The sequence below is a fragment of the Acartia tonsa genome, chromosome 12 (genome assembly GCF_053477335.1).
Source record: "Acartia tonsa isolate MP-2025a chromosome 12, ASM5347733v1, whole genome shotgun sequence".
NCBI classification, from domain to species: domain Eukaryota; kingdom Metazoa; phylum Arthropoda; class Copepoda; order Calanoida; family Acartiidae; genus Acartia; species Acartia tonsa.
Genome location: NC_137271.1, coordinates 32,826,114 through 32,898,202, shown reverse-complemented (window position 1 = coordinate 32,898,202; position 72,089 = coordinate 32,826,114). Strand labels below are relative to the sequence as shown.

The window sequence follows — 72,089 nt, the reverse complement described above, 5'->3', positions numbered from 1 at the left end:
GTTCAGTACATGACTTTCGTTAAATCACAGCTGATCATTTTTGTTGCTTTTTTTGAAAATTACTTTTATACCCAAATTTTCATAGTTTTTCCTTCAAAAATCACAATTTTCTCACATTTGCAGCTTAGTTAACTTAAATTTACGCAAGAAAAGTATAATAAGTAACAGCTGTACTGAAGATTGTGCTATCACCTATAACAAGATCTTTCAGAATCAATGAAATAAGATTTGTAGTCTAGAAATTGAGTAAGAGTTAATTATTTTGAATTAATGTTCAACAATAAATTTGCATGTCAGAACTGCTTCTAGCCTCCATAGGCTTTTACCTGGCTTTAACATGATTCAATCTATCTGACTTTGCCTTTGACTCCACAACATAAAGTTATTGCCCTCAAATTTCTTTCACTAAAACATTATCTCCTATCAATCCACATGTTAAACTTCTTGTTTAAAGACATTAAAGTTACCGTCCCTGTCCTTCAACTTTAACAAGTATGCCTCATAATACTTTCCACTAAACAGGGTACCTCTCTCCACCCTGGTATAGCCAGACCTCTATTCTAGCTGGCTGACATGTTTCACCCAGCCTATAAATCTTGATGGAAGTCAGTTTAGAATTCTGACCTTGTTTGTTAATCAACAATTTCACACACTTTTGACTCTTTCTTTATGGCACTTGTTTGCTATTGAACTTGTGGCTTGACTTTTGCCATATAAAGGGATAACCTCAAGATTCAGAATAAACTTTCAAGTATTCTTACTTTTTACTTCCTTTGGTTTCCTATGAACCAACTACTGTCATGAGAGATCTTTCCATGAATAAAAGCCAAGACTGCCATGCATCTAGCTACATGGTCTTTAAGACTCCCTTGCCTTGGTTACTTCAGCTAAGAGCTCATATCCTCTCATTCTCTATTACTCAGAAATTCACCATGGTTTCCGCCTACTCTGCTGATTGAAAGTCAGGTGGGTCTATGATTCCAAATTTAACAACACTTGATAGACAAACTGCCCTTTATTTTTGCTTTGCTAATCCTACATTTTGGTCTTCCTGTTCAACACCTTCCTAGGTCCCTTTACTACTGGTAGCTTTTAGGAAGGGTAGTATTGATCTGCTTAGGACAAAGAACTTGCCTGTGTTTATTTTCAAATTGGATTTTAAAGTCGCCATTGGAAATCACACTTGAATAAAATCCAGTTATGATCATGTAACCAGCATTCACATTCACTTTAGTAATAAGCTACTATTATTTTCTTCAAGCTATGAGCCAAGTGCTTTCCTGTCAGTTAGCTGCTCTTACACTATCTTGAATACACTATCTTGCAAATTATTCATCCAGCTTAGATTCCGATATGTATCTATAATCATTCTGTAGGTTCACCTATGTAAAACCTTCCATGGTTCTCACTATGACATTTAATCAGTAGTAAAGACAAGCAGTGTGTACAAAAGGCAGAGACGCAATCAAGACCAGCTATAGACTGGTCTTTACATGGATTCCAAGTTCATGTCAAACACTTACAAGTGATAATCTCACTTGTTAAAAATATTAACCTTCTACTAAGCTCTTTTGAACCAAGGACTGGTTGTATATTTAATTGTAGCCTGGTATATATGGTAATATAGGACTTTAAACATGGCAACTGTGGTTGTGGATATATATGTTATACTCCAAGCAGATATTGTTTGATGTTGAGGCATCAAATCAGCCAGGAACCAATATTGAGCAGGATAACTTGTTAATATTTCAAGGAAACTTGTTTTAAAAATATAATATGTCATGAGGCATGCAACAGGGACATGAAATATTTTTTAAAAAGTTAATTACAAGAGTTGTTTAGACATCAATTCAAATATTTACTTCAAATAACTCTTATTTCATTTCTAGACTACAAATCTTAGATTATTCAAGATTCTTAAAGATTTTGTTATTAATGATAACGCAGTTTTTTAGTTCAGCTGTATTTATTATACTTTTCTTGTGTAAATTTAAATTAACTAAGCTGCAAATGTGAGAAAATTGTGATTTTTGAAGGAAAAACTATGAAAATTTGGGTATAAAAGTAATTTTCAAAAAAAGCAACAAAAATGATCAGCTGTGATTTAACGAAAGTCATGTACTGAACCGTCATTGTCTCCTGGTCATGACTACATAGGTCTTGTGAGACGTATGTCAAAAAAAACCTGTTTCCTATCCAGGACACCGGTGTATTCCTTTAAAAGTCAGTTATCTCACTTTTATTAAAAGCAGGGCTCAGCAGCCGCGCGTCAGACGCGACTAAGCCTCAAATCTAAACCCTTTTTTAAGATTGATTGCATTGTCATAGTTTGGTCAGGATTAGACTTCCAACTGATTTTTAAAATTTTTAAAGGTTGATTTACCTGTGGTTTACAGGCGGCTGACTGCATTATAAAAAAAATATTTCATTCTAGACTTATATCAATATCAATCAATCAACGTTTTCTTTGTTTTTAAAATGTAATACTTTAATTTACTTTTTTGTATACTAGCGGCTTTGCCCACGGAGGTAGTTTAAAAAAAAAAAATATAAAAATTTCGGGTGCTGCGAACCATACTCTCCTCCCAATTCTTTTTTTTTATGGGGGGGATTTCATTTTTGGGAGCTTGGGGGTGTCCCACCCTCCAAGAAAATAGCTTAAAACCATCACAGGACCAATAGGTATACACTCTGGAGAGTAGAATCTGATCGGTTCAGTGGTTTCCAAGATCTTAAGGGACAGACGGACGGACGGACGAACGGACGGACGGACGGACGGACGGACGGACAGACATCGATCTACTTTGTATTATAGACTAGCGACTACGCCCCTAGAAGCATCTAGGGGCACTTTACTTAAGGTAGGAGGAGGAAAAGTCGACCCCATCCCATTTAAAATTTGAGTTTCAAAAAGATAAAAAGGATATTTTTTGGGGGTAGGGGGGTGAAGACACCCTCTCCCAAAATAGTTTAAAACCTTCCTAGGACCTATAAGAAGCTTCACTGTAAAGGAGAACAAAATCGGTTTAGCAGTTAGCGAGATCCTTCAGTACAGACAAAAAACGCTTACTACTTTATATAAAAGGATTGCTAAACTAAACGATATATAATTACTAGGATATTGCACCAGATTTTCATATACTCTAATAAAGTGATACTCACAGCTGGCTAAAATAACGTACCCCGCCCTCTGTACCTCTTCCCCTCCCACCTTACTAGATTAATTTACTGACCGATAAATGAGGTCCATTTTAGCAACCTAATATATCCACGTATGCTTTATCTCTTACTGCTCTACTTATAGACAAAATTGGCTTTGATTAAAAATCAAATGCTTCATTTAAATCAAATTTACAATATCAAAGATATTACTTTACTGAGATGCGGTATGTATGTTAAATATACCCTACTAGGACATATCCCTACAGAGTTATATCCCTGTGGGGCACTTATAACTTTTGCTTAACCTAGCCTAAAATAGTAAAAGTTTTTATTGTCATCATGCATGTTTTTAAATAATTCATTTCAGTAAAAATACCAATAGAATGACTTTTATTTTGCTTTAGCCTATTTTTTTGAAATTTAACTGTGATCAATATTTCTTTTTTTATAGATTCACCCTTGATAGTTTCTGATGTTCAATCTTTTGCTACTAAAATAATTGTTGAAGAAAATCATTATCATTGAAATGTGAATAAAAGGTTTAGGCCTTCTTTGCTAGTCTGGATGTTTTGTATTACAAATCCTTTAAGAGACCCTTTCATGTAATTTATTTGACATACTATTACTTGGTTTTTCATATTCTCTAATAAAGTGAAACTTGCAGAAGACTAAAATAACGATTCACCCCTTCAACCCTTTACCCCATCTCCGCCTCTTTTATTGGATGAACGAACTAACCATTAACGTTAGGAAGATAAATTGATGACAATATTTCCCCTGTCAAAATATCAACCTATATTATCCATTCATTGTTTTCTTACTAGATCCAATTACTAGTATGTTAAATCTAAAAGTCGTCTTCCATAGTGTCTACATTTGAAAAAATCTATGCTTTTTTGAAAAAAAAACATCGACTTATTAAATGAAGGTGGGGTTAGAGGGATTTACATCTTCCCTCTACTAGAGTCAAAACTCCTCCGGTAAAAAAATTTGCTTCACGGGGTGTGTAAACACCCAAAAGTTTAAAGGCCCATAGTTAGTCCTATATCTTGTAAAGCCTCTTTAAAAACTCAATTTTTGTTAACTGATCTTTCAGACGTCTGAACGGACCGATCCACCCTAGTTATAGATCAGCTGTACCAGTAAAATACTAAAAATAGTGAGAGTTTTGACATTTTGATATTGCTTATGAATATAATTGTCCTTGGTTACATTTATGGATGTAGAATATACGTTGATAATATGACAGGGGAAAAATCCTCGTAAATTAAGGTTGCTATTTAGCCTGTAATTTTTTTGTTAGTTTATTTATTCAGTAGGACGGGAAGGGTGGAGAAATGGGAGTTTAGGAGAGTTCGTTATTTTAGCTCGCAACAAGTTTCACTTTATTAGAATACACGATAATCTGGTGTAAGCTCCATGTAATAATAAATCCATTGTTACATTCGTATGACAAACTGTCATAATGTTTGTTCTTTTATCAACAGCTTTATCTTCAATCAGTGGTAGAGGGATAGGATATCATAAAATAAATCAATTGTCATGGATTGGTGTCTGTCTTAGTAATTCCAGAAAGTTATAATAAACAGCTGCAGCTTTGGGGGGAAGATCTTACTTCGCAGGTAAGTGTGTGTTATAGAAGATGAGATTAGAGTGATTAATAGTTATTTATCGCATCGTATAATACACAGCTTTTCGAGGATATTGAAATAAAAAGATGAACACTAGTTTTGTTAGCTCTGAGGGGGCTGAAGATTTTTACTTTGATATTTTTTGGAGAATTGTCTGTAAATCGATGCTATACGATATATATGATTTTTTTTGTAAGACCGGTTCCAATCCGGCGGATAATAATCGGTTTCGAAGCCATACTGAAACATGAATTAATCATTCTATCCGTGATATCCATGATGCATAGTTTCTAAAGTTGTTAAAAACATTAATATAACAGTTTTATTTAAGCCTACACCAAAACAAAATGTGAATTATTGAACAAGGACAATTATGTTAAGCAACATTTCAAACTAAAACAAATTTAAAACTTGAATTTGGTGAAAGATCGATGAGACAATGAATTATTGATAATTTTAATAATGAACAAAATAACCCCTTTCTGACTCCAACGAATGAAATTTTGGATATATCCTTAGATAAGTAACAGGATGTATATCTGTCTGTCTCTCTGGATCGTTAATAGTTTATTTTACAACTAGAGGCTACGCCCCTAGAGGCCTCTAGTGGCACTTTAAATGTTTTTTATATTTAAGATATGTATATGTTGCGTTTGACGTTTATGTTTGCGTTGAACTCTCTTTCTAAAATCAAGAAACGTAAAAAAAATTTCTCTTGGGAGGGTGGTGGTACCCTCCTCAAAAATAGTTTAAAACCTTCCTGGGACCTATGAGAATATACCCTGTTAAGAAGAACCCGATCAGTTCAGCGGTTAGCGAGATCCTTCGGTACAGACACACAGACAAACAGACAGACAAACATCCTGTTACTTTAGTTTAAGGATAAAGCTTCTTATAGTACCAGGGAAGGGTTATAACAATATTGGGGAAGGGTACCAAAATATTTATTTTTACTTTTACAGTCAAATTTGAAAGTGGTGGGTCGATGTGCTAGTGATACTATATATCTAAAGAGTAGCTGCGCTAATATACATGTAATAACATTAAATGACAACAATATTTTCTAGTGTCCCTTCATTACAGCTGAGAAAAACAGACCAGCGAATGTTCGCATCTGATTCATCGAGGTTATGGGTTCTAATCTCGGCCCTAGCTGTGTTATACAAAAGACAATTAAAATCCTACCTTCCACTCCTCTGTTACGCGATGTTAAGATTAGGAAGAAATGTCTTAACTCAAATAAGGCATAAATCTAAGCCTTTAGGTCATTATTTTTCATCCTCAATGCTATAAATTATGTACTAATAATGTAAAAAATTTAAGTTTGGATTGCACGTATTTTGTCTTTAGGTCTTAGACACCTTTAGCTCTTTAGCATCTTTGTTAGCACCTAACACATAACAGTAACTGTAATAGGGGTGAAGCAGTTCAACCCTATTTGGTGAGTCCGGCAAAAGAGCCCCTAGCCTTAATGATTCTATCAATAAAATACTCCAAGTAGTTTACAGTTTGAAGATTTATTTAGAACTGATTATACATAACAAATTAATGGCTTTATATACAACAGATTATAGATATTGAGTTAGGTAGTAAATGGGTGTGGAGAGAATGGGGAACTGCAGGCCAGGTGAATGGCAGAAGGGCAGGCCCCTGTGGGGGTAAGGCTGGCGTCCCCCAGAAAAGGGTAGGTTATCTGGAACATGAAGGGGGAGGGGCAACCCCTTCCCCACGTCGGCGGCTGGTAGAGTTGACCGCATTAACTGGCGGTCAATAAAAGAAAAAGGGTTGGCTGAGGAATGTGATGGTTAAGGATTAAACACCTGCGTGTTTTATCGGGAGCCCCGGAGCGTAGCATGCTCTGGGAAGTGACAGTCTGTCCGACTACCACATAACAAGCAGATCATATAATTTTAAAATGTAAAACTTGCATTGTAGCATAGGCGATTACGTACAAAAAGTTAAACATTAGGGCATACCAATATATACATTTTTGCTAGAGTATTTAAGACGTATATAAGAGTATAATTGCTTTTTTAAATAATTTTTTTTGCGGTTTTGTTCGGACAACTATTTTGTATGTTTCTATATTTGGTTATCTAGATTATCAACATACTCAACTCATGCATTATTTCATAAAAGCAGCTACTTACAGAGAAGTAGTAACACATTTTATTTACATTTTTAAGTATTTTTTTACATTTAAAAATTATTATAGGGGTCAAAATTTTACCTACATTTACAAATTGTGTCTAAATTTCTCTTTTCTAAAAAGATTGTTAAACAGAGTCAAACATTAATAAAGGTCATAGACTTTTGTAGGAATGATTTTGCAAAATTTGAAATCAATAGGACAATTCTAACATGCTAAAATTAATTTTGACGATAACAGTCATCTGTTGAAGACGAACTCCTAATAATAAAAAAAAACTTAGCTTCGAAACAATCATTAATGACATGAGATTGAGAGGAACAAAGAACTTTAAATAAACAAGGATGACAACATCCATAAAAGCGAAGCACTATAACGGTAGGACAAACGGACATTAACACTTGTATAGTGTCAGAACTGAATAATCATAATATAAATGTATAAGAGTCAAAGCAAAATTGTAAGTAAATTTGTTGAAAAACTGCTTGATTCAGGATAATGTTTATGGACATACTTACATTTTTAGGACTTGATTATAGAGTTGATTCGCTTATTACATTATACTTTGGTGTCCCAGGAATCATATACCAAAAATCAGATCAATCGGATGATTAGATCACATAAAAATTTGTTGTTAAAAAAAGTAAAAAAATCAACATGTTTAAAATGGACGTACGGACATTTTGGTGATGATTATAGAGTTGCTACGCATTCTAAATCGTACCTAACTATTAAAGAAATCACCATGCAAAATTTGAAATCGATAGGACAATTCTAACATGCCTAAATTAACAAAAAAAAAGCTATCCGTTACGGACGGACGGACGGACGGACCGACCCTAATTATAGAAAAGCTTCGCTTTTAAAAAACAAACAAAATGTTAATTTAATTAGAAAAAAATCGTAAAACACGAAAAAATCTCATTACTTCATTCAATATTTCTCACTTTTTAAAAATAGTGCTTCTGTGTAATTAACACCTGTCTGTAGATCTATCTAATTGTAAGTTCGTATGTCTGTCTTTCATTACGAAAATCTTAAACTTAAACTTAAGTTTCGAACACTTTTAGTATTTCGAAATATTTTGTATTATAGACAGCTTTCCGCGGATATTAGAATAAAAAACAATTGTAAGATTAAAACCAATTTGGTTCAATATTCGTGGAAAATTGCATGGAATACGATGCATACATGATTTTGTCAGTATGACACCGATCTTGCATCGCCACTAGAGGAAATGGCTTTAGAATGAATTTTAGTAGCTACGTTTCGGATGTATATGATTGCCCTTGTTTAAATTGCAACTGCAATTGAACTATTGAAATCTAAATTATATATTTTTTTAGAAATTTACACCCTTCCACTGTAATTAAAAATTAGATTTTAAGTAACATGAAATTTCAGAAATTAACTTTTAAAAGTAAAAATAATTTTTTTTTCAATTTTGAAAATTTGAGTACCACCACCCCCCCCCCCCCCCCCACAATGAACATCTCTGGCCGCAGCGCTCGGCTCCCTAGCCTGCCTAGCCGCAGCGCTCGGCCCCCTTGCCTGCCTAGCCGCAGCGCTCGGCTCCCTAATTTTGTAGTAGAAGGTGGGGGGAACCCATACCAAGACATATATGTAGCTTCACTGTAAAGGAAGGCTATAACGGTCCAGCGATTAGCGGGATCTATATAGGTAAGGCAGACAAAAAGTCAGACTAACGGAAGAAAAACAAATAAATTTACTAAAAGGAGAGGATTTCACTAGGGGGACTCCCATTTACACATCCAGCAAATTTACCAGTGGCTGTGTTTTCGCCAGTGCAATGGTTGTATTTATGACAAACTGAATTTCAATAGAAACATTACGACATATGGTTTCGAAACCGATTAGTATCCGATATCGAACCAATTCTCAGCCATACTGAAAAAGTATGCATAGCATTGTATTTCAGACAATTTTCCACAAATATTAGAACAAAATCATAAAATTAATACATTTTGTTAGTCCGGAACGTTGGCCCCTCGGGTCCAACAAAACAAGCTCTATTCTAATATTTTTTTTATTTTAATATCCACGGAAAACAATCTCTAATACGATGCTATAAATAGCTATTATTGAATCCCTAAATCCCTGGACCAACGGATATAGGAAGCAACAAGAGAGAGAGAGAGAGAGAGAGAGAGAGGGGGGGGAGGGAGAGAGAGAGACGGGTAAAGATAAATACTTTACAAATTTTCAGTTGTTGACAAAACGTCAAAGTGATAACACATTAAAGTGTGTGAGTTTGTGTGTGTGTGTGATAGTGTGTGTGTGTGAATTTTAAGTGTGTTTGTATATGTCTAAAGAATCATGAAAGAAATATAAACAAAGCAAAAAAGTGTCATATTTTGTAAATAAAGTGATATATCCAAAGTAGTAAGGTTATTTTGTCTGAGAATTGGATCTCACTAATAAATTGAGTTCTCCATTTTAGGTGAGCTTCACATGGGTCCTGTGATAATTTAGGGCATAATTTTGGGATGGTTTTAATCTAATTTCTAGGTTTTCTTTGCCTATTTAAATACAGAGCCCCTAAATGATAGGGACGTATCCGCTAATTGTAAATAAAGTTATATAAAAAATACTTTAAGTTTATCAAAATAAATTCTTCTTTAATCATTTAAATAAGGGAGATGATAATGTTAGTTTAATTAATCTACAACTCTTTCTTCCTTTAAATAATCAAATTAATACTTTAATAATGTTTTTCTATGTTAATAGTCAGTAACGCGATACTCTGTACAACACTTTGTCCGCACACTGTTTTAAGCGGCATAAGAAGGCCTACAAATAATCTGGAATAGCCATAAATTAATAATGCATAATTATCTCGCAGTGCAGAAAAATGCGCGAAAAAGACCTATTTTACGCGGTTTTTCTTCAGTGAATCTTTCCCTGTGCATCATTGGATCTTGGCTATTCCAGATTATTTGTAGGCCTTCTTATGCCGCTTATAATGGTGTGCGGGTATGATTTGTACGTTCAGCTGTTTGGCAGCTAGCAGCCTTTAAAATTCAGATTCCTTAGATTTTTGGATATTGCTTACCAGCAATATTTTACCGTGAACTGCAGTAGATCCGCTTTTAGAATTTCAAGATTTCACTGACTGGTGTGATCTGCTCTATAGATTACTTCTTCCGTCCATATAACCGCGGAACCGATTTGTTTCTCCTTTAAAGTGAAACTTCTCGGAAAGGTCCAGGAAAGGATTATGATCAAATAGGGAAGGGTACCTACAAGCTCAAGCTTTTTATCAAATTAACTTAGATATATTAACTTATTAATTTAATTCATAATAAGAATTGTTATATAAAATGTTAGCCTTTAAGCTAATTAGGGAAATGGACTTATTTTATTATATATTACTAGCGGCTTCGCCCCTAGCCTCTGGTATTTCGTGTTTTAGATTTTAAAGAAAATTTTAAAAATAAATTTTTATTTGGGGGGGGGGTATTTTTCATTTTTTTGGGGGGTTAGGGGTGTCCCACCCCCCAAGAAAATAGTTATAAACCTTCCCGGGACCTATGAGAAGCTACCCTGTATAGAGAACCCGATCGGTTTAGCGGTTAGCGAGATCTTTCGCTACAAACAAACAGACAGACACTTTCTACTTTGTATTATCGATATAAAAGTAGTAGGATTTCTTTCTGTGTGTTTGTACCGAAGAATCTCGTTCTACCTCCAGAGAGGGATCGCCTCTGGAAAAAAAAATAATTTTCCTTACAGGCCTCTAGGGGCGATTTGTCTCTTAAGATCTCGTTCATCACTGAACCAATAGAGTTCTGCATTGTAGAAAAGCTTCACATATGTCCAAAGATTGAATAAGGAAATAAGGACATTGAATTTGAAAATTATTAAGGCATGTTTAAGCAATAATTGTGCATTACTGACGGACAAACTGACCAAAACAGGAAGTTTTTAGAGTTGCTTTGCTGTTTTTTCTTTAAATTATTTTCTAGAATAATTTGCCTCCCCCGCTTCCCTTAGGGAATAAGGTGTTGTAAATTTTCAAAAGCGAAGCTACTCTTTAAATCCTTTTTTAGCTGTCGGCCTGTCTGTTCGTATGTTATGCTACGCTTGCGTTTTGTACGTTTTTAACCTCGTATTTTCTCTTAACTTCACCATTAAATCTTCATTTTATATTATTTAACCTTTTCTTGGTTTTCAAAGGGGTGTGGAAAGACAGAAACATAGCTTAAAAAGCTTCGCTAAGATTGAACGAAATTGTCCTTTTTTCTTAAAAAGAATGATTTTATCATTAGTTCTGGTTACTACTATATAACAAGAATGTTATAACCAAAAATTTAATGACTGTGCGTTTGTCTGTTTGTCTGTCTGTATCACTCTTTTTTGTGATGTTATCATATGAATATCATAAATAGTTTCATTATTAGAATTGCGTTATACTTTATATAAGGGTAAAAACGAAATTAATTTTAAATAATTATAGTTAGATAAACGTTCTTTGCAATTTTACTTCAACAAAACATGTTCAAAAATGTTAATTTGATAATTAGTTTAGGTCAAGTAATGGTTAGAAAGTCCCGCTAAGGTTAGAACTTACTACAGGTGCAACAAACACATTTATTTACATATATACTATTCTAATGCATAAAGTAGTAAGGTTTTCATTTGTTCTTTTGGTTCTCGCTAACCTAAACCAAACTTTGTTTTGTTGGATGGTTTTGGACTATTTTTTCAAATTTGTGTCTTAGAATATTTTAGGCTATTTTTTTAGACATCCTTCCTCTTTGAATACAGAGCCCTTAGCTGCTAGTAACACATCCAAAAGTACGTATATTAATTAGCAGGTGCTGTTTTAAAAATCTAAAAGATTTATAGAGCTCTAATGCTATATAATTAGACATGTTATAGGCCCAAAAATAAATGTTCGTTTTGAGTAAAATTATGTGTTTTGATGTAAATCTTTTCTACCTACGCATGTTGCGTATTTTAATGTGTTTACACAAAATTGCAGACAATTACGTTCGATTTAGCTAAATTATAAACTCATATGAATAGAAGTAATAAGGTTTTCTTGTTTGTCCGTTAAGATCTCACTAACCACTGAACTTGTCATACAGTTCCCGAGATGGTTTTAAATTATTGATGGTTTCAGGCTATTTTAGATATAGATCAATTTAACTGCTATTATCCATTCCAATTTTCTTACTGATATGAAAGAACATTTATATTTAAAAATTTAAAACTATAGCAATAATTTGTTACATAACAGATTTGGGTATTTTACAGGTATCTCAGGGGATAAGACAATGGACGATAAATTAATGTACTTCCCCACTAATTTAAAAGTTTACAGCCTGTAAAGATTTTTGATATTGGTTGAAAAGTTTGGACACTGATAGTTTGTACCAAACAATCAAGATTGAATAATAAAGTTTATGAACCAACAACTGAGATAATATTGTTTATAAACTTTGGGACCAGTGTGATTTACCGTCAAATTTTCCCATCTTAAAGCCACAAAAAGTTAGCGTTATTAAATGCTATAGGTGTATTTATTAGATATTATATTTAAACTTTAAACTGGCGTGCACATTAATTTAGCATGGGGTGTAACACCTTTAGAGGATTAAAAAAAGGAGAAAGATAGTTTTCCCAATACCTTGTTTTAGGCGTATGTTTATCATACCCCCCCCCCTTACTTACGCCACTGCTTTTAAATAAAAATACGTAAAAATCAATAACCGTAACGGTAAATCTTAGAAGAAAAAATGTAATAAAAATTGGCGATTTTCCTCAAAGTTCCTAGTCGAGCACAGAATATCCCCCCCTCACCTAATATTATGAAATAAATTGAAATAATGTAGGACTTTTTCGGTACTTTTTTATTTTGACCAGGTTAGGTTACATTATATTGGGTACTAAATAGCCCCACAGGGTTATAACAGTGCAGATAATAATTATAATCAAAATCTGGGGTTGGGATAGGTGCTCGAAAGGCTTTTTGAGGTAAAGAACCTAAAATTATATCATTAAAGCATAATTGGGAATAGGCAACAAATAAAAGGCTTTTACATAATAGCAAGTTGTTTATGTAAAGTAGTAAGGTTTCTTGTCCGAACTGGAAAAAAATCTCTACAGCCGATAGTCGAATCGTTTTCTATCTTTTTTTTATCCTAGTATTGATTTTTCCTTTTTTAAACATCAATATCATTAGCTTGTTTTTGCTTTATAAAATGTAGAATAATTGTTGCTTCAAGATTATAAATTATAATTTCATGCAAGAATTGTTTTATGAAAGTTTTCATAATTAAGCTACTTTTAGGATTAAAGTTAAATGCATCGGATTCAGATTTTTGCGAATTATGTACATATTACTTATACAGGGAGGGATGGGACATTGGACTGTTTAATGTTTATTACACTAGTCCCCAAAGTATTTTTAATTAAATTTTCTTATTCGAAGGCTTAACAATTTTCTGGACTTTCATTGAATTTGGATTGGTTGATTCATTAAGTTGAGTGTTTCAACCACTATTGTATCTCTACAGAAGGGGTAATTTTGTGTATCATCATTGGTAATGTAAATCTATTTATCGACCAATGTCTTATCCCTTCAGATCCGTTATTTGTTTAATAAGATGAGTTATATGAAAAGAAAACAATTCATTTCCGGAATTAAATTTAAACTTTGACAAGGATAATTATGTCCATATGGAATTGACTGAGAACAACAATATATCCTGTATTCTTAAAAGTAACAGGGTGTCTGTCTGTTTGTATGCTACATTTTCGATAATTGTTGAACAGAATAGGTCTACAATCCTATTTGTATTTGTCATAGTCAGGTTTTAGTCTATTTTACAAATAAAGAGCCACTACATTACTCTGTAACTATGCATATGTACGAAATATAATGATGTTGCACCAGTGTTTCATGTACTCTGATAAAGTTACATTTCCATCCACTCTCCTAATACTGCATGAACAAACTTATCAATAAATAAGGTCCACATTAGCAATCTAAATTGACAGCAAATTTCCTGTATTTCTATATATCCACGTATTCTAAATCTATATTTATTGTCTATTTGTGGATTTTAAAAAATAAATTGCTCCATATTCAATTGGTAATTTGTTGACAATATCTGTGAAATATTGAACTTAGTGGCTTCTTTTATTATTGCTACGCTAATTAAGAACATAATTGTACTTTCAAAGCTTTTTTTTTGTTAAAAACAAGGATGACAACATCCATAAAAGCGAATCTCTGAAACGATAGGACAAACGAACAATAACACTTGTAGAGTGTCAGAACTGGATAAGCAGAATATAAATGTATTTCAACAAAATTGTAAGTAAATTGGTTGCAAAACGGCTTAAAAGAGGATACTGTTTAGGGACATACTTACATTTTTAGGCCTTGATTATAGAGGTGCTTCGCTTATAACATTGTTGTTTTAAGAACCTGTATTAAAAAATCAGATGAATGGGTTATTTATATCATACAAAAAAGTTGTTTAAAAAGTTCAATAGGACAATTTCAATATGTCTAAATTAACGAAAAGATCTAACTTTTCCGGACGGACAGACCCTAATTATGGAAAAGCCTTGCTTTTAAAAACTGCGTTATTTAACAAAATTGATGTTTTTTATCCTTTCTTTTTGACTTTGATACTTAATTAATTTATGATCCAGCCTAACACTCTAAAATCACTTACAACCTTTGGGATGCGAAACTTATCTAAAATAAGACACAGCTACTTTTAAGGGATGTACAACCCAAGTTATGATAAACAAAATTATCTCTGTAAACTAATATTATCATTATGAAAAAGTTTGGACACAAGATCATATTGTACTACATGCATATTACAAATATCTTTAAACTGTTTTTAACCTATTTTTAATCATATATCAAAAATATACTATGACACCAGTAGAATCAGACTGCAGAGCCCAAATTTGAATTAAGTCCCCAATAAACTTTTTTGGGGGGATTTAAAAATTAATTTTATATGTTGCTGTGATCATTTTGACGGGAGCAAAAGCAACTTTTAGTTTGGGGTTAAATTGTTTCTTACAGAACAATTTTATATGATTCAGTTTATATCAATACAATAATAAAAAAAACTCTACTCTGTTCGATGGAAATAATTTTTTTTCTAAAACAATTAATTTCAGTGAAAAATTTAACATAATACAATAAAACACATAATGCTAAAGTCAAACCAATAAGATTTCTTGTTTTATTTCAATTATTTATAATTTCCGAAAGAGTGTTTTCACAAAGTGACTTATTTACAATGTAGTTAAATAATTTTTATTTAATTAAAATTAAAAGAATGAACTATACACGTAAAAGATACATACTTTTTAAAAATATTTTTAAAAAATAAGTTTGAATATTCTTATTTTATATCACATTTGTATATGTGTCAAAAATAATTTTGTTGTATTGCATAAACATTTGTTGACATCTTGTCATGTTGACATCAAATTTAACCCTTTACAGCCAATTTTTATGTGTTTAAAATAGGTGAAAGAACACAAACATGTTAATGTTAATTCATTGGTATATTGTAAAGATTTCACTTTTTAGTGAATTTTTATAGTAAAATCATAAGGCCTAATTTTACTCTATACCAGAATACAATATTTATGAAGCAAAACACTCTAAAAGCTACGAATTTTAACCAAATTAAAAAAGACCTTTTGCTCTGGTCAAAATGACCACGGCAACAGTAAAAATTAATATTTAAATCCCCCCAAAAAAGTTTATTGGGGACTTAATTCAAATTTAGGCTCTGCAGTCTGATTCTACTGCTGTCATAGTGTATTTTTTATATACGTTTTAAAAATAGGTTAAAAACAGTTTAAAGTATGTGGGGTATAAATATGAAGGGGAAAAACTATCATTCATATTTTCCATCATTGAAAGTTATGTAAATTTTCATTCTTGTTATGAAAAAATAAATTTGTTTTGCATTAGGTTGCAGAACTCCCTACAATTTCTGTCTTTCTCTCTCTCTCTCTCTCCGTCTCTCTCTCTCTCTCTCTCTCTCTCTCTCTCTCTCTCTCTCTCTCTCTCTCTCTTTCTCTCTCTCTCTCATTCTCTCTCTCTCTCCTTCTCTTTCTTTCTTTTTTTTTCTCTCTCTTCCTATCATTCATTAGATTAATTAATTTGTGCATTTTTACTCATTTTTAAAGGGCAAAAAATGTTTTTTTAAACAAGGACAATTAATGCAACAGAATTAAGTATCAAGCAATAAATAAATATAAATACATCTCCCATTATAACTATCCCTAAACATATTGGTGTAAAAGTGTGGACACTGCTGCTTTGTACTAATCAATGAAGATTAAAAATAGCCCTTAAGTCATTTATCCAACGAATAAAAGAATTCGAAAAAAAAGAACTTTGGCACCAGAATAATTTAGAGTCCAATGTCCCATCCCTCCCTTGTAAAAATGACACAGCAAATTGTAATGAAGTTAAAAAACAAAATAGAATCAAAATATAGATTTTTTAAATTGAACTGAAAGAGATAACCTTTGAATGCGGGGAAATTCGGATGTTGCGTCGATTTTGATTAATTTTAGTTATTCAAATGCAATAATCTATATAATTACTTGGATACTGCTTTATATTCTTGCCTTTTCAAATGAAATGGTCCATCCAGCTGGCTAATATAAAGATAACCCCTACCCATCTATTTTACCCCATTCCTCCCCCCTTATTGGAGTAAAGCACTAATCAGTAAATAAGGACTAAAGTAGCAACCTAAATTGATATTAAAAATTTCCCGTCACAATGTCCAGTAAGTGCTCTAAAACTGTTGGTCAGGTTTTTTTTTGCTATTTTGCTATACATTGAAGGGTGATGTTATTAAATAATGTAAACATCTAAAGGTATATAAATCAATTTCTCGTATGGATAGGAACCAGTTCTCATCCACACGAAAAAACTATGTCTAGCATCGAATTATATCCAGCTTTCTACGAATATAAAAATGTACAATCATAAGAATAAAACGAGTTTTTATCCAGCCTTCGGCATCTCAGGGCAAAAAAACTGGTTTTAATCTTATAAACTATAAACTTATAATTATATCCGCGGAAAACTGTCTATAATACGATGCGAGAAATACTATTAAATATTGAAAAATAAATAGTTAAATAGTAGCAATTTATTTTGATGACAAACAGACGTACATGTCTTGTAACAGATTAGTTTTGCAACTTTAAAATAATACCAATTAATTAATGTCGAAAATAAGTGAATTTTGACACTGAAATTTAACAGAAACTTCAGATGCATCCGACGGTTTTAATGTGCAATTTTTGTTAATTTTAACGTTTCAATCTTTGTCTAAGAATTTTGGGTATAGTCCCTTTCGTGGCAACGCACCTAAAGGGGCGATTCTTCGTATTTTTCACAGTAACTTTTCACCTATTTCTAGCCCCTGCAGGGGGCTCTAACCCTTCAAGGCCAATTGCCAAACCCTGTAGGGCAATCACCTAACCTAATATAACCTATAAAAAGCCCCTTAAGGGACTATTTCCAGAATTTTTTCTAAATGTCCCAACTATTGCAGACTTTTTTATATCAACCATTTTGCGAACCCTTTATTCTAAGCATACGCCCAACCTCTACTATTAATGTAGTGCATCTGACATAGCAGCAGTAGGTGCAACTATTAACTACTATAGTTATGACGCGTTGCGGTCCAGATTCGAACCTATCACCTCCCCAACGAATATCGGATGCGCTACGTGTTACGCTACTGTTGCAAAGTTTTTATATTGATAGAGAAAATGATTGATTATAAAAGCTTCATTTAAAAACTAACAAAACAATTGAAAATATTATCTAATATGGACATACTGCAGTCTGTGATTAGGTTTTAGAGTAGCTTCGATCCATATACTTTAAACTAAAAACTTTAGTGACAAACAGACTTACCTATAACTATATAAAATCTTCGACTTAATACTGATGCAATCCTAAAACATGTTGAATTTATTAATAAACGCAACAATTTTTAAAATATTTTTCAATAATTTTAAACAGTTAAGCTGCTCTTTCTATTACTTCTAATATAACTAGCGGCTGCACCTTTAGAATCTAGCGGCCTTAAGTCTAGAGGTAAGGGGGGGGGGGGCAGAATTAGTGCCCAAAACCATGCTTGGACCCTAAAATGGGATGCGCAGTGGTTAAAGTGTTTACAGATATAAACCACCAAAAATAATTTACTATAACAGGATTGTCTAACCGTTTTCAAGCTTTTATTGGGCTTATTTATATACATACTAGCAGCTACGCCCCCTAGAAGCCTCTAGGGGCACTAAAGGTAGGAGGAGGAAAAGTCGACCTCATCCCATTTTAAATTTGAGTTTTAAATTAGTAAAAAAATATTTTTTTTGGGAGGGGGGTGTAGACACCCTACCCAAAAATAGTTTAAAACCTCCCTAGGATCTAAAAGAAGCTTCACTTTAAAGGAGAAGATTATCGGTTCAGCGGTTAGCAAGATCCTTCGGGACAAACAAAAAACGCTTACTACTTTATATAATTGGATATGTACAAACTTACATCAACTTACTTCAGTTGTTTATATTTCACTAAAAAAAATATTATTTTTAGAAAAATTAATTTTATATTAAAACTTAAAAGTTTCTTGAGGTTACACAAATACCCCTACACCCCCCTTGTTGACGCCTATGTTTATAAGGCATGCTTCTGAATAAATTACAAAATTGTATATAATAACACCTTAGCAAAATTCTGATAAAGGGGTCAATATTTAAGTAGCGAAGCTACTTTGATACTGGGAATGTTCGTACGTCTGTTTTTAGTAGACAAAAAGTATAAGAATAAGACTTAAATTCAAGGTTAAAATTAATTTCTTTTTAAAAAGAATATAATAATTATTTATCGCAAAGTATACAGATTTTTGTGGATATTATGATTAAAAATTATAAGATTAAAACCAGTGTTGGAAGCCCCGAAGGCCCGGACTACCAATACTTTTATTAATCTTATGATTTTTATTTTAATATCGTAAAAATTTGTCTGTACGATGCTATACACGATTTTTAGTATGGCTGAGAACCGGTTCTAATCCAACTCATGTTTATCGGTTTCTAAGCCATAATGGAATTTTTTTCCTTACATTGATTTATTTTTTTCTATAAAGTAGTAAAGTGTGTTTTTGTTCCAATAGATCTCATGAATGGCTAAATAAATCTTTTACACAACATTTAGGGTAGTTTAGTTATGATTTAAGATGTGGTTAAGGCTATTTAATCCCAATTGAATGTGGGAGATAATGCTTTTGCTACCCTACTTAATGACATAAGTATCCTTGTAATTTTAGCAACTTATATCAAAATCATAATTTTGCTCATTGTATTTTAATCAGATTTTAAAACCTTACACATAACTTGAAAATTTAGTATATTGAAGTAAAGCTTTTTTAATTCTCTCTTATCTCCATGTATAAGATTGATCTTTCTAATATTAAAATCTACATCCCTTTTTCCTTCAAAAAGATTACCAAATACAAAGCATTAGAATGAAAATTATACTGGTACCCCAAAGTTTTATTGTAACTGTGGTAGGGGTGAAGCGGTTCAACCCTACTGAGCGAGTCCGGTCAAAAGAGCCCCTAGCCTTAAGGATTCTATCAATAAAGAACTACAAGTAGTTACAGTTTGAATGTTTTATTTGAACTGAATATACACAACAAATTAATGGCTTTATATACAAACAGATTACAATAGTGGGTTAGGTAGAAAATGGGTGTGGAGAAGATGGGGGGCTGCAGCCAGGTGAATAGCAGATGGGCAGGCCCCTGTAGGGGGGTAAGGTAGACGTCCCCCGGAAAAGGGTAGGTTACTGGAACATGCAGGGGGGAGGGGCAACTCCCTCCCCATATCGGCGGGTGATAACTTTGACCGCTTTCTCTGATGGTCAAACAATGGAAGAATGGGTTGGCTAAAATTGTGATAAGGAGGGGATTAACCAGCTGGGTGTTATCGGTAGTCCCGGAGCATAGCGTGCTCTAGGAAGTGACAGTCTGTCTGTCCGACTACCACATAACGTTCTTTAACATTTGAGACTCTTTATTAAATCTTTATTGATTTTAGAAACTTGCAGTACCCAAAGTTTTCTACCAATGATTTAGTCTACAGATGGGATAATTATGTTTATCGTAATTTGGGGTGCGTATTAATTTATCGTAAAATCCCTGCCATAGTCTTCATAGTTTTTTTCCTATTCATAGTGGATTGTTAAACCAATGGATCCGGGGAAAGGGCAGTAAATGATAAATAAATCTTCTCAAAATTATTAAGCATTCATTTGTAAGTTTAACATCTCGTAAAGTTTGAGAAAAGGTGCAGATACATAGACGACGTAGGGGGTGGGTTAAGGGGTGTTTACTGTTTAACCCCTCTCAATCTTTGAAATCCTTCATTTTACCCCCTTAAAATTAAAAAAAAAGAAAATTATATTACCGTCTTCAAACCTTTTAAACCCCTAATTTTACCTCTCTTAAAATGAAAAGCTTGGACGTCCCTGGGTTTTGATTAATTTATGCATTAGTATCATCTCTCTCCCTGGATAAAAACCACATTATCACGAATTATATAAAACAGGGTTTTCAAAATATATTGTGTATTTCTGTATTTTTTTTGTAACCGACAGCTTTCTTTAACAAATTTTTAAAGGAAAAAATACTTTTAGATATTAAGATTATTAATGTATATCAAAAGTACACATTTTGATTATTCTTTAAACGACCATAGACAAAGTGATATTTTGTAATTTTTTTAGGTTTGACATCCCTGACTTAGAAACCACATAATTTGTTTCTAAAACCATTTTTCTTTGCCACTTTAATACCAGACAAACATTTTGGTGTATCTTCCCTTCCGCACAAGGCATATGATTATGCATGCATAACATATGCAAACCATCAGAACTGCATACTTTTTGCAAATTTTTCTTCCCCTTTATTATATATTATAAAGGAAATGGGTGGGAGGGTGTCGGTATTCGAAGGAGCTCGGAGGGATGAGTAATAAACAAAAAACTTTTTTAAAAAAATAGTTTTAAACCATACTGGGATCTGTCTAAAGCTTTATAAAAAAAGGTAGTCTATAATCGGTTTAATGGTTAGCGAGATCTTAACGCCTGAACAAAGCCTCACTACTTTTTATATCAGGATTATATCTTTCAGCGAAGATGAAACACTATTCACATTGCGGAAGGGAATGTACACCGAGTATTTTAGCTTTTTTATGAATAGAGTATATTTTATAAAAATAGGAGGTAGTAAGGGGAGATAGAAAAAAAGATAACAATTGAAAAATAGATAGGAGAAAAGAGAGAGAGAGAGAGAGAGAGAGAGAGAGAGAGAGAGAGAGAGAGAAAAAAAAACGAAAGAAAGAAAGACAGAGAGAAAGGGGGAGAGAGGAAGAGATAGAGAGAAAGAGAACATATGTAGAAAAATGGATTAATATTTTCTATTTTAAAATTAGAAGATTTTTGAACATCAGATATCTCACAAACCACTGAACCGATTGAACCTATTTTAGGGAAGATTCACATGTTTTTGAATTCTTCTTATAGTTTTATGCTATTTTTCTACCCACACAAACTTTTCTAAAAGACATGCAAAATGTATCTTTATCCATTTACATCCCTCAAACGGCTGGGCCAATTATATATACTCAAAACTAAAACTATTTAAAGGAGGGTAAGGACGAAGCTTCTAATTGTAATAAATTACATGTTTAAATACTTTAAATACTGATATAATATCTATAATTAAATATTCAAAACTGAATAAAATTTAGAGCAAGGACAAACAACCCATTATAGTGCAGCAAAAAATGCTTATAACAAAACAATAAATAAAAGTTAAAATATTGCCATATAAATGTTAAAATCCATCAATAAACAATAAATATGCCTTCAATTTACATCAAGTGACGTATTTAGACCGAACGTATGGACGAACAATGATAAAAGAGTAGCTTAGCTACTTTAAAAAATTTAAATTTACCCTTAAATTAAAACTTGATACGTCTAACTGTAACATTAGACATTATAATTATTTGTTAACAACTTTGATAACAACAATAAATATTTGTAGCGCAGCTACTTTAAGATTTGTATGTCCGTCGCCAAAGATTAATTAAGTAGTCTACAGTTGTCTACGCACCTTTTATTATCTTTGATTTGAAATATATTTTTTAAGCTTTACTACTTATAAAAAAAAAGCTTTAGTCCCTGAAAAAAAACTATATTAAAACAGACAAACTTCCTATTCATTTTTTTTATAAAGATAATCCTTAGATGACTGACTCTAGTATAGACTTTTGTTTTTTGTTTAATTCTATTTGGTATGACTAAATATGGTTTTAATATCAGTATTAAGCATTCTAACAGATAAACCAACATTATTTCTCTTTATGGGGCCTAATTGAGGAGTGGTTTTTTGTAGGACAAGGATGACAAAATCCATTAATTGCAAGGCTCAATATTAAAAACAAGTTTGGTAGGAAAAGGGTCGTTAAAAGCCAACAGCATTTGTTTGAGACAATTTTGATCATAAGAACCGCAGCAATAACAAATATGACTACTTCATTCTAAGATTACAAGCGGCGGAAACGCCCCTTGAGGCCTACAGGGGGACCTAAAAGGAGGTTTTCAATCAACAATTTAAATATTACTCCTAAAAAGAGGTATTTTTAAAGAAGTTCTATTTGTTGGGAGGGTTGATGATACCTCAAATGAAATTTATGTATAAAGAAAACACTTTTTCTCTAACATGTTTGAGATAAACAGACAAACAGACATTTCAAATTATAGATAAGCTTCGCTACTAAAAAAAACCTCGGATGTTGGTCGCAAGAAACGTAATCCTTATCAAACACTTAGATTTGGGTGTACCATCACCTCCAAGAAAATGCCCATGCCTATTCTTTTATTGACGCGGATATACTTTTGCCGAACACAGTAATGGTGTCTGACTGATTATGACGTAACAAAAAAAAATAGCCAATGAGAGGCCACTATAATTTTACCATTGGTCAATAACGGCCTCTCATTGGCTATTTTTTTGTTACGTCATAATCAGTCAGACACTATTACTGTGTTCACTTTTGCCGGCAGGGTAAAATGGTGAACGCTCTCCAACCCCACTTCCCAAATAGGTAAAAAATTTGGGGATAGGACAGAGACGCCCAAGCTTTTTAATTGAGAGGGGTAAGCTAGAAGTTGGTGAACACCCCTTTACCGCTATCCTTGAACGTCTATCATGAAGGGGGGGGGCTTGTATTATGTTCAAGGTAGTAAGATTTGTTTATTTTGGTTAAAATTGGGTGGCAGATTAATTTTTCATCAATAATTATATCCCTTCACCTCTGATATTTGTGTTGGGGTATCCATTTACACTGTTTAACAAATTAACTCCCAGTTTTTCAGGGATAGGGGGACATTTATTCAAAGATTTTTAGTAGCAAACCTACTCTGTTATTGAAGTATTATTTGTTTGTTGTAGCCCTGATTCTCTGAAATTAGGTTTCAGATGAAATATTCGTCTATCTGTCCGTCCATCACCTGATAGATTATCTGTCTTTAAGCTATTCAATAAGCATGACTAAAAATCTTACTAAAAATATAATTTTTTTCTGATTTATTTACATTACTTCCAAAAAATATTGCAGATTTATCTTGTTAGATATAAAAAATTAAATGAAAAAATAATCTTTACAGTAAATTTATCTACTTTACTGGATGATAGCTTGTATTCATACTGCACTATTGGAAATTAGGGATTTAGGGGTGTGTCAACACCCCCGTTAAATATTTAAATTGATCAGACCTGCCTTCCCCTTATTCACCTCCTTAATGTTTACACCCCCTTGGCAAAACCCTGTGCACGCCACTGCAATGCTTAGAATTATAATTCGACAAAGATAAGACAGTCCAAAAAAATGCAGCAACAAAAGAACAATAAACTATAACACAAATACTTGAATTAATTCAGATATCTGAATAAAAGTCTATATCCCTTTAGTATTTTTTCCCTAGTTTAATAGCTTCTACTAAAGTATGTACAGCGATACTACTAGGGATATAGGGATAAGACAATGTGAACAATAATTCATTCTTCAATAGCTATTGAATGAGCTTAGGGGGGTTAAATATTGAAGATTAATCAAGCAAGCGTTGCCATTTTTATCATTTACCAATTTATATATTATTCAAAAGGCACCTGACAGTTTGGGAGGTTGAGAAACCCAACCCCTCTTTTAATTTAAAAAAAATTAGGGGAGGATAATTTTTTCTAGAGGTGAGTTTTCTAGAGAGGGTGGTGGTACCTTCCCCCAATAATAGATATAAACCTTCTGAGAACCTTTGATAACATTCACTGTAAAGGATAACCATATTGGTTCAGTGGTTAGCAATATCCTTCGCTAAGACAGACAGACGCACAGAAACAGTTCCTGTTACTTTTTATATAGATTCACATACTGACAATCAGACAAGGGTAAATTGGATAAAATATTTCATCATAATAATATGAGTAAATTTTTAATTCTGCAACTTACTTTGGCTGAATAAAGTATAGTTGTATGTGTGCTTTTTATTGTTTTAATAGGGAGTTTTACAAAAACTCTTTTATTTATTTAGTACCAAAGCTCTTCTCAAACTGTTTAGATTATTTCGATATGCAATTTCAAGGTTTTATTTTGACCATAAGGCTGACATAATAATCTAGGCTAATGACATTCAAAACATAATAATGACAACATTTTTAAGTATTATTGTCTTTCTGTCTATTTGTCTTTCTGTCTATCTGTCTTTCTGTCTATCTATTTTTCTGTCTATCTGTCTTTCTGTCTATCTGTCTTTCTGTCTATCTGTCTTTCTGTCTATCTGTCTTTCTGTCTATCTGTCTTTCTGTCTATCTGTCTATCTGTCTATCTGTCTTTCTGTCTATCTGTCTATCGGTCTTTCTGTCTATCTGTCTTTCTGTCTATCTGTCTTTCTGTCTTTCTGTCTATCTGTCTTTCTGTCTTTCTGTCTATCTGTTTTTCTGTCTTTCTGTCTATCTGTCTATCTGTCTTTCTGTCTATCTGTCTTTCTGTCTTTCTGTTTATCTGTCTTTCTGTCTATCTGTTTTTCTGTCTTTCTGTCTATCTGTCTATCTGTCTTTCTGTCTTTCTGTCTTTCTGTCTATCTGTCTATCTGTCTATCTGTCTTTCTGTCTATCTGTTTTTCTGTCTTTCTGTCTATCTGTCTATCTGTCTTTCTGTCTTTCTGTCTATCTGTCTATCTGTCTTTCTGTCTATCTGTTTTTCTGTCTATCTGTCTTCACTTCCTTATCTATGTTTGCCCTTTTTTTATGTTTTACCTATATCATTTCAAAATGCTTTGCTACTGTACAATGACGATTGTTTCCATAATGAAACCAGCAATAAAAAGGTTAAAACTTTTTTGATCGAAAAGAAAATATGAAGAAATTTTTATTCTTAAAGTTGATAAAACAGTAAAAGACAAAATTTAATTGATAAATCATTAATTTAGACCTTTTCAGATATTTTAATTTTACAAATAGAGCAATAAACAGTTAATTAATGACTCAGAAGTACAAATAAATGAGAATCACTAATTAAAGAGTAGCTGCGTTTTTTAAAATTCTAAATTGTACAATTTAAACTTTGAAACTCTTTTTGTTAAATTTAAATTCTCCCTTTATTGGGAAAAATGAAGCAATATCTGATGTTAGTTTTATGGACCGCTCTAACAAAGATGACATCATCCTTAAAATCAGAAGGAAGGACAAACAAATAATAACTCTTGTAGAGTGTCAGAACTGAATAAGCAGGATAAAAATGTAAAAGTCTAAACAAAATTTGTTGCAAAACTGCTGAATTCAGGATACTGTTTAAGGAAATATATTTTTTGGACATGATAATAGAAATGCTATGCTTGTAGCATTGTACCTTGTTGTAATAGGAATCAGCATTTTCTTAGGTCTTAGGATGGTATATACGATCAAAGAGCCCCTATATCCAAGGGGTGCATCCGCTAGTTGCAAAAAATCTTCATATTTTGATAACAGTTATAGAGTTGCTAGCTACTCTTCTTAAATTATACCTTATTGTAACAGGAATTTTCATTAAAATTTTGAAATCAATAGATTGATTCTTACATAACAAACCGATAATGTTTAAAGTGGTTAATTTTAACATTAAAGTGTGAAGAATGGGATACTGCCTAAAAAGCTATTTATTATGTGTGTGTGTGTGTGTGTGTGTGTGTGTGTGTATGTTTACTTCTGCCTCAGTTAGTAAACAACCATCAGACCAATTGCTTTAAATTTTTACACACAATTTTTAGTAGCGCAGCTATTTTACATTTTGAGTTTGTCTGGAGCCCTTAATTCTTTATTTTTTAAAAATAATAATGGCTGTGTCTATCTAAACAGGTAAAAATAATTGAAGAAATAGAGAGGGAATTATTCATATGTAACCCAATCCTGATTTTGTATTGGATATTTGAAATCAGCTAATAGCGTAGGAAATATTAACACAGCTAAGTAGTAGAAAACAATTTGCTAGCAGACGAAAAAAGTCCTTGGAAAAAGGGAGAGGTAGTTATCTGCATATTACAACTATAGATCTGTCGTCTGGAATATAAATACAGCCTACATAAGAACAGAAAGCAGTTTGCTAGCAGACGATAGGGTCACCACCACTTGATACATAAAACTGCCAAAACGATAGCTTTACTATATATGTTCTTTAAGGTTATAGTCAAATTTCTGATGGGGTTAGATGAGATGAAAGCATTTCCCCCGTTCCGAATAAAACATGTTATATGGAATAAATATGAAGGATTCAACTGATTTTAAGGATTATATATAATTCTGCACTTAGTTTTTCTTGAAATTGTTTCATGGAACTCATTTTCAAAAATAAACATTGAAAATTGATTCAAATAGAAAAAAATTACATTTCCTAAAATTCTAAACTTAAATGTTTTCTATTTTCTATTCTAGCGGTTGTGGCTCTAGCATTGAAAAATAGTCTAAAACTACCACATAACTTAAAAATAAGAATATGACGCTCCAAGGACCTATGTGAAACCTCCCTAAAAATAAGAACTCAATCTGTTCAGTGGTTATCGATATTTGAAGGACAAACAAAAAACTTACTACTACTTTACTTTAACAAGGACAATGATTTTCATAAGTAGCATAACAGCAGCATTATACTATATTGGTGTAGAGGAAGGCCAAGGAGTTCACTACTTTTTAGAGGCCTTATTTGACACATCTTTATTGGCATAAAATCTTTAGACACTTCTAGTTTTTACCAATAAATTGAGGTGTAATAAAAGTGTCCAAAGCCAACGAATTAGAGATTTTTTTAAAAAACTTTGGGTACTAGTTTAATTAAAATTTTTGGAAATATCAACTCATATAAAATTCCACATCTTTATAATTTTGTGTCTTTTAATCATTGCATTGGTTTGAAATTTGAATGTTTCAGATTTAAAGAAATGTGTTATTAGTATTAACAGAGAAATTTGAAGAAAAAATAACCACAAAGAATCAGGTAACTACCAAAGCATAACAAGCGATTCATAAAATTTTTGTATTTAGAACGATTTAAGGGTATTAATTCAAATAATACCAGGAAGAGAGAGAATGTACATTTGGCTGTTTATTACACTAGTCCCAAAAGTTTTATAATAACGTTTTCTTATTCGTTGGATTAACAACTTTGGGGGATCTACAGAAGGGTTAATTTTGTGCATCACCGCATGAATTTATCGGCTATCGTCTTATGAAAGCCTTCTTGTTTTTGCTTTGTTTTTATAAATTCAATTAATTTGCGTTTTTATTCTTGTTAAATATTTCCTAATTAAATTTCTTTTAATTGTGATTTTCTCACACAAAAAAAGATTGCTCATATAAGGTAATTGTATTAAATCAAGGATGACAACATCCAAAAAAGGCGAAGTTCTAAAATCAGACATTGTGACAAACGAATATTAACACTTAAATAATGTCAGAATTTGGAAATGCAGAATATACATCTAATTAAGTCTTAACAAACTTATTGCAATTGCATAAATACAGGACCTTGTTTAGGACATACTAAAGGATGTGCAAAAAAAATGCGGACATTTTTAAAATTGAAATTGCGCGGCTTGTATTAATAGTAGAAAAATACTACGGATACCGTTAGAACCGCTAAGAAGTCTATTTTTAGGAAATATAAAAACGATTCCTGTGCTGCGCATAGTTTAGGAGCTACGTGGTAAAATATCCCAACTGACTTAAAACTTGACTTGCGAGTAAATTTTGGGACATTTTACCATCTGGCTCCTAGATTATTTGTAGCACAGGAACCGTTCTTATATTTCCAAAAAAACAGTTCATAGCGATTCTAACGGTATGCGTAACATTTTTCCACTATTAAGACAAGCCGCGCAATTTCAATTTTTAAAATGTTCGCATTTTATTGCACACCATTTAACATGCTTTACGATTTAACATTGTTCCTTGGTATCCTAGGAATCAATATTCCAAAAATCAGACGAAAGGGTAATTATATCATTTAAAATTTGTTGCCAAAAAGTAAAAAAAACCGTGTTTTATATGGAACTACAGACCTTTTGGTAGCTGTTAAAGAGTTGCTACAAGAATCATCTTGGCAAGTTTAGAAACCCTTGTTATAGAACAGCTTGGCTTTTAAAAAGGATGGCAACTTTTAAAAAAATGTTTTTAAACAAAGACACAAAGAGGGAAAGCAAAACACCTCGTCTGTATTCTTTTAAAAATCTAAGGGAATTAGTTTAATGTTAGTTAGACAATAAGTTAGCGAGGGAAAGAAAATTACAGATAATGAGATGCTCCGCATATATGAAAATAAAAGAAAAACAGGGCTCGGCAGCTGCGCATTAAATTTTTAATATTTATTCAGACATTATAAATTGTTTCGAACAAGGTTACTCTCTTGATGTCCATGTAATTTTAGTATATGTACACGGTGTTTCAGAAAAAACTGCGTTTTCCGTTTTTCTGACACAACCAGAAGGAATACAGAAAAAATGATTATATGTCCTTATTCTCTGTAAAAAAGTACATCAAATTTATAACAGGTGTTTTTCATTATCTCTAAAAATACGGCCTCTATGATAGGTACATAGTTTCCAAAAATGCTTTATGTCAAAATGTTGTGCAAGAAAAATTAAAATAACTCTTCTATTATGTAAAAAAAAAATCGTAGAATTTCAATATTAATTTTAAAAAAGGTATAAGAAAAGTACCTTAATGAGTTTTAAAGGTGAAATGCTTTTTAGCTCCTCACAAAAGCATTTTTAAGAAACTGCCAAACTGTCATTTTTTCACATTTCTTGATTGTGATGCATTTGCAGTAAAAGAATCTTCTTTTATAACGTAGGTTACAGTAAAAAGAAAAAAACTCCTTTTAATTTGACAAAAAAATCTCTAAAGACAAAAAAGTTATTGAAGTTTGAATTTTTTTTATTAAAGCATTTAATTACAAATTATGGATAAATTATGAGTTTATATCTTAACCTGTCAATCAAATTAAAGGATTATAAGAATAAGGGGTGGGGATTTACGAACATGAGCAATTTTTAAGGTCATCTTTCTTAAGTATACAAAAAGAAAAACTGAATATTTGTTTTCAGTGAGGGAATTTTAAATGAAATTTTTAGTGTAATTGGTAGAAAATTGTATTGGCCGTATTAAGATGTTGTTTTCAAGTGTATAAATTTTTGAAAACCAACCTTAAGGCACAAAATTCTACCAGAAAAAAACATCATACGCATCTTTTGAAATATGTATGCTTTAAAATGCGCCGTTATTTTCAGAGATATTAAAAAACACCTGTAACAATTTCGATGCATATTTTTATAGAGAGTATTGACATATAATTATTTTTTTTGTACTCCTAATGGTTGTTTCCCAAATTTGGAAAACGCAGTTTTTTTTAAAACGCCCTGTATATTCAACCATCCAGCTATCTTTACATCTATCCATCTACCCATATACCTGAATATATCAATCTAGTTATGTATCTATCCATTTTATGTTTATCTATCTTTTAATCTATCTATATATTTATCTATCTAGCATGGACGAGGCACTCGCGTTTTTGGAGAAAGAGATAAGAGCTTTTGAGAACATTCTGGCAGAACTTGACGGTAATTATGATAGAATTGTCCTAGCTATTTAACAAATTTTAAGCTTTACAAATACAGAGTTTGGATTTTGAGTATTATTTTACCATTTTCTAATTCTTGTATAAAAGCAATTGGATCTATGTCTGTCTGCCTATAGGCTATCAGTGTGTTTAGTGAAGTATCTAGAAAACCATTGTACCGATATGGTTCTCCTTTACAATTGAACTTCTTATAGGTATAGAAAAGGTTTATACGTATATTTGAAGAGGTTTTCTACAAGTCAACAATAATTTATTTTTTCACAACATAACTATCAATTAAAAAAAAAAAACATTTTATGTTAACCAAAAATAACTTTTCTCTATCCATTCAATAAACGTATTAATGGTATACAAAAAAAAAACAAAATTTCACAAAATGTGATTGTTTTAAAATTAGATTTACTGTATTATATTTCACTGTTAGTTTTAATATAAACGTAGTGTTGTTGCAGTGATTATTTTGGATGTAATTGGCCTTTTGTTTATAAATTTATTAGCAAGACGACGCCAAGAAAAAGTAATAGTTATTTCTCGCATCGTATTATAAACAGCTTTCCGCGGATATAGAATGTACAATTATGCGATTAAAACCAGTTTTTTAGCCCCGAGGTGCCGAAGGCATCGGCTAAAAAAACCGGTTTTAATCTTATAATTGTACATTATTATATTCGTAGAAAGCTGGATTTAATATGATGCTAGACATAGTTTTTTTGTATGGATAAGAACAGGTTCTTATCCACCGGATTCGAATGAATACGAGAATAGTTATTTCTCGTATCGTATTATAAACGGCTTTCCGCGGATATAGAATGTACAATTATAAGATTAAAACTAGTTTTTTTAGCCCCGAGGTGCCGAAGGCACCGGCTAAAAAAACTGGTTTTAATCTTATGATTGTACATTTCTATATTCGTAGAAAACTGGATATAATACGATGCTAGACATAGTTTTTTCGTATGGATGAGAATGAATACGAGAAAAAAAATCTGTAATTTCTATAAAAAAAAATGTGTTTATTTTCAAGATTTCAAATTTCTTTCTTTTCTCATTCATGTTTCCCAAAGTAATAAAAGATTGAAGAAAAACAGATAGATTGTTTAATTGATATATATGTAAGATGAATAGATACTCTATAATCTGGGTTACTCCGATAATTGCATTTCCCCCCAATTTTCTAGCATAATTTTGGCCATTTTAAGGACGAAAATAACATACAAATTGATTGTTCTAAAGGCATAATAACTTTTATTTTATTTCGTTTCAAAGAAAAATATTATAAATCAGAAAGGATATAGAATATACGTGGATATTATGAGAGGGGAATTTTTAGATTGCTATCATGGGCAGGATTTATTCAGTTCGTTCATCCAGTAGGAAAGAGGGGACGGGGCAAGGTGGGTTGATTATTTTTTTAAGCTAGCTTGAAGTTTCACTTTATTAGAGCACATGATAATCTGGTGTAAGATCCAAGTAATTATAAATCCAATTGTATCACATTGGGCACACAGACACACATTCTAGGAATCTACAACACTTATATCCCCAATTTTAATTAGAATTTGTTTGTGATTTTGAGTATCATCTTCTAATCTATTATTTATGACAAATTTTTTACTGATTTTAGGTAAAAAGCCTCCACATGCTGAACTTATTGAACCCGATAGTGCAAAAAATAAATACAAAAACCAAATAATCAGCATAAAAGATGACGATTCGGTTAGAACGCCACCCCCAAAATTAATCATAAAGTCGGAAAAGCCATCCGCTGAAAAACCAAAGATTGCCCCCAAACCCAAAACTCCAATATCAGAAAGCGCGCCAAATTTTATCATGGCGGCGCGTAGCAATCTAAAACCAGTTATGAAACCGGTGTCGCCTTCAACAGACGAATCAGCTGATGACCAAACAAATGGCGGGAAAACCGGTAGTTTAACCAATGGCGGTGGTTTTACTTCCGACGGACGACCAAAGGTGCCGCCAAAACCAAAGTTGAGGAATTCTATGGCGGCGGTAACGGTTCCAAAGCCGCCAACAATGGCGGCTGAAACTAGTTTTGATGATGAGACAGTTTCGCCGCCATCTCCCGGTGAGGCTGAAGATGGTACAGAAGTTTAAAGAAAGAAAAACATATTTCATTCAACCGTGAAACCGTTTGGGCAAAGAATAAATATAGTTATTGGCTTGTTTTGCAAACAAGACATTATTTTAAAAATCAATTCATAAGAGAATATTTGATTATTGTGAAATTTAAATAACTAATATTTCTTGTTAATTTGTCAAGTAAAAACAAGTACAATCGTGTCCAATAGTCGATATTTAAATAGGTTTTAAAAGATTTTTAAAATTTATTCCCTTTTTTAGCTTCATAGATCAATTAACCTTTTCTTTTTAGCCTCTTAAGTACCACTCCAAGGTTCCAACCTCGGAGAGCATTAAACCTGCAGGGCTCTCAAAGCCATTGATCTAGCCTATAATTAAAAAGCATTACAAAGCAATTTTTGTTTTGAATTCATGTTGACAAAACGTTAAATTACGCGACAAAGGCAATTATGACTGACAACTATAGATTAGCTACGCATCTAAAATTCTAACTAACTGAGTAAAAGATAAGAAATAGGATAAGAATGTTCATGAGAAGCGCAGCAATAACAAGCAAACAATATTTTATTTTGAAACAAAAATTACAGTTAAACATCGTGGGAAAGTGGGAAAGCTACACTTAGACGTACAGATATATCATAATTTTAGAGTAGCTGCGCTACCAAAAATTAATTATTTATGAATCAAATATTCGACTGGCCTTGGCCGATTTTTTAAAAGTTTGTTTTACGCATTTTTTTGTTTGTTTTTTTACCTAAAGATTACAGTTTTAAACAGTGGCGTGCGGAATGAGGGTGTATGGGGGTGTCAACACCCACATTTAGATTTGAAATTGGTAAGGCTTCCCACCCCCAACTGGTTTTATACCTCCCTTGGTGAATTGCTTTGCACGCCACTGGTTTAAACAATTGGATAAATAAACACAAAATAGCCAACAACATTAAGTAATTCACACCTTTATTTTTAAACACTTTTTTATATTGATTTTTAAATTTTATTGTTATTCAGTTTCTCTCTCTCATTAACTTTTTCCCTGTATACAATATTAAATATATTCATATTGTTAATTAATTTTTCGCGGATAATAAATTTCAGAATTTATTTCGGTTTTGTTGGCCCCTAGGGGCCGAAGCCTAGGGCAACAGAAAAGGAATTAATTCTACGATTTTAAGATTTTAATTTGACTTTCAGAGATTTTTCATTTTACGGATTTGAAATCATTATGAAAAAACTATTCCAGTACGTATGGCTTCCAAACCGATTACTATCTATTGGATAAGAACTGGATCTTAGCCATATTAAATAACAAAATTAATTTTTTTAACATCAATACCAGTTGAATAATCTTTTATTTTTTCATTTTACTATCCGCGGAAAACTGTCTATAATACTCTTTATAAATAAACTGTTTAAAATGCAACCTGGGCATTATTATAATAATTGTATATTATTAAAGATACAAATACATATAAAAATATAATATTTTTCATCATCTTCATTTTAATCTTAGAAATTTAATGGGATAAGAAAATAGCGGAAAAATTGTTGTACACCCACAATGATTGTTCACTTAATTATCACTTCTGGAGATTAAGATTAGTTGTTGAAACGTTTGGACACTCAGCGTATTGAACCAAACAAGCAAAATTCATTAAAGTCCTCAATTTTGGTAAGCCAACGAATAAGAAAACATTATCACAAAACTTTTAGAACTGATGTATTAAACAGCCCAATGTCCCCTCCCTCCCTGAGTTGATCTACTCTATAATTAGGTTTCTCGTATTCATTCGAATCCGGTGGATAGGAACCGGTTCTCATCCATACGAAAAAACTATGTCTAGCATCGTATTATATCCAGCTTTCTACGAATATAGAAATGTACAATCATAAGATTAAAACTAGTTTTTTTAGCCGGTGACTTCGTCACCTCGGGGCTAAAAAAACTAGTTTTAATCTCATAATTGTACATTCTATATCCGCGGAAAGCCGTTTATAATACGATGCGAGAAATAACTATTCTCGTATTCATTCGAATCCGGTGGATAGGAACAGGTTCTCATCCATACGAAAAAACTATGTCTTTCGTCGTATTATATCGAGCTTCGGCACCTCGGGGCTGAAAAAACTGGTTTTAATCTTATAGTTGTACATTTTATATCCGCGGAAAGCCGTTTTTAATACGATGCGAGAAATAACTATTATCTCTCTTTCCACTGAACTGGGGTCGCTTGAAAAAAGGAGGAAATATTACCCTACTTGTTCTTAAAGATGGAGGGAGGCTTTATTTTTATCAGGCGTGGTTTCTCATGGGAAAGTGGATGTATGCGCTCCCCCAAACAAAATCTGAAAACAATAGGAATAGTTGAGGGCTATATCAATCCAACAGATAGCGAGATCATTTGCAACACAGAGATAGATAGACAGCCATCATGTTACTTTTATAAAAGTAATAATAGCGGATTCGTCCCTAGATGCCTCTAGGGGCACTTGAGATGGTTGAATTTGACCCCCCCCCCCCCCACCCCTCCATAAACTTTATTTTAATTTTTAAAAGTAAATTGAAACAATTAGGGGTTTATTTGTTTTTTTTAAGGTGGGGGGGTAGCCTCCCCTAAAATAGTCATAAACCCTTCCTGGGACCAATAAGAAGTTTAAGTGTGAGAGTCATATAAATCCAACAGACAGCCACTCGGTTACTTTTGTAAAAGGATTAGGATACAAGCAAATAATTTAAAAGTTTATAATTATCTATTTTCATTCAACAACCTGTACGTGCTGTGTTTTGCTCTTTTTTTTCTAAATCATTTCTTTGCTACTTTTGCAAATATCTGTTCATGTTATTTTTATCTTTTTGGGTAACTTAAGATTAAATATTAATATTCTTGTGACAGAAATATTTTATAATATTAATATTTTACTATTTTTTGTCATCTTTATTTGTAGACTTTGGAATAAAACAATTTTATTACCTTTAATTATGAAATAAGCATTATTAATAAACTTTGGACTTACATTTAATTTTGATTAGTTGAGTGTCCAAACGTTTCAACCAATAAATTGTAATAAACAGAGAAAATTTTGTGTATCATCATTGTGTATGTACATAATTTTTTCGACCATTGTCTTATCCCTTTAGGTGTCTGCATTGCATAGCTCTTCCTTCAGATAAAAAGAAATAGTAATAGTTATTTCTCGTATCGTATTATAAACGGCTTTCCGCGGATATAGAATGTACAATTATAAGATTAAAACTAGTTTTTTTAGCCCCGTGGTGCCGAAGGCACCGGCTAAAAAAACTGGTTTTAATCTTATGATTGTACATTTCTATATTCGTAGAAAACTGTATATAATACGATGCAAGACATAGTTTTTTCGTATGGATGAGAACCGGTTCCTATCCACCGGATTGAATGAATATGAGAAAACATATTATAAAAAGCATTACATAATATAAAATTTATTTTCTAAAAAAATTCTCCAAATTAAAAAAAAAAGTTTATTTACTATAGAGAGGAAAAAAACATGTTAAAAACAATGATGACAATATCCACAGATTCCTTGATGGCAATTTTGTATATCATAACTGGTTGTATACTACATCAGTTTTCCTTTGAGATCACTGACTTTTGCTTAGTATCTATAAAGATACTATTAATTCCAGGGAAGGGGGGGGGACATTGGGCTGTTTATTACACTAGTCCCCTAATTTTTTTAATAACGCATTCTTATTCATTGGATTGATAACTTTAGGGACTTTAAATGAAATCTGATTGGTTGCTAAATTAAATTGAATGTTGTAAACGTTTAATTACTAATTGTGTTCAACGGAAAGGGTAATTTTGTGTATCATCATTGGGGATATGCATAAATTTTTCTGCCATTCTCTTATTCATTTAGATCCCTGATTTATTTTCTCATTATTAAAGGTTTCAAAATAAGATGATTCTACCATTATAAAAGTTTAAACATGTATATGGGTTGACCATTAGAGCTATCCGTTACGCTGTTTAACGAACGGACAAGCTCTAAATGTACAAATAGCTCGTATTGTATCTATCTTAATTAAAAGGGGGTTTAATTACTTTTTTTAATTAAATGAAAAACAACAAAAGTTAAAAACATTTACTTAAAATATTTTTCCCTTGATAAAAAATAACAGGATGTCTTTATGTCTTACTGTCAGTTTTTCAATAGCGAAAAATCTAATTGCTAAAACCACACAGTTATGGAATCTCGACCACAAAGATTTTTTTATCCAATCTTGACAAGAAAGGTATTTTTGGAAGGAGGAATATACATAGAAAACGCCTATGTAAATTAGAAAATCCGCAGAAATCATATTTGCAAGTTATTTGCAAAAATCTGCAATGTTAATTTGCAAAATTAATTTCATGCCTTAAATGACAGATTTAGAAAAAAATCTTTTTACGAAATGTGTTTATATAAAGGTTTAGAACATACTTAAGGCAAAAAAATTTCTTTAGTGTTAATTTTTTCACCTTATATATGAAAAAAGCAGTTTCTCACAATTTATGATAAAAAAAGATATAGGAACAAAAAATATGTTTTTTCTTGATGTAAACACAATAATTGGCATAAAATCTATCATCCTAAATGTAAAAATCAGATATAGACCCCCTGTTTAGAGCAAATATAGTTCAAAAAGTAACCAAGACATTTTTGCAAAGTATAAAAATCTAAAGAAAATAATTCTTTTTGCTTTTGATATACATATCAGATAAATGTATATAAAATTAGTGATCAAAAACTATAAAACAAGTTATAACTTTTTTCAACCCTATCATTGATTAAAATGCACTTTTAGGTTTACTCATTACCAAAGTTGCACATAAAAACTCTTTTTATTGGGTTATTAAACAAAATAAATTTAAATCAACAATTAGGCGTTTTTTTATAATGTAGAAGACCATTTTGTAGTTGGTTTTTTGGCATTTATTTTGTTTAATTACTACATAAAAAGAGTTTTTATGCACTACTTTGGTAATTCTTAAACCTAAAAGTGCAGTTTAATCAATGACAATGTTGAAAAAACTTATAACATGTTTTATAGTTTTTTATCACTAATTTTATATACATTTATCTGATATGTATATCAAAAGCAAAAAGAACTATTTTCTTCAGATTTTCATACTTTGCAAAAATGTCTTGGTTACTTTTTGCACTATATTGACTCTGGATTCTATATCTGATTTTTACATTAAGGATGATATATTTTATGCCAATTATTGTGTTTACATCAAGAAAAAACATATTTTTTGTTCCTATACCTTTTTTATCATAAAATGTGAAAAACTACTTTTTTCATATATAAGGTGAAAAAAGTACCACTAAAGAAAAATGTTTTGCCTTAAACATGTTCTAAACTTATAGATAAGCACATTTTGTAAAATCCAAGATTTTTTTCTAAATCTGTCATTTAAGGCATGAAATTAATTTTGCAAATTAACATTGCAGATTTTTGCAAATAACTTGCAAATATAATTTCTGCGGATTTTCTAATTTACATAGGCGTTTTCTATGTATATTTCTATTTCCAAAAATACCTCACTTGTCAAGATTGGATAAAAAACTCTTTGTGGTCGAGATTCCATAACTGTGACCAGTAAGAATGTCCTGTGATCTAACCGTTGGACCGATACGGTTCTAGATTATTATAACCCTCTGAAAATATATTTGTGGAAAAGTTGTATTGAAAATACCCAAAAAATATCAAGCTAACGAATTAGAAAACGTGTTAACAAAACTTTGGGTACCAGTATGAATTTTAAAGCTTGGAATTTTAGAGCTTTTATGAAAACTAAAATATAGGAGAGTATGCACTGGCCCATAAAAGTCTTGACTATTTCCAATGACTTTGGCAAAATTTGTGCATTGAAAGAGTTGGTTATTATTTTACCAAATACCATGTTTAAACATGAGAAAAAATCATTTATAATTTTTAAATATTTATTATAATTCATATACAAAATACATATAAAAAGCTTTATTAAGGCATTAATAAAAAAAAGGTTTCTTAAATTTTTTGTTTGAACCTATATACTTAAATAAGTAAAATAAAAACACAAGTTTTGAAAAGCAAAGCTTTTCTTCAATTCGTATGAACTTCAGTAATAAAAAGCCAAAATAACTCTCGTCCATAATCATTAAAAGAAATTATATCTAAATAAATGGTGTTATTTTAATTAATATTCTTAGACGCTTTCATGGATGTTGTTCTCCTTGTTAAAATTTATCTTAAAAAAGCAGAATGTTAAAATAAAGTAAAAATATATTTTTGGTATTTGCATATTTTCTTTTTTATAGAAGAAAAGTAATTTGTACGTAGAAACGTAAACAAAAATTAGACCCGTGCAAACAAAAAATGAATTACTTATTTACGTTTCAGTGGACAATATCGTTTTGACTGTGAATAATTTTTAACATCACAATTATTTAATTTTTAAAATACTGATGAAAAAACTGTGGTTCATGGTCCTGCTTACAAACCATAATCACTGTATTGTCAGAGTTCCTAAAGAAAAAAAAATAAAATAATCTCTAGGGACATCCAAACAAATTAACACTTCGTCCCCCACCCCCATTAAAGTAATGCCCCCAAGATATCCCCCCCTAAAAATTATAAAATATAATGAAGTTCTTTAAATTATGCAAATCTTCTTACTTTTCCCTTTGAGTTCAGAGTTTAGATATTTGGGGTGCAATACATTTTTTTTATAGAACAAAAGTATTGCTTAATTCAACCCACTTACTATTGACAGAAATCAATAATTTATATCTTATTTTCTTCATTTGCTTGGGGAGTTTTGTAAAAGAAAAAAATATTTCGAACTTTTCAATTAAAAACAGATTTTTTCCATGGCATATGATTCCAAGGTCCTTATTCTGTTTGAATAACTTTAAATGCAACTAGCTCCCAAACAACTGGCAGCACAGTCTTTGTAAACATAATATTAGAACAGGAATTGAAAGATCTAAAAGAATCAAGGAAAAGTCAAGAACTTAAAATTCACAGAAATTGCACAGTAAACAAAAATGCGCGATTTAAAATAATTCGTACGTTTTTGTGTACTGTACATTTCCTGTTTATTTTTGATAATTAATTTTAGATCTTTTAATTACGGTTCTAATGATATGCATACTACGACTGTGCTGCTAGCCGTTTGGGAGCTAGAAGCATTTAAAGTTATCTAGTCAAATCAAAAACCTTGGAATTTGGCGTTCGTTCAATATTATTCCCAAAAATTATATGCTACGGAAAAACAGGTTTTTAGGGCATATTGTTGAAAATATTTCTAATACTAAACTCTTCAACCATAAAAAGAAAATAAGATATAGATTATTAATTTCTGTCAATAGAAATTGGGTCAAATTAAACAATACATTATTTTATCCTATTGAAATAAACACCCTGTATAAACTATATTCTAGCTCATGCGAAGCTACTCTATTTTTTCACTGTGTTCGTCTGTCTGTCAGTTATTATACCTGTATGTAGGATCAGTGTCTAGGTATTCTCCAGCAATTCTGGCTCCAGCATCTCTTTCCTCACTAAAAACAAGGATGGAAACATTCACATCACTTTTAAGACAGACAGACAAATATGAAGTAGAGCAGTTACGCTTTTGACAAGAGAATTATCAAAAGAGATTGAAAATGCATCTCATAAAGTAGTTGGGGAAATGTATCTAATGGAATAAGACAATGGCCGATAAATTGATGTGCATCCCCAATGGTCATACACAAAATTGCCCCTTCTGTAGATTAAAATTAGTGGTTGAAACGTTTGATTAATCAACTTAATGAAACAACCAATCAAAATTCACTAAAGTCTCCAAAATTGTTAAGCAACGAATAAGAATGCGTTATTATAAACTTTGGGGACTGGTATCTCATTGTCCCTTCTCACTCTGGGTAATAACACAAACACCGTGAGTTTCATTACTCATGGGAATATGCAAAAATATATATTTTTATCGTCAAGGGACGTTGTCGTTTCTACAACTGGTAGAAATACAGTGGATGTTTTTTTGTCAAAATTGCTTTAGCAAAATTTTTCTAGGACGGGACACTGTAATATACTTTTTGAAGAAAGGAAAGATTTGTGATTTTTAAGCTGTATTTTCAGGATTCATCTGCCTATATTTACCTTGTGGCATCTTTTCCAATCCAGACAATAATTTCTTTTCCAGTGTCCAATATCATCACATCATCCTCTATCATATCCTAAAATACAGGGATATTACCATTGCGAATTTAATTTTTGAGACCACTGTTTTAATGCCTCCAAGAGCCTTACAAAAGAGAAAAGGAATTAGTTAAAACTATAAACCATAGTGGAACGTGAAAGTTATTAAATATTTTTCTTAAATCAAGCATTTTTAAAAGTTAAATTATCCTATTGTGTACTAGCGAGAGGGGGCAGGGGGGGTGAACACCTCTCCTCTTTTATCTTTAGTTTTTAAAAGAAAAAGTAAAAATAATCTGTTGGTCATTTTTTGGTGGTACCCTTCACTTAAGTAGTTATAAACCTTCCCTGGACCTATAAAAAGCTACACTATAAATGAAAACCATATAGGTTTAGCGGTTTCGGAGATTCTTTGGTAAATACACACATACAAAGATCTTGTTACTTTTGAATAAGGATAATAAAATTCTACAAACTACAAATAAAAATAAAATTACCTCTTTCTTGAAATCAAATATTTCAACGGCTCTGGAGCCTCCAGATGGCAGCAGGACAACATGGAATAATCTGGGTGGCAGGAAGGGTCTACAAAAAAATAACAATTATATCAATATGTTGTGAATCAATAATAAACCAGCAAAGATTTTTATATTATATTTCTAAATATGTATACCTTTCCTCTAATATATTATACTCTTACTGTACTGACGACTAAAATATATATACCTGACCTCTCCTATATTATACTCTTGTTGTCCTTCCAGTGCTGACTAAAATATATATTCCTGTCCTCTTCTACATTATACTCTTGTTGTCCTCCTAGTGCTAACTAAAATATATATACCTGTCCTCTCCTATATTATACTCTTATTGTCCCCCTAGTACTGACTAAAATATATATACCTGTCCTCTCCTATATTATACTCTTGCTGTCCTCCTAGTGCTAACTAAAATATATATACCTGTCCTCTCCTATATTATACTCTTGTTGTCCTCCCAGTGCAGACTAAAATATATATACCTGTCCTCTCCTATATTATACTCTTACTTTTCTCCTAGTACTGACTAAAATATATATACCTGTCCTCTCTGTATTATACTCTTACTGTTCTCCTAGTACTGACTAAAATATATATACCTGTCCTCTCCTATATTATAATCTTGCTGTCCTCCCAGTGCTGACTAAAATATATATACCTGTCCTCTCCTATATTATACTCTTGCTGTCCTCCCAGAGCTGCCCAAAAATGATCATCTTCGCTACCTTCAGATAAACCCTACAATAGCAAGCTGGTGATATTTAGTTAGTACAGCAGTAGATAATTATAGTAGAAAATAAAGTTTCTAAAAAAATATGGCTCAGGATATGTTTTATGCTATTAGTTGCTCCTCTTCTGATTATGTCAACTAAGATTTCATCCCCAACAGGGCTTCTATAAACCTAACCCTAATAGCTCTATGCCAAAATAAGCCTTCACATCCAACATTTACCCAACAAATACCACATAAGATCTCCACCCCACCCCACCCCCGACCCCGTAGGTCTTCAATAAACCTAAACCCTTACCTGAACCTCAACATCTGGGCAAAGTTTTGCTGCCAACCCCCAGGCTATATCCGCCTCCGCTGTGCTAGAGTCCTAAGTATATCAGGGATCTAAAGGGATAAGTGATGTACATCCTCAATGATTATATACAAAATTACCCCCTATGTTGATTATAATAAGTGGTTGAAACGTTATGACACTCAATTTAATGAATCAATCAATCAAAATTCGATAAAATTCCCAAAGTTGGTAAGCCAACAAATAAGAAAGCATTATTATAAAACTTTGGAAACTAGTGTAATAAATAGCCCATTGCCCCTCCCTCCCTATAAATATATCCTTCAGGCTTCAGTGGCTAAACTATGAAGCCGCCAATAAAGAAAGTTATTAGCAGCAAAGATATTATATCATTAAAACTGCCTATTTGTTCATTATTTCAATTAAAAGTGTATCTAGCTCTTTGGCGAGCTCTTCTAATCATTATAAAACATAATGATGAGATTGAAGAGATATAGCTAAATACTTTGTTTGTTACCTTTCCTTTCCATAGCCAGGCTTTCCCCTGGGTTTCCAGTAGGAAAACATCATCTGAATCTAGACTACTGCTGGAGGCTTCTACCTGGAATTTAATTAATTATAGAGTAGCTGCCCCACTACTTCAAATTATTGTATCCTAATGCTGCTAATAAAAAACAGATGCTTAATCTTATAGGTCAGAGTAAACTTCACAAGATTTTCTTGATAAAGAAATAAAAGACTAAGTTTTATCAATAGATATGCATACTATATCTAGATAACGCGTCTGACGCAAAGTAGAAGACGAAAGTATTGTTTACTTTCGACTCAAGCTGAGTTGGATTCTTAAAAAAGATAGACTCGCTACTCGATGGTAAGGCAAAATTATTTTTGTAAGAAATCATCCAAAAGCACATTAAAAATATACAAAAATTAAACGAAATCATATGTCAATAACACTTTTATGATTTTATTTAATTTTTGTAGATTTTTATGAGATTTTAGAGGATTTTTCACAAAAATAATTTTGCCTCACCAGCGAGAAGCGAGCCTAACTGTTTTGAGCTTTCACAATTTCGACGAAATTTTTGGGTAATTAGGTCTGATTCATCAAAGCTTTGTACTAAGAAATGATGCTGTTTACAGCTGACTTTTATCTATGAATGAAATGAAAAAAAAAAACATGCGTTCGTAATAAAATGTGTACAAAATTTCAATCAATGACACCTCTTGAACATTTCTTAAGAATTCTCTTATTGGTGAAATCAGAAAGTATTTCTCTTGAGAAATCTCTCTACTGTTTTATCATAATTTTGTTGCAATTCCCCCCCCCCCCCAAAAAAAAAATCGTATAGTAATAAAAGTGAAAATAATAAGGAATTAAATAGTTATAGAGTAGCTATCTAAATATCTGGTATGGTTTTATCTTTATATTATTCCATTTGTCCACTCTTTCAATCTTTCCATCTTTCCATCAATCTATCTACTATTTATTTTTCCATCCATCTATCCTTTATCAATACATCCATCTAGCCATTACATATATCAACCTATCCACCTATCTATCCTTACAGTTAGCTATCTATCTATCATTGTATTTATCATACCTGTTCCGCCCTGGCATCTCTGGCCTGTTTGCACAGACTTCTGATTCTGAAGAGCCGCGCTCCCTCTGCATCATATTCATCCCTGTACAATTTTGTTAGTAAGTAATGCAGCAAAAACAAGTTATTAAGATGTTTTATCCTTCTAATAAAGTGTATGTCTGTCTGTTTGTTCCGAAGGATCTCGATAACCGCTAAACCGATATGGTTCTCCTTCACAATGAAGCTTCTCGTTTGTCCTCGAAAGGTTTATAAATGTTTTTTTTTTTTTGGGGGGGGGGGCGGAGGTACCACCACCTTTCCAAGAGATTCGCCCGTGGAAAAGAAATAACAACAAAAATATTTTAAAGTGCAGCTAGAGACTGCCTCTGTATGATTTACGTGGCTTCCCTTCCTCCCCCCCCCCCCTAATCTAAAAATACAAATTTGAAGGAGGGAGAAGAGATTAGACTATAATACTGGTACTCAACGTTTTGTAATATATTTTCTCTCATTGGATTACAAATTTTGGGTACTTTTATTACATATTGATTGGTTGGTTTAAACTAGTGGTGTCTAAACATTTTAACCAATAATCTTATCAGCGGGAAGGGTAAAGGGGTATACATCAATTTTGTCGTCCGTTGTCTTATCCTTTAATTCCTGGGTTCATCCAGACGTACGGACAGACGGACATACATCCATGTAATATAGATACCTGTCATTGATAGCATTAAAACCAGTTTCTTTTCCACCAGCGAAAATAATAAGTTGTCCATCAAACATGTTTAGGAAATGCCTTGGCTCTTCGCCCTAATACAAAGATTTTATTATCAACAAAAATTCAAACACATATTAAACAGCTAATTTCATTTCAATTATATTCATGTTACAATTATTTTCTGGATAGGTTGGATAGAACTATAGTCCCCAAACTCTTATAATAACGTTTTCTTATTTTTTGGCTTAACAACCTTGGGGAATCTTTATTGAATTTTGATTAGCTGGTTCATTTTGAGTGTCCATACATTTCAACCACTAACTGTTATCACGAAGGGGTAATTTTGTGTATCATCATTGGGGATGAACATAAATTTATCGGCCATTATCTTATCCCTTTAGGTCCCTATGTTGCTACGCTACTTGATAGTCCCGCAGGGATAAATTCTGATCTGCAGGGCATTGCCTTATCCCTTTAGATCCCTGTGTTCCTACGCTTCTTGGGAGCACCGCAAGGCTACACACCTGTACAACTCTGATCTGTAGGGCATTGCCACCAAAGTCCTGATTATCCATATTGACCACCAGTGCTGCACTCGCTCCCTTCTCCAGGGTCGTGCTTGTTTTTCCCTAGTTAATTTTATTTATTTAGAGGGGGAAGTTGGAAAACCTCTTTTTAGTGCCTATACAAAAAGTGACGTCATACTATACAAATGACCAATGATAGGTCAATGCAAAGACTAAATTACCAATTGCAGGCCACTATACATTTGAATTGACCAATGGTAGACCAGTTTGGCGTCATCTTTATTTTGATATTCGTGGAAAATTATAGGTATTACGATGGTATACATAATTCTTCAGTATGGACTAGAACCGGTTCAAATCCTGCGGATATCAATCGGTTTTAAAGCCATAATGAAAATAAGTTTATACCTGCCAATAGTAAAGAACCGGTTTTCCATCCGCGGTCATGTAAAGGATAACATAACTATCCCCACCAAACAAGAATCCTAAAATAGAGCAGCAATAACAGACTGACAAGAAAAATTGTGTCCTTGAACAGTAACAGGGTAACAAATTTATGTTTTATTATAAACTAGCGGCTACGCCCCCTAGAAGCCTCTAGGGGCACTGGTATGAGGGGGAAAAGTCGACCTCTTCACATTTTTAATTTGAGTTTCAAAAGAGTTAAAAATATATTTTTGGGGGAGGGGGTGAAGACACCCTTTCCAAAAATAGTTTAAAACCTTCCCAGGACCTATAAGAAGCTTCACTGTAAAGGAGAACAATATCGGTTCAGCGGTTAGCGAGATCCTTTGGGACAGACAAAAAAACGCTTACTACTTCATATAATAGGATGAAGCAGCAGTAACAAGACATAAATTTATAAAAAAAAGTATTATTTAGAAATATCTTTTCTTTGTGATAAATATTATAATTAAGTAAATAAATATAATATTTCTACATTGGTGACAGACTTAAAATGATTTTTAAAAAAAATATATGTGTGTATAGTTGAAATAATTTTTTTTAAATTTAACATTGTGTACAAATGTAGTGAATAACATTAATATAAATGGTCCGAAAAATAACAGTTAATTTAATCTACAATCCTTTCAATACCCCATATTTACCATACAAAGACAGATATTATTGATACATTTTAACAATTTTTTACCTTCATTGTTTACAGGAACCAATTCTGATTCTTCAACTCTCCAAATTTTCTTTTCTCCTAAATAACGTTCACAAGAATGAGTATATACATTATACATAAGTCGCGCAGCAAGGACAAAAAACATTTCAATACTTAAAGGAATTTTAAAGGATATAACAGTTGAGGTGAAAAAGTTTCGATAATATTACTTTGTATTGAAAAATCATAAATTAACATTTAGGATAGGGCTAGAATGTCACAGAAACCTTCACATTTATACAGCTTCCCTTATCTTTAGCCTTAGACATAAAAAACTCAATACTTTTTATTAAAAAAAGATGATTAACTAAAATTTAAGGAAGGATTTATGATCTAGCTTATCAATAATATTAACTCGTTTTATATGTTAACCATTTGTATATTATCAAATGTTTTGTTAAAGTCTAAGTATCATTAATTGCCACTGTTTGTACTATTATTGGGACAAAAAATCAAACTCGACGAAGACAAACTGGGTTATCTGAATATATAAAAAAAAACCAGAACAGCATCTACTTTATAATTGAGGTACAACTATGCCTTGTCGCTAACATAGAATCTCTTTGCGCATTCTGACCACGGTATACACACTTAAAATCACTATGCGTTTCATTTTTAAGTAACAGGATGGCTGTCTGTTTGTCTTTTGTACCGAAGGATCTCGCTAACCGCTCAACCGATATAGTTCTCCTTTACAATGTAGCTTTTCATAGGTCCTGGGAAGGTTTATAACTATTTTAAGAGAGGGCGCCATGACCCTACAAAAAGAAGTCGCCCTTAGAAAAAATGAACCCCTATAACTTTTTTCCTTTAGCGTTTAAAACCTCAATTGAAAGTGGGGTGGAACTTTAATCCCCCCCCCCCCCGCCATCAAGGGCCCCTAGATGACTCTAGAGGCGTGTCTGCTAGTGTATAATATTGTACTATTGCTATTGCTGCCCTAATTATGGATAAAACATGATTATACCTGAGCCGTTATCAGGGTAGAAACCAATCAGGCTTCCACCAGCTTTCTCCATCCTCTTTCTAAAACAAAAAATAATATAAATACCATATTATAGCAGCGTAGCTACTTTAGAACTCGTTCATATTACACCTTTTTTTTTGTAGAGCGCAACTATTCTACTACGTAATAAAAAAAGTACTATATGTCTATTTAGTCTAAACACAAAACATATGTATAAAGTAAATCATTTTGTATGATTTTCCTCTATTTTGATTGAAATATGGCACAAATTAATACATTACATATCTATATACATATCTAACGGTAAACTAGACTTTGTAATAAATAATAATATTGACAAAAAACATTCCTTTGATTGAAATACCATTATTTGGAAGTCCTAACTGTGCATGGTAATAAGTTGAGAGCTTTGATTTAAATTGATATAATCATTATTAAAAGATATTGTACAATAGTAAGAAGTCCATTATTGATTTGTTTATAACTTCAAGGATGATATCATCCTTGTTAATACTAAAAATAAATCCAACCTGTTTTCAGTGTGAAGATCTTCCACATTCCACTGAGTAATGATATCATCACCAACAGTATCTACATCTGATGCATCAACCCAGGAGGAGAAATATTGCTTGAACATGGCCGTTTCTAGGCCTTCCAAAACTCTGAAATAAGAACAATTTTGTTCAAATGGCAGCTAAACCATGCGTAATTAACAAGTAACAGACGGTAGGACAAACAAACATTAACACTTGTATAGTGTCAGGACTTAAAAAACAGAACATTACTTAATAAGTCTAATCAAAATTGTATATAAATTAGTTGCAAAATTACATCACTACATGATCCTGTTTAAACATATATCTATATTTTTAGGACTTTTTAGCGACAAGCAAAAAAGGAAAAATTGATGATAAATAGTAATTTGCGGCTACTGGTTTTAAAGTTTTGATGTCTCATGAGTATTTAAAGACAGGTAGCTATAGCTACATATTAAATGGCGATTCCAGATTGTTAAGCATAATTACCTTACTATATTTGTGTTTTTATGAAGACCATTAGCTTCTGGAAATTTTTCTGCTGCCTTCATAGCTTCCAATCTTCAGTAATTAAACAATTTTAATTTCTTCTGTATGCTTAGGTTCTGTAAGTTATTTTTTCAGGAAGTAAGGGATAAATGCAATGTACGGTGACGAGTTTTATAAACATGCTCTCCCATTTGTTGGCTTTAAAAGTTTGGATATATTCATTTAATCTTGATTGGGTGGTTGTTATTTATGTAAATTAGGGATGTACAGTAAGATATATAAGTTGGAAAGAATTTTAATGTTAGAGGGAGATTTGAAATCTGCATCAAATTTTAAGGATTTTTTTTCATTTTTTGTATAATTCTTTATCTAAAAGCGGAAATACAATTTAAGTTAATTAATTTTGACATCTGTGATTGGTAGATTGAAAATTATCTGCGCTCTGATTGGAGAAGCTTAAGTGTCGCACATCATTCAACCAACTAGAGCGCAGGTAGTTTCCAATCCACCTATCCTATTGGTCAAAATTAATTAACTTAAATTGTATTTCCGCTTTTAGATAAAGAATTATACAAAAAACGAACTTTATAAAAAAAATCTTTAAAATTTGATGCAGATTTCAAATCTCCCCCTAACATAAAAATTCCTTCTAACTTATATATCCTAATGTACAGCAATTTAGTGTTTATTGTCCTATCTATTAGAATACCAGATGAACATTTTTTAAAACTGGTTAAATCTAATGTTAATTTTTCCTTGAATCTTTGGAGGTTTGTTGTCCCATCCAGAGGAATATTTGTTGACTGCTGTACCCTCCAGATGATACCAAAAAGATTTTCTAAACAATTATAATATCTTAGTCATAAAGTTAATCCATAACTAAATTTGTCCGTCTGTCTGTTTGTATTGTACAAATATTGGTAAAATAGTAATTACTCAGCTGATATGTGTCATAATATTCTATGATTTGAACTCTAATAGACGGACAAACTTTTTGAAGACCCCTGTTTTAGATATACCAAGGGGCATACAAATCATGACTAAGCCTTTTTAAAACTTTTGAATATATTATTGAAAATTATACGCCTTTTTAGAAAAAAAGGAAAAATATACAGATAGCATGCATGGATCGAGTACACTAGGAAATTTACAAAGCTTTGCCTTGCTTTTCTCTGCATTTATAGATAATGTGACCATTAATGCAGGGAGGGAGGGGATATTGGGATGTTTATTACGTTGGTCCCCAAAGTTTTATAATAACGCTTTCTTTTCGTTGGCTCAACAACTATGAGGAATATAATGAAAATTGAATGGTTTGTACATTAAGTTGAGTGTTCAAGCGTTTCAACCACTAATTGTAATCTACAAAATCGGTAATTTTGTTTGTCATATTTGGGGTTGTTCATCAATTTTTCTGATATTGTCTGTTCATTTAGATACTTGCCATTTATGACAGACTTACAGATGGACAGAATAGCACAGATGAGTAGCTTCGCTAAAAACTAACCTCTGGATCCAGCATATCTTGTTTCAATGGATAACCTCCAGCTTCTGTAAAAGAATCTCCATCCAAAAGATACAACCTGAATCAAAATAATTTGATCGTGGAAAGAAAACAAAGTAGTGGGTATCGTCGTATTTTGATTGTTTTAACAAAGAAAAACTGTAAAGATGCTTTAGAAAACCAGATCTTAATAAAAAAGCAAACAAAAAATAATTTTCTAGAGGAGGAATTTTTTTTATAATCATGGAATGTCAAAAATAAAATTATCCATCTTCAATCAAAAAAAAAGGAAATCCTACTTGATTCCGGTTTTGACATCTTTGTCAACAGCCTCATCATCTACACCATCATTCTCCTAAATCATTCCTGTGTTACCAATGTAAATATGAATATGTCGTATGAGTGAGTTGCACCTGAACTTTAGAAAAATTAAGAAAAGCTTTTTAAGTAGTAATTTGCATATTCCAGTTTTAAAAAGCTACGCTTTCTAAACTCTGACAAGTTTCGTCATTTTTAATTTTGGTGGTGAAAAGTTAATAATTTCTCGGTTATTAATTCTTAGAACAAATAAGAATTTTAAATTAAGAAAAAAGAAAATATATTTTTATTTTAGTATAGCGCATCGGTGCTTTCAGTCAAACTGCCGGTTAAGCACTGATACCACCCAATGTAACCTAACCTAACCTGACATAAAGAAATAAACATTTAAACAAAAATCTACCCAACACCGTATTGTTAATTTATTTCAAAACTAGTGGCTACGCCCCTAGAAGCCTATAGTGGCACTTTAAATGTTTGGTTTTTGTTGCATTAAAGTGTCTACGATACCTAGCTATGTTGCGTATGAGTCTCTATACTTAAAATAAAAATTTCGATTTAGTGTTATTTCTCTTGGGAGGGTGATGGTACCCTACCCCAAAATAGTTATAAACCTTCCCGGGACCTATGAGACGCTACCCTGTTAAGGAGAACCCGATCGGTTCAGCAGTTAGCGAGATCCTTTGGTACAGACAAACAGACATCCTGTTACTTTATTATAAGGATAAAATAGAGGGGGATATTAGTGCTCAGCAGAGTACTTTATGTGAAAGCACTAGCGCATGTTAAAATGTTCTTTGATTTATAAGGATAGTCAGCTTAGCCTCCAAGTTTAACTGGGAATCTTTACCTTGACGTCATCAATTGATCCAGCACCAAGTGCAGCAAAGAAGTCATCCAGATTATCAGAAGTTTCTCCTAAAACAATGAAATTGTTTTCTAGTATGGCTTCGAAACCGATTTATATCCTCTGGATTAGAACCGGTTCTGAACCAAACCAAAAAAGATGTAATCTATCGTATTACAGCGAATTTTCCACGAATCATAAAATTTATCCCTGTATTTGCCTTTACCAACGAAGATTTAATAGTTATTTCTCGCATCGTATTATAAACGGCTTTCCGCGGATATAGAATGTACAATTATGAGATTAAAACTAGTTTTTTTAGCCCCGAGGTGACGAAGTCACCGGATAAAAAACTAGTTTTAATCTTATGATTGTACATTTCTATATTCGTAGAAAGCTGGATATAATACGATGCTAGACATAGTTTTTTCGTATGAATGAGAACCGGTTCCTATCCACCGGATTCGAATGAATACGAGAATAGTTATTTCTCGCATCGTATTATAAACGGCTTTCCGCGGATATAGAATGTACAATTATAAGATTAAAACTAGTTTTTTAGCCCTGAGGTGCCGGAGGCACCGGCTAAAAAAACTGGTTTTAATCTTATGATTGTACATCTTTATATTCGTAGAAAACTGGATATAATACGATGCTAGACATAGTTTTTTCGTATGGATGAGAACCGGTTCCTATCCACCGGATTCGAATGAATATTAGAAAATAGTTTAATTTCTTTTTAAAAATCAATATATTTGTATTACTTGGATGTTGTGTGGTATCCGCCGAGGATAAATGGCAGACACCGGAGTTCAATTAGACTACGGCAGTGTGACAGACGTGGACACCTTACTATAGAGAAGCTACGCTTCTCTAACAATCACTAAATAACAAACAACATCTATTTCAGTTGTCCCTTTATTGAAGGTCTAAGGAATACTAAATATATATACAACAAACAATAGCTACACAGATAGGAATAAATAATCATAACATAAAAGCATTATATACACATACAATAGTCAGTTTGGGCAATAATGATCCCCCATCCCTGGAAAGGGTGGGGGGAATTAACAATGCAGCTTAACCATAATAAAGCTTGTCAGATTCAATCATTAATTTTAGGCATAGGGAGGGGGTCGGCAGACCCCTTCCCCAGGACTCGGGGGAGGGCCTGTGGCCCTTCCCCGAACCCCGGTCAGGGGTGCCATAGGCATGGCTCACGGTTGCCGAATACCACAACTCTCCCCTCGGAAGGCTGGGAGAGGGTTTCCCTACCAGACTTCCGACAGTGGTTGAGGCCTTCGGCCCGCTCCTTAGGGCTAAGATATATACAAATGATAATGATTCAATGGAATCCTAGTGGTGAGTCTTTTCAGGGCTGATGGGCTCCCAACGTGGGATAGAAGGCAGAGGCTGGCTTTGGTTGGACTCGTAGCTCGGCGCCGGCAGGTGTCAGGTTTGCGTGGGGCACAGCCACTGCGGGACCGGTCAGCAGCGGGGCATTCTGGTTGTTGTTGGCAGCGGCTGGGGCACTGGCTGCCAAGTTGACCGTCTGAGCGGCAGCCTGGCCTCCCGAGGGGCCGCGGGGTCTTCCAGAGGGCGGTCCAGGCCTGCCTGGGCGGTCATGCCCACTGTCGGTCGATTGCATGGACACCATTTCCTCGGCGGCTTCCCGGCCAATGGGAATGGCATCCCAGTCTACTGAAAAGTCCCGGGACTTGGCATGGGTGAGCCGGGCTCTGGCCAAGGCCTTCCTGTACAAGGTTGGATGGTACAGGAACACTTGTGACATCGCATTCATGGCGGCCCGTACACCTCCTTGTGCGGCTGCCAGGGAAATAATGGTCAGATCCCCCAGCAGTTTGAGGATCAACAACAGTAAGCACAGTATGGCTGCGCCATCTCCCCACTCGTGAATAGCTTGTCTGAATCCAGCCCAGACATCCAGGGCGGCCTCTCCTTCCTCTGCCAGTCGGTCGATATTGTAGGACACGATCCCATGGTCTCCAGTGGCCGAACAGCTACCTTGCTGAACGCACGAGCCATAGGACAGGCCGGTCAGCATGGCGCTTTTATACGCTGGGAAGGCTAGCAGCTGCTGCCAGTCGTTCAACTCAGCCTGTGAATACAAGCCTCCTGAACTAAAGTCATTCAAGGGTTCTGTCAGCAGCTGCTTGGGCGTATCCAGCGGGGGTGTCCTCTTCTTAGGTGCGGGGGTTAGTTCTATCCAGCCTTCCTCCGCGTGCACAGTCAGGGGGTAGGTGGAGGAGCAGGGAATCTTGGTGGCGTGGCCGCTATACACCCGTGTCACGGCGTCTACAAATCCTGTGGGTTCTACTGGTACTTTGTCCCAACATTCCTTGCTTTCACGGACAACGTATTTGTTGCGTTGGCAGGTAAGCTGGAGCAGGACATCTCCCCTCAGTACAGAGAACGTGCTCCCCTGGACACGCACCGGGTGGGCCGGGTCTAGTTGCTGGAGCTTCCAGCAGTTGGCCGCTACTTCTTCTGCCGCTGTGCTTTTCATGCGTGTCTCCAGGGTGAATCCAATGTAACCTGCATGTATCTGGGCCTGCAGGGGGACATCCACATCCCTGGCCGATACTCTGGGCAGCGCTGCCGCGGCCGGGTCAGCTGCCACGAACAATGCTGGGTGGTTGGTGGCATGGGCCTCAAAGTCGCAGTTCACTATTGAGGTGGGGTTGGTCATGTTGATGAAAAACTGGGCTTGATGGTCAACCAGGAACGCATCCATCACTAGGCTAGGCTGGAGGCTGCGGATCAGCCTCAAGGGGCAATCTCTCCCCAGGTGGTCCCACACGTAGGTTGCTTCCCCAGTGATGCAAGACAGCTCAGAATGGGGACATTCTAAGGCCAGGTGGTCAGATTGGGACTCCACCCGTCCATCCTCTACTACGTAGGTCTCTTCCTTGACCAGCAGCCGTCGTTCCTGGAGCACTAATTCATTGCGGTACAGCTGGCCCTCGAAGTGGACGTCCTCCCCTTCACAACCCACCCCCTCGGGGCTGTTGACAAGGGCGCCCACCATATCGAGGGTGAAGAACAGGGGATGGTTCAGCTGGAACGTCAGTGGCTGGGTCTTGCCTGGCAGCATGTAGACTCGGTTCCTGGCCAGGTCTCGGCACGTTTCTGGATCGATCTTGGTTGGCCTCATGAGGGTGGGGACCGAGGTCACCTTGAGGTGACCCCATACCCCACACCTGAATGTCCACTGGGACACAGTGAGCTGACAACTGTATCCTGTTGTTTCCCTAATCTTGACTTGCTGCAGGACGTGTACTTCATGGCCCAGGGGCACCTCCTGGTGTAGCGGTTCCGTGCTACACATCTTTTCTTTATTGTAGGCTGTGACGTGGGTGGGGTTGGCGCAGTCCCACCCCACCAGGACGTAGCTGGTTGTAGGCCACACGGCTGCCAGCAGTAGTCCCCACAGGACCATCCACCAGTGTGAGAAGCTACCAGACAGCCATCTACCTCGCGCACGCGGCTGGGGATCTTCGGCTCGGGTCACGGCTGCTTCTCGGGGCTGGACACGGCTGGGCTGCTCCTGGCTAGATACAAATTTCCATTGAGCGTTATCTTTGTGTGGCCGGGGCACCCCGATACCCTCCCCAATGACAGACTGGCAGGCGACTGGCGCTTGCCTGGGTGTCGGCTCCCCTAGCCCCAAGGGGTCCCTTCCCTTGTCCATGGCATGCCCAGTGGCATGGGGCTGAAGTGCGTGTGGCACAGGCTCGCCCTGACTCACGTCCCTCCCCTGCCCTAGGAACTCAGGTGCATGTGGCACAGGCAAGTCCTTATATCCCCAAATTTCAATCTCCCCAGCCTCTGGTGCAGGGGGCACAGGCAAGGTTGGGGTTTTACAATAGTTTGGATACAACACATTTGTTAAATTTAACTTATCCTGGCTCGACTGGAAGTGCTGGGCAGCTGGGTTCCTTCGGCTGGCAGGGGGCGCTGGATGGTGTATAGTTGGGCTCTCCCTACAGGCTGGTGGCGCTGGCTGACTGGGGGTGACGGGTGTCACCCCTTCCTCTGGGACTGCTGGCTCGTTCCAGGATCCAGGTATCTCGGTGGCGGCGACGGTTGTCGCCCCAGGCACCAGGTTGGAGGCTGGCTCGTTCCAGGATCCAGGTATCTCGGTGGCGGCGACGGTTGTCGCCCCAGGCACCAAGTTGGAGGCGCTGGATAGCACCCCCCAGTCATCGCAGGTGGCGGCGCCGGGTGGCGCCCCATACATCGACTCTGATGCGCTGGCTAGCGCCTCCTGCCTCTCTCGTTCAGCGGCCGCCAGGGCCTCCCCGTACACCGCCTCAGTGACGCTGGGTAGCGCCCCTCCACTCTTGCTGGGTAGGCTCGGTCGAGCAGGCTCCATCATGTTTAGGCTAAAAGGCTGGGGCCTCAGAACTTCTGGCTCGGCGATGTTGTTGGGTTGCACAAACTCCGGCCCCAGGTGGTTGAGACTGAAGCCCAGGCCAACCCGGTTGGGTTCAGCCGCGCCTCCCAGTACGTTGATCCTAGCTGGAACGGTCCCAAACTGCGGCATTCCGTCGGCTCGGCCCGCTGCGTTGGGGGCGGCTGCTTGCTGCGGTGGTGCTGGGGGCGCGCTCCCTTCCATGTGGGCTACTCTGCTGGGCTTTCCTGGGGGAGCACCCTTGTCTGCGGTGCGCCTACGGCCGGCTACCTGGTCCCAGTCGGCTCTGCACTCGGCCGCCGTATGGCCAGCATAGTGGCAACGCTCGCACTTGGCAGGACGGTCACGGCGTGGCTGGGTGCGTCTCTCCTCTAGGCTGACTTCCATAGGCGTCGGGCAGTCTCGAGCTCGGTGGCCTTTCCCTTGGCAGCGGAAACAGCGGCCTGGAATCTTGTCATCTGGAGCGACCTTCCCCATCTGGTGGAGACCCGGAGCCAAGGCGCCAATCTCCATTGGCTCCGACTCGTCGTAATGGGGCAACTGGACGCTGGCTGATCCCGTGAGCCCGTCGGTGGCGTCCACTAGGCACACACCCTCCTTCAGCTGCTTGGTAATCATTGTGACGGTGAACATGGCTCGCCTCGTGTACTCAGGTACAGAGGCGATCTCATGACTCATCATTTCACGTTTCACATTAGCGTTACGAATGCCACGATTTAATTCGTCGACTAATAATTCGAGATTCTCATGGCTGTAGGCGTCCCTATACAAGGCACACTTTGTGGATATGTATGCTTGTATAGGTTCTGTCGAGTGTTGCCTGTAATCCCTGAAGGCTTGCTTCAACGTCTGGGATTCAAAGGCGGGACGAAATAACATTTCACACTCGGCCTTGACTTGTTCGTATGTCAAGGCTTGGCCTGCCTCGCCAAACAGATGAGAAGCCATTTCCGCCGCTTGCCCTACCAGTGACAGTAAAAGGGCGTTGCGGCGGTTGAGGGAGTCATGGGGCGGCACGCGGTAAGCCGCCCATGACATCTCGAGTCTGCGGATGTGGGAACTCCAGGATTGCTTGGGCGGTCCTCTATACTCCGGCAGGTTACTCAGCATCAGCTTGCGGTACTCGGCTGGAGCCGGCTGAGGGTCATCCTGGAGCCATCCTGGGGCTTGGTCGCCTCCTGGCGCTTGCGGCTGCTCCATCGGGTCAACGGTTCAACGGCGGGACACAAAGTTATAAGGCAATATTATAAATGGTTTGTCACTTGAGGCTTTCTAGCCTAACAGCCAACACTGTTTTATCACTAGGTTGGTAGTTTAGTTACAAAGATATAACTTAGCTGTACTTATCACTAGTTTTATTCTGAGGTTGTAGAGTAGGCTGGTAGGGGTAGATAGCTGTTGAGGGTCTGAACTGCTGTCAGGAACTGATTTGGTTTTCCTTTACCACACTATAGATAGGAGGAAGAAGCTTGTAATTCTTTATTTTCTAAAAATACCTCTGTTAGATGCTATGGAGTAGCTCCGCTCCTGTGTGTGTGTGTGTGCGTGAAATCTCCTGTCCTTGCAGCGCGCTTACGCACCGTCAAATCCGCGCACACAGGTAAAACGCGCACTTATCCCTCAACTCGCTCTCTCATTGGTCCGCTTTGTCCGTTGAATTTTATGATATTTCCGAACTCCGTTGCGCGACCCGTAAATGGCGCTCTGTGTTCCCGGTCGCTAGCTCCACACCGTGGGCGGACTTAGTCAAGTGTGGGTAGGAGGGGGGAAGTGCGTGAGGGGACGGGGTAAATCCGTCCGTTCCCCCTGTGAGGAAGGGGGAGTGCTGTGGGTTTGAGGTAACTGTGTGATGAGGTAATGGTGCCCTTTCTCCTTAATCCTAGGCTTATCTGTTATGTCACCTTGATTGTATTTCCTTCAATGGAGAGTGGGCCCCTCCCTTTCCTCTGGAATAAGGGGTGTATTTTTGTTGTGCTGTAGGCTTGGGTGGTTAGATTGTTTATCAAGGCATTGTTATATTACATCTAGATTCTATTTTTGGCCTTATCACAATACATAACAGATTTGCTTACCAAACCTGTTCTATTTTTAGTTGTTATCACAATACACAACAAATCCAAGCCTGTTCTATTTTTAGTTTTATCACAATACACAACAAATTGTTTGCCAATCCTTGCTCATAAATCTATTGTTTAACCATCACACTAGGGTGGTAATCCCTACAATGTGATATAATATCTGCTTTTCTAGATGGGTGGCTGCGCTGTAGCCTCTCAGGATACTTGGAGTTGACGTAGTTTTCTCTGCTTTGGTACACTACACTCGTATGTTGGCTCGCAGCTTGCAGCTATGTGGCGTGTTTCAGCCTATCGGCGGCAGGGAATGTCCCGTCCTGCTAGCGCCGCTTATCCAAATCCGGCTGATGGCGGCAGGGAATGTCCCGTCCTGCTAGCGCCGCTGGTTCGGATCCTGCTATCTCTTGCAGTAAATGTTGGCCTATTTTCAGCCGTTTGCACTTATTTGGCCTGTTTCAGCCAGTCCGCAGGCCTGTTTCAGCCCTTTGAGCGCTCAATTCTCCGTTAGATGTCGGCGCTTCTCGCGGTTCTCCGTCAAGTTTCGCTGTTTCACTTCCACAACTGCCGGATGCAGAGTTAGACCTTGCTATCCAGGGTGGGTAATTCAGGTTGCTTGTGTCAGTTTTGCCAGTTTCACTGCTGGGAGTACCTTAGCCTCAGCTGCGCGTCTGCTCTACACTTGTGGTTTGCCGTAATCTCACACAGCTGTCACCAAAAGTTGTGGTATCCGCCGAGGATAAATGGCAGACACCGGAGTTCAATTAGACTACGGCAGTGTGACAGACGTGGACACCTTACTATAGAGAAGCTACGCTTCTCTAACAATCACTAAATAACAAACAACATCTATTTCAGTTGTCCCTTTATTGAAGGTCTAAGGAATACTAAATATATATACAACAAACAATAGCTACACAGATAGGAATAAATAATCATAACATAAAAGCATTATATACACATACAATAGTCAGTTTGGGCAATAATGATCCCCCATCCCTGGAAAGGGTGGGGGGAATTAACAATGCAGCTTAACCATAATAAAGCTTGTCAGATTCAATCATTAATTTTAGGCATAGGGAGGGGGTCGGCAGACCCCTTCCCCAGGACTCGGGGGAGGGCCTGTGGCCCTTCCCCGAACCCCGGTCAGGGGTGCCATAGGCATGGCTCACGGTTGCCGAATACCACAGTTGCACCAGATTTTCATATACTTAAATAAAGTGATGGCTAAAATAACTATACCCCTCCATTCACCCCTTCCCCTCCTCTCCTTCTGGATAAACTAAAAGGCCAATAAAAGACATCCATATTAGCAACCTAAATTGAGGACAAATTTTCCGCTGTCAATATATCCATTTTTTAAATTGGAATTAATGGAATAGTTTTGGATTGACAACCACAACAAAATATCTTAAGTTTTTATAGTTCATTATAAATTCAATAATGTAGGAATATTTTATTTCATGAGATATAATTGTTATATTAGTAGCTACTCTATAGCTATGGTTTGTCAGTAAGTTCGTCGGTCCACCCATGTGTGATTTATTGACAATGACTGCTATAGTAAAAAGTTAGTCTCATAAAAATTTTCATTAAATTTTAGTGAATGTAACTTTGTGATTACATTTTGTCAAAGTTTTCTTAGTTCTTATCTGAATAACACTTTCCTGAACTTTTTTATAGCTTTTATTGTTATGCTACCTATGAACATTATTTTTATCTTTTTACATAAACATATTTAGATTGATATTTAACAAATGATTTTTCTTCGTAAAAGTTATTTATAAATAAATTTATAATGAATAAAAAGCATAAGATTTTTTGGCGTATTCCTAACTAACACAGTAACCCTTATAATTCTCCTTTCTTAAAATATATTGAAAATAAAGAAGGCCAGGGGGGTAGTATATGTTTATAACATTGGTCCATGTTAGGTTAGGTTATATTGGGTACAGGGCCCCTGTAGGGTCAGACCAACTAGCCCCCCAACCCTTCTATTTACTAAATTTTAAATTTTAAAAATAAGGAGTTGGAAGTGTGGGTTTCCTTGCTGGATAATCACCTTGTAGATAAGAACCGAATTTTTTAAAAGTGCATCTACTAAACGTAGCTGTGTTTAGTTACTGCCCTAGGAAAATGGGGATAGATGTCACAGCTTTTGGCTTACCTATTCTATTGACGTCATAATTGACGTAGAGGGAAAGAGAAAGGGAAGGGGGAAAGAAACCCACTAGAAAAGAGATGGGGTATAGGTTATTTCCTGACGTCAATAGAATAAGTAGGCCAAAATCAGTGACGTCTATCCTTATTTTGCTAGGGCACTGTAGACAGCTACCTACTAAACAATTGTAGCATGTCTGTATGTACCTGTAATAACCACATCAGAATTGCCGGCATGGTCCTCATCTCGGATTTGATTTGCAACCAGTGTTGCCTTGAACGTCTCGGATCTTCTAGCACCTGGATTATATTGAAACTTTGTATTTTTTCCCAAACACTTCTTATTTTTGTTTTAAAATGTTTAGGGGGGGGGGGAGGTGGAGTTAAGGAAAGATACAGATTACCCCCCAACCTTACATTTTCAAACTTTTAGATACTTTTAAAGCTGCTTAAATCAGTACTGCAATCTACGATATCTTAATGGGGAAAAATGGATAGACATCCAGCAACTTTAGAATATTCCTCTTTATAAAAATAAATTGAAGCTTTCCAAAGAGGCCTCTAACTTTTATGTACCTTTATACATATATCCCACAACGTTGCTAAAATTGAACAGAATTTTGATTTAACTAGATCACAAAATAAATTCTAGAAGAGTAAGTCAGTCAGCCAGGGAGGAAGGGGTATAAGACAGTAAATTATACTGGTACCAAATGTTTTATGAATACACGCTCTCATATGTTGGCCTAAACACTTGCCGTATTTTGAATAAATCTTAGTTGGTTGGTAAAAATTAGTTACCAAATACTTTTCATGTATAAAAAAAAGGTAGTCATAAGTAAATGTGTGCATCAATTTATCTCCCATTGTCTTGTCCCTTAAGATCCCTGTAAACCCTACAAACCTGGAGGCATAAAAACGAAAATGGTCTTCCCCTTTCCAGTATCCAGTATAAAGCAGTCAGATTTGTTCATACTCTCCACACTTACTTCTACCTAAATGTCAATAAATCACAGAGTATCACTAATATGGACACAGAAATAATATATAAACGATAAGTTTCTTCTCACTTACTTAGTTTTTGGGCAGGAATCATATATTAAATATAGAAAAGTTGCTTGAACATAGAACTTGAGATGGCCCTGGTGGCTATGCAAAAGTGTATGATCATACTCCAGAAGTCTTCAAGAAACAAACAAACAAAACTTGCCATGGGGACCTTTATGAAGCTCCCTTGAAAGGGATAAAATAAAAACAGACTTCAAACATCCTACTTCTTATATAATGCAAGTAAATCCAGTTAAGAAACATAACCCAATAGAAAATAAATTGCAATTTGATAAGGACGATTACTTCCATATGTAGCGAAGCTTTTTGAATTTAAATAAAAATTTTGGGGGCAGAGAAAAGGAGAGAAAAGGGGGAAGAAAGATAAAAGGTAAAAAACCAGTGAGCTTTACAGACAGGTGGACGGACAGAAATGATCATTTATAGAGTAGCTTCGCTACTAAAGATATTTACCTGTTCCACACGAATATTTCTCTTTCCTTTGACTTTAAACATTCTTGTTTCAACCTAAACAAGGACAAGTATGTCCATGAGTAGAGCAGTAATATCAAGTTCAAAATACTTTTAATGAAACAAGAGCTAGATCTTTAAATCACCACTAAAATGATTTAAAGATCAAGCTACGATATAGTCAATTCTAATATAGTTAATGTCAATAAATTACTAAATATGATATTTTTACTATCTGACAATAAATAAGGCCATAGTTTACATTATGTCTCAACACAGGTCGAAATTCAGCAGATATTATTCGGTTTTGAAGCCATTTAAAGTACACATTGACAGGATAGAAATTGTTGGTAAAGAAATTTGGACACTGCTAGTTTGATCAACAAAACCTAAAGTTAAAGAATGAAACAATATGTTTATAAATCTTAGGGGGCCATACAATTTACAGTCCAATGAATCGAATCCTAACTTTATATGGATCAAAGCAGACAGGAATGCAGAGCAGGCTTTAACCATGGATCCCAATAAACTACTTAGTCAGGAATACTACTTAGTACTTTTTGAGCTCAATATACTAGTACTTTTGTTTGTGTATTAGATGCAATACACAAATACTAGCAGGAAAAGTCTGCCACACACCCATTTTCAATTTGAGTTTTAAAAGGAAAATTTTAAAATTAGTAACGAGGGTCATCTTTTTTAGGAGGGTGAAGATCCCTAAAAAAATATTTAAAAACCTTCCCAGGCCCTATAAGAAGGTTCACTGTAAAGGAGAACTATATCAGTTCAGCGGTTAGCAAGATCCTTTGCTACAGACAAAAAAAGCTTACTACTTAATATAATAGGATTAGTATTATGTTTCAAGAGAGGTGTACGCCACTGCCAAAATGTTTAGGAGGTAAGAACCCATAATTCTCATTTCTTGCCAAATTAGACCTCCCTTCAGCACACCACTGTGTTCCAATAATATTAAAGTTCATTTATGACATATTAAAAAAGAAGTATTGGAAAAAGATTTTTCTATACATATAACACATAGTAAAAATGACGACCTTTACAACTGCCTCAACAATTATTATTTTAGATTCATTTGCTTGTAAGTTTAACCTTATTTCTGACTAATAATATGTATTTATAAACCTTGATATTTGAATTAGAAAGAAAAAGGTTATCAATATACAAATTATAATTTTACGTCATGCATAAAAGGACAAAACACTCTTTAATAATAAATTAATCCTCCCAACTATTTGTTAAATTCTGCTTTAGATGGCCGGTAAATGTTGGAGAAAAGAAAGGATGTAGATTACTATAGCTTGCTTTGTGTCCTGTTTGATGTAAAATTAACCTGAATAATTTCCTTTTTCTTTAGTATTTACTAGCAGCTACGCCCCTAGGGGCCCTTGAGGCTGGGGGGAAGTCGACCCCTCCCACTTTTAATTGTAGTTTTAAAAAGAAAAAGTTTGTTTTCTTTTAATTTTATAGGGGGATTTTTTTCTAGAGGCGATTTTTCTTGGTTCCCCTCCCTCAAAATAGTTATAAACTACTCGGTAAAGGATGACCTTATCGGTTCAGTGGTTTGCTAGATCCTTCGGTACACACACATATACACAGACTGAGATCCTTTTACTATATTATAGGGATAAGGAAGCTATCAATGAATATATTTTGTGTGCAGGTCTGTCCACTAATGGTCCATATGTGACTAACTAACCTGATCAGGATCATAATGTTTGAATCCAGATTGAACTCCTCCAGGCAGGTAATATACACTTTTCTAAACAATTAACATATTTTTGAAACAAATACTTAAATTTTTCCAGTATGACTTCGGAACCGATCAATATCTGCGCGCTGGATTATAACCGGTTCTAAGCCAGACTGAAAAATCATATATCGTATCATATTATATCCAGTTTTTTTACAAATATAAAAATTGTACAATATCAATTAATATTAAAAGCAGTTTTGGTAGCCTTTGGTTCCTTAGGCATCTCGGGGCTAACAAAACTGGTTTTTATCTTATAATTGTATATTTCTATATCCGCGGAAAGCTGTCATTAGTGCGATGCGATAAATAAATATTCAATATTTTCCCTCAAAGTGCCTAGTGAAGCACAGATAAGTCCCCCTACTATTTTGAAATAAGCACAGTAAGGGAGCACAGTTCTTTTTGACTTTTTTGTCAGAACCTAAATTGGGACATAGTGCATTTCATTACCCTAGGTTAGGTAACTTCATTTTACTTTTCAATGAAATTTAAAATGCAGCGGTTTTTTGAGAAAATTAGATTTGAAAATTTCAAGTTCAATTTTCACCCACTAGGAGTTACCGCATAATCATGGCAAGAAAAGCAAAGATTATTTATTTAAAATTTTGAACAAGTTTGCTTTTATAAAGTTCTTCATAAAATCACTACTGAAGTGAGTTAATTAATGGCCATTTTTATCAGTTGCTTTGCTAAGGTCACGGAAATTCAGCCTTAAATAAATCATTTATAGAGAGGTTTTATGACAGACTTTATAAAAGCAATATTGTTCAAAATTTTAAATAAATAATCTTCGCTTTTCTTGTCATGATTATGCGGTAACTCCTAGTGGGTGAAAATTGAACTTGAAATTTTCAAATCTAATTTTCTCAAAAACCGCTGCATTTTAAATTTTATTGAAAAGTGAAATGAAGTGACCTAACCTCGGGTGTGAAATGCACTATGTCCCAATTTAGGTTCTGACACAAAAGTCAAAGCACCTTCATACGCACTGTGGGAGGGGGGAGTTTTTGTTTGTTTGTTAGGTTTTGTCAGGTTAGGTTTTTGAGTAAAGGAATAGGGTACTCCAGATAATCCACTTTTTATTTTTTTATTTAGAAGCAGTTTATAGTGCCTAATAAAAAATGACGTCATACAATACAAATACAATACAAAACTAAAAATACCTGTGGAAAATAAGATAGAAACTGCGTAGACTCTGCTCCTTGTACCTCCCTTAATATAAATGTAAAGTTCAGTTTTTTGTTTTTTCAATTTATTTATGCAAATATGTCTGGCTTACTCATGTCTATGTATTTGTCCTATAAGATCTCGCAGACGACTCGACAGTTTGGGTATTCCTTCTTAGGGAATCTTCATTTTAGCCCAGGGCAGGTTTTTATCTTTTTTAGGGAAAGATATCAACGCTCACTTAAGAAAGTACATATGTATACTAAATACTAAGTACCTATATTGGACAGGTGCCCCACCCAGGGTGTCATCTAGCTCAACAGTTAGCATAGCTGCTGCCCCACTCTCATCCTAATAACAAGTAAATTATGTACATTTGTGGCAAGGTAGGAAGGGGCATTGGACTGTAAATTACATTGGTACCCAAAGTTTTATAGCCTATATACTTTGTGTACTTTTATTAAATTGTTATCAGTTGCTTCTAAACTAGTTTGGCAAAACTTTTCAATCATTAAGTTCAATATACAAAAGGGGTAATTTTAATTATCATCATTTGGTGAAATACATGAAATTATTTTTATTGTCTGATCACTTTAGATCCCTGTTAAGTAGCAAATAAAGAACAATAAAGAAGTATATAAAGAAATTCTAAAAAGTATTAAAATGCATTCATTAACATACTAATTTAATTTAATGAACCCTACTAGCAGATGCACCTTTAGCATCTAGGAGATCTGTATTATTTGTGAAAGGGGAGGTTAGAAAAATAGCCAAACCATTTCAAGACTTAAATCTAAAAAAAAATAGCCTTAAACCATCCCAGGACCTATGTGAAGCTTTCCTAAAAATTTAAACTTAATCGGGCCAATAGTAATTGAAATCTTATGCTTAAGACAAAACAACCTTACTACTTTATATAATAGGATTATGCACTTAATAAAAGTTTAACAAAATTAACCTGGGTAGTTTCGTTTCCCAGCCAGAAATGGACACTCCAGATAAGTTTGCCCTTCACATCCTAATATCAAATATTTGTTTAAATAGAAGATTTTCTATAACTAGGGTTCAGTAAATAACGGATAACTATTATCATTAATTCGGGCATGTTTGAATTTCAAACTTGATATGATGATCCCTGTAACATTAAGGTATGATTTAGAAAGCTTAGCAACTCTATGAACTATTTAAGAATTTTTTCATATTCCTTATTTTTCCTATTTATCTGATTTTTTGTAAAATAACTCTTAAGACAACAAAGTACATGTAACAAAGCATCTACGTAAGTCCAAAAAATATGTTGAAACAGTAACTTGACTTTAAGCAATAATGAAACATATTTACATACAATTGTATTAGGACTGTTAAATTTGTATCCTGCTTTTCTGTTCCTTTTTTCTGATGTCTGATTTTAGAGCTTTTATGGATGTTGTAATCCTTGTTTTATATGCAAAAATTTAAAGTAAAATGAACTTACAGCTAAAATATTATTATTTCTTTTCATCAGAAAGTGGACCCGAAACTTTTTATAAAATAAGTGTTATGAATCCCTACTGGGCTAAAAACAAACAATACTCCAACACTTCAATTATATGACGCAACTGATTTAGCATTTCTAACGTCAATTAAGAAATTCCAAGCTGACATCAATTATTCCAAGAAGATAAATATTTTTTTCTGATTTCTCAAAAAAAAATTAATCGATATATCATTACTTGGATGCTGCACCAGATTTTCATGTACTCTGAATTTAAAAAGAGTGATGCTCACAGCTGGCTAAAATAACGATACCGTTTTTATCCCGTCTCCTCCACTTATACTGAATTAACGAACTGACCAGTAAATGAGGCCAATATTAGCAAGCTAAATTAACAACATATTTTCCCCTGTCAATATATCCACATACATATATCCCAGTTATTATACCTTAGTATTCAGAATAATGTAGGAATCCCCAGTGTAGAACTTTCCATTCGTTGGATATGGCACTGGCTGAAAATCCTAAAAAAAACAAGGGTATTTATGTCATAGTAGCATAGCTTTTCAGCCAAAATGCAAGAATTGTTTAATAGTAAAAGTTTAAAGCTATACCTACACTATATTTTTATTTTTAAAATGTATTTTGATGGTTTTATCGAAGTAACAGTTACCCACTTAGCAAACCAAAAAAATCGAAAATTCTCAAGGAAACAAAGGAATAAGACAATCGTTGATAAAATTAATGTACATCCCCAATGATGATACACAAAATTACCCCTTCTGTAGATTACAATTAAAACAATTGAAACACTCGATCAACGTATTGAACCAAACAATCAAAATTCAGTAAAAGTCTCCAAAGTTTTAAGCCAACAAATAAGAAAATGTTATCATAAAACTTTGAGAACTAGTGTAATAAACAGCCAAATGACCACTCCCACTAAATGAACACTCCCACTAATTGACCACTCCCACTAATTGACCACTCCCACTAATTGACCACTCCAACTAATTGTAGAGTAGATTCGCTACACGAAAAGTAACCTCAATCCTCCAGATTTCAAGACCCTCGCTCTGACCGGCACCTTCGAAAACCATTTTAATTGATTTTTTTTCTTCTGAAAATAATTTTTAACAACTGAATGTGTGAGGCAGTCAATTTGATAACAAATTAAATTTTCATTATTGGTAAATAATATCATTCAGAGCCGTGAAAGCATTAAATTTGCCCAGAGAAAAGTAGATAAAAACAATGATATAGCCTCACTAGTACAGGAATCACCAATCACCATGCCAAGTTTCTGACAATTCTAATATGTCTAGATTATAGAAACGCCTCGCTTTTAACTATAACCCACAAAAAAGGAACTATACGTATATTACACAATAATGATCAAACTGAAAGAGATATTTTGAGAAGAAATATATATTTTGTATTATACAGTAATGAGTCATATAAAAGCAGGGATAAATGAACTGGAAATTGATATTAAAAACAATCTACATTTTTTTTTTCCTCTAAAATTTGAAAGAAGTTGTATCAACTTTTTTGCTTTTTATTTAAGATAGCTAGCCGGTCCTTTCAGTAAGTAGTAGATGTAAAATTTTTCATAGAATTCAGATATGCAATCGGTTTTTTTGTAGACCTCTTATTTTTTAAGTAATTTAAGTTTTTTAAAAAAATAATTAAGTCGGTTTTAAGGTACTAAAACGCAACAAAATAAAAGAAGAAAATGGCCAGTATGAACAAAAATAGTAAGATCTTTAATTTGACACCTTACTTTTAAAATTCTGTTGAGTAATTATTGAAAAAATCTATTTTTTTAACCTCGGTTTAATAAAAACTTTAGACCTAAATATTTTCTCAAACAGACATAAAAAACATGGGTTCAAATATACCTTTAGAATCAGAAAAATATTACGAATCTATTCTAAGCAAAATTGAAAAAGTTTTATAAAACTATAATAAAAAAATAAGTTTATTTTAAGATTCATAATTTTCGGCTTTAAAGGGTTAGCTTGAACCAAACCTGAACCAAATCTAAACAAAAGACAATGCAATGTAGCAGATATTTTTTAAACACAAGAAACAATAATGTATTTTTAACTGCATTGTTTTGAAGTTTATAAACAGACTGATGCATATTTGTTCATAATTTTTCATTCTTTACATGTTCTTTAATATCACTATATTTATTGTAGTATCTATTGTATATATTGTATGAACGTTCTCCTTTTTTCTGGCAATTCTATAGGTTAATTTTAACCCTTTACAGTCGGGCCCCTTGCCGCACCTTAATCAGTCGGGGGGGGGGCGTTCAACGCCCCCCCCTATTATCTCAGTTCCTATTAGAGCTAGAGGGCTAAAAATTTTTGTGCAAGTCCCCTGTGTTGTGATGAATTTTCGACCTTAAGTAAGTCAAGGTCAATTTTCGCTTCCTTCACCCTTTTATTTAACAACCTTTGTTTTTAGGTCCTTTTTTACTTAAAAATTTCAAACGGCTGTAATTTTTTTATTTTTGAAGCTAGAAGAAAATTTTTTTTGCAGAAAATGTTTATTTTTATGTAAATTTTATGTTTGAAATATCAAAACATAAATTTCAGCGGCCGCAGCTGTACTTGGCAGCTGCCAGCCACCGCAGTCGGCGGTCGGCGGGAAAACGGCGGCGGATCTTTATGAAATTTTAATACATTATGTAGACATGTAAGAAAAGCTTAAGTTTAAAATTTGAAGTCTCTAAGTCAAAAATTGCGGCCACAGGAGCCTTTTAAAGATTTCTGGAGACCTGGAGGATCAGGACCTGCAGGATCATACCTGGAACCTGAAATTGACTTGAACACCTGTATTTAATATTAGGATGTACTACTAGAGGATATTTTAGTATTTTGGTAAGATAAAATGCTTTGTTTAAGTCAAAAAAATATTTTTGATCTTTACCTTGATGACCCTGCCAGGTTTGCTGGCATCCTGTGCCCGCCAGGATGGAGATATTCAAAAAATTCCAACTCTCAGTTATGTGTCATACCCAAACTTAAAAAGTCAAGCAGTTTGGGCTCTTTATCTTTCACACACATAAAATGAGATAGAAAAAACCGGAGGGGGGGGCGTTCAACGCCCCCCCCCCGACCGTTAAGGGTTAAAGATTAAGCTTCCCGATTCGTCAATTTTTGCGATTTGTGATTGGCTAGTTTAGTAGTTACAATTCTTAAAATAACTTTTTTATTTTTTCTATTTTTTATTAAAATTTTTTTAAACTTTTTCAATTTTGCTTACAATGGATTCATATTATTTTTCTCATTCTAATGGTATATATGAACCCATATTTTTTATGTCTGTATGAGAAAATATTTAGGTTTAATGTTTTTATTAAACCGAGGTTAAAAAAATAGATTTTTTCAACAATTACTCAACAGAATTTTAAAAGTAAGGTGTCAAATTAAAGATCTTACTATTTTTGTTTATACTGGCTATTTTCTTCTTTTATTTTGTTGCGTTTAAGTACCTTAAAACCGACTTAATTATTTTTTTAAAAAACTTAAATTACTTAAAAAATAAGAGGTCTACAAAAAAACCGATTGCATATCTGAATTCTCTGAAAAATTTTACATCTACTACTTACTGAAAGGACCGGCTAGCTATCTTAAATAAAAAGCAAAAAAGTTGATACAACTTCTTTTCCAAAAACAAAATATAAGAATAGAAGATTAATATATCTTGAATTTTCCAACCCCTTAATCTCTGTAAAAAAAAAGAAAGGACTTATCTATACAGAAAGGCTTTCTACCATTTGGGCGTTGAGTCTAGTTTGTAATAAACAGGGATCTCAAGGGATAAGACATAGGGGATTAATTGATGTCGCTTCCAATTAAGATAAACAAAATTATTCCTTATGTAGTTCAAAATTATTGGTGGATAAGTTTGAACATTGAAGGTTTGTACATGTACAACCTAGTGTTTTTGAGCCCACGAATGCGAGAATGTGTTTAGTTGATTTACAGTTCAATGTCCCTCCCTTCCCTGATAACAAGGATCACTATGTTCATTAATAGAACATTTTATTAAAGAATATTTTATTTGTCCTATTATATGAATTAAGTAGTAAGGTTTTTTTTAACTTAAGATTTCAATAACTACTTAACCAAATATATTTTCCATTTTAGGAAAGCTTAATAAAAGTACCGGGATGTTTTTAGACTATAAGTATATTTGAAAATCTAAGCCTCGGATGGGTTTAGGCTATAGTTTAGGTTATACCTATGCGCACACTCACTATTATTGTATATCAAACGATTATAAAATAAAATAATACAAATTCACATAGAACAAAAAACTATAAGTTTTCACGTTAACAATTAAAGAAAGACTGAATTTTAATTTAAACAGAAATCTAAGTGTGTATTCGTTCCAGCCATGTTTCTTGTTGTATTTAGCGCAGCTGCTTTATAACTATTTTATGTAAGTCCGTATATATGTCTGACGATATATTTTTAAACTATGAATGAAAAATAATAAATAATTGATGATGCTCTTCAATTTAATCTTAAATGTTTTTGCTGCGCTAGTTATTATACTTTTCGCTATTATTTAGTATTGCATTTGCTGATATACATTTACACCTATTACAACTATGGTTAGTAAGGGATAAAGGTATAGGAATATTTGTATAGAAATATTAATTTTAATCAGGGATAAGACAATTGCCTACAAATTAATGTATATTCCCTATGATGATACACAAAATTGCCCATTTAGTAGATTACATTTAGATTACGTTTGGACATCAACTTAATAAATAAAACAATAAAAATTTGATTCTTATTTTAGCCAGCTACAAGTTTCACTTTATTAGAGCACATGATAATCTGGTGTAAGATTCAAGTAATAATAAATCCATTTATACATTTAAGCATTAATTTTTCTTATTTTCTGGTATTTTTCATATCTATATACCAATGATCTTATAAAATCAGTATAGTGGAACTTTTAATGAATCATACATTTTAAAACACGGAAGATTTTTAAATAAATAGCGCAGCAGTTATATTCTTACAGAAAAATAATAAACATAAATGCTAACGGGTAAAATCAGTAAAATCTTTCCAAAAAAATTATCGAAGTATCTCAAATAGTAACCGAGTAAACCACAGAGAAAGATAGGATAAATAAGTTATAGAAAAGGTTCGCTACTGTAAATATAAATACAAATTTCGCTATTCAATTTTTATAATTTTTGTATAAACATCTTCATGGAATAAAATAAAATAGTCACACAATTCATGTTATATACAAGTTGCACTTATAGAGACATAATGTCAAAATCAGCCAATAGGAGAAAACTAAAGGTACGTTAAAGATATCTCATTGGTTGAAACATTTTACAGATCTTGGTACACAAGGACATAATTTTTCATATAACAAAAAGTAAACAAAGGTTTTTATATGCAAAAAAATTCTTTTTTAGTTTTACGAAAAATAGGGTAAGATGGACCATCTAGATATATGTATTACGTCTATTGTTGCATCAGATTTTTGTACATTTAGATCTCAGGGATGACAATTTTCACTTTTGCGTTTTAAACAAATACAATTATTAAGAGATACAAGAAAACGCAAAAATCAATTATATAAACTGAATGGGGTTAATGTTGAAATTTAATTTGTTCAAATTATTTAAAGTCACAACTCTATTGAAAGGTTGAATTGAATTAATTAAAAGGAATCATTTAATAGTTATTTCTTGCATCGTATTATAAACGGCTTTTCGTGGATATAGAATGTACAATTATAAGATTAAAACCAGTTTCTTTTGCCCCGAGGTGCCGAAGGCACGGGCTAACATTTTTATATTCGTAGAAAGCTGGATATAATACGATGCTAGACATAGTTTTTTCGTATGGATGAGAACCGGTACCTATCCACCGGATTCGAATGAATACGGGAAATAATTTTCTTTATTTTATTTTGGTAATCCTAGCGGCTGCGCACCTAGCATCTAGTGGCTAAGTATTCTAAGGGAAAGGAAGATAAGAATAATAGCCTAAAACCATCCAAAGATGTAAATATAAATTATAAAACAGCCATTCCCAGACCTATTCGAAGCTTCTCTAATATGGAGGTCTAAAACGGAGTAGTAGTTAGATCTTAGGATTCATAACTTTTTTTGGGAGGGTACCTCCAATCAGCCAAGCTAGAGAAAAGACCCTGAAAAAATTACCCTCCCCCCTACCCCACAAAAAAATTTACTTAAAAAACCAAAATGTAAAGTGTAGGGTCGACTCCCCCTCCCTAAAGGGAAAGGGCAAAGCCGCTATTACCATTAATAATTATGGGTTAAATAGTGGCCGAGAAGTATACCAGAACAAGGATGACAACATGATTATAGAGTTGCTTCGCTTATAACATTATACTTTGTTGTCCCAGGAATCATTATACCAAAAATCAGATCAATCGGATGATTAGATCACATAACAATTTGTTATTAAAAAAGTAAAAAAATCAACATGTTTAAAATGGACGTACGGACGTTCTAGTAATGATTTTATAGTTGCCATGCTTTCTTAATCGTACCTAACTACTACAGGAATCATCATGCAAAGTTTGAAATCAATAGGACAATTCTAACATGCCTAAATTAACGAACAAAAGCTATCTATCTAGGATGGACGTACGGACGGACCGACCATAATTATAGAAAAGCTTCGCTTTAAAAAATGGTCCAAAATGAAAGAGATCAAACACAC

At 34.2% G+C, this 72,089-nt stretch overlaps 2 protein-coding genes across 2 annotated transcripts; one reads left to right on the top strand and one right to left on the bottom strand.

The window, feature by feature from the left end:
* The first annotated feature begins 27,489 nt into the window (after positions 1-27,489).
* On the top strand, positions 27,490-33,798 carry LOC145333725 (uncharacterized). Its single transcript, XM_080178931.1, has 3 exons — positions 27,490-27,573; positions 30,126-30,196; positions 31,841-33,798. Exons 2-3 carry the CDS (start codon positions 30,127-30,129, stop codon positions 32,329-32,331), a joined length of 561 nt encoding a protein of 186 aa, XP_080035057.1. The 5' UTR covers positions 27,490-27,573; position 30,126; the 3' UTR covers positions 32,332-33,798.
* Positions 33,799-38,271: 4,473 nt separating this feature from the next.
* Positions 38,272-66,497, bottom strand: Gel (Gelsolin). Its single transcript, XM_080178593.1, has 28 exons — positions 66,393-66,497; positions 65,796-65,870; positions 64,831-64,890; positions 64,150-64,223; positions 63,869-63,917; positions 62,649-62,711; positions 60,938-60,991; positions 60,321-60,411; positions 59,624-59,716; positions 50,750-50,817; positions 49,881-49,936; positions 49,585-49,660; positions 48,836-48,915; positions 48,078-48,152; positions 47,583-47,714; positions 47,053-47,111; positions 46,068-46,124; positions 45,323-45,399; positions 44,912-45,016; positions 44,385-44,479; positions 43,691-43,772; positions 42,604-42,687; positions 42,090-42,161; positions 41,720-41,799; positions 41,020-41,107; positions 40,484-40,560; positions 39,823-39,885; positions 38,272-38,848 (listed from the first exon to the last, which is right to left on the bottom strand). The coding sequence occupies exons 1-28, from the start codon at positions 66,444-66,446 to the stop codon at positions 38,770-38,772; spliced, it is 2,118 nt and encodes a 705-aa protein (XP_080034719.1). The 5' UTR covers positions 66,447-66,497; the 3' UTR covers positions 38,272-38,769.
* Between the last annotated feature and the right edge of the window lie 5,592 nt (positions 66,498-72,089).

Coding starts and splice junctions, on each gene's coding strand:
- Gel (XM_080178593.1), bottom strand. CDS start 66,446: ATGGTTTTCGAAGGTGCCGGTCAGAGCGAGGGTCTTGAAATCTGGAGG. Junction 47,112..47,582: donor GATCTTCACACTGAAAACAG/GTTGGATTTATT, acceptor TTTTTGTTTTAG/AAAGAGGATGGAGAAAGCTG. Junction 45,017..45,322: donor CGGTTCTTTACTATTGGCAG/GTATAAACTTAT, acceptor AAAATTAACTAG/GGAAAAACAAGCACGACCCT.
- LOC145333725 (XM_080178931.1), top strand. CDS start 30,127: ATGGACGAGGCACTCGCGTTTTTGGAGAAAGAGATAAGAGCTTTTGAG. Junction 30,197..31,840: donor CATTCTGGCAGAACTTGACG/GTAATTATGATA, acceptor TACTGATTTTAG/GTAAAAAGCCTCCACATGCT.